General features: G+C 36.5%; 1 pseudogene; it reads left to right on the top strand.

Moving 5' to 3' along the window:
- The first annotated feature begins 34,394 nt into the window (after window positions 1–34,394).
- Window positions 34,395–68,834, top strand: LOC124974649 (PRELI domain containing protein 3B-like; annotated as a pseudogene).
- Window positions 68,835–72,089: the final 3,255 nt, after the last annotated feature.

The raw sequence follows: 72,089 nt of genomic DNA, 5'->3' as shown, positions 1-72,089 counted from the left end.
CTGAGTGTAATAAAGCCTCGCATATACAGTAAATTAAGAAATTTGAACACAAAGTTTATTACAACATTAATCAACAGAGCTACTATGAGGAAGCAAACCAAATAACCCTTGAAATGAGTGGATGGAGCAATTTGGAATATAGGAACTACAAAATATTTTTCAAGTTAAAAAGTAATAAACTTTTGCAAAATCTATAATCAGGATAAATCTTCAGTACATTATATTAACTGAAATATATCACTACCACAAAGAAAAATATGGGAGAACTCTACTTATAAGACAACTAGAAACAAAAATATATGCAAAAAACCTTGTGAACAGAAATGAGAATGACATTAGTGATAGGAGCAGGCAGAAATAAGCACTTGTTTACATAGAAATATATTTATTGATTTTTGAGATGTAAGTATTCTACAATTTAAATTAATAGTGCTGAACAGTATGCATGATATGGTGGGAGAGAAAGTATTATTTTGTGGTTTTGATCACAATTAAAATTACAAACAACACATAAAAATAAAAAGAAATGTAAAATGTTTGAAAGATACCTTTAAAATCCTATGGTATTTAACCTATAAATAATATATATATATATATATATATATATATATATATATATATATATAACATGCATATAATCCAGAATTATTATTTTAATTCTGAGACAGGGAGGTAATAATTTTAATACCATCCTCAATAACTTTGTGAGAACCTCTTTGCAAATACAAATAGAAAGGGGCTGGGGATGCATCCCATTATTAGAATACACCTGGATTCTATCCCTATCATGTTCACATATAAAAAATTTACATTACTATATACATATACAGGATAAATAAATCAATATGGGTAAAATATAAAATTCATTTAAAAGATATATTACTTATACAAACAAGTAAAAGCATAGAAAATTTTATTGGCAATAGAAACAAGAATAAGCATATCTTAATTCCAACAATGTCCTAATTTGTGAAGTAATGGAAATTGTCATATACTCATAAAATATAGACAAAAATAAAAGTGTTACATGAAGTGAGGAAACCTCTCCTACAACATAAATTGTAGTCTATAAAATAAAGGATAAAGGAAAGGGAAATTTAACCAATCATGGATATATTATTTACAAATGCTTCCATATAACTACAATCTTCAACTATCACTACATATCACAAAGGAGCATTTATTGTGAAACTTGGCTTTCATTTCACAGAAAATTCATAACTAGTATTTATTTATGAAGAGCACATGTAAGTGAATTTTAATGAATAAATATATGAATAATATTAAACTGCTTTAGGATATTAATTTATTAAAATGGCTTGACCTAGAATTTTCCAAAAATGTACATATTATCACCTGGAAATCCACAAAAAACAAAATACTTTAGATCACGCTGTCACTCACTAGCAAAGGGGAGTTGAGTGGTTAATTTCAATGAACTGGGACATCACTGTAAACACACAGAAAATTTTAAGATTTTTAAAACATGATAAACATAGGGCAGTACATATTCAATCATAACAGGAGAAATAAACCTAAACTTCTGAGAAATCTTTTCTGCTAGATAACTTCTCCATAAACATTTTAAAGTTTGGCTTCTTCCTTAAACTTTGGGCCTGTCAACTCTGTCTTCTTAAAAGTGTAGGCCACAATATTTTATATCACTCTATTACTCTCAGTATCACTTTTCTAAAGTGAAGGATTCATAACATACCAAGAAAGGGAGAGATTAAAGACTAAAAGGAATGTCATTAACATTTTATTTATACCAAAATGCCCTGTTTTTCTTGAAAGCACAAATCTGAAATTCATTCTTATATAGAAGTTCCCAGAAGATATTCATCAAGGGAAGAAAATTAAATAATCAAAATTAATTAAATTGTGAAGGGAAGTTATGCATACCCAGGAAGTCCAAGTTTCTGTAATTCTCTAACATAACATCTCTATATAAGTTTTGTTGAGATGGCTGAAGGCATTTCCACTCCTCTTCAGTGAAATCAATGGCCACATCCCTGAATGTCAACAGTTCCTGAAATAAGAATAGGTAAATAAATAGTACAAATGAGAAGGTAGCAGCCCAAATTTCATCTGACAGTGGCTGCAGATGGTGGATCAACTGAAGGAGGCTCTCAATGCATCAGGCCATGGACTGCCCAGAGAACCTCTGTTGAAGTGGTGCTTGTCTACTGTTAACTTGAAGACAAACTGCAGACCACCAAGTGATTGCCAATTGCCTGCTCTTGCCTGGAAGTTCACTGCCACAGTACCCACAGGTTTTGTTACATATGGCTGCCACAATTTTGAGGCAAGAGTCAGGAACTGTAAGACCTGTGGATGGACTGACAAAGCCTCATCTCCAGGACCTCTCAGCCCAATTGACTGCACCCTGACACAGGAAATCCCAGACCAACTGACCACATGCCACCTCTGGAACCCCTAAACCAGACATACCACAATCTATCTGCTCCAGGATCACTTCCAACCAACCACACCATCTCTAGGACACCTGGCCAACCATACACGAGCCCTGAGCTGCAACTCTCCATTTGTCAACCTACTTGTAAGCCAATGTGGCCATCTTGGATTATCCCAGAAGTGGAAGCTTCCATCTTTAGGTGGGGAAAATCCCATCCTGAGTTATCTGCTGGAAACTGGAATCTCATTGTCATGTACCTCTCATGCAGCAGGCTACTGAAGAATGAGAGCTTTGAATAATACATAACTGTTATAGTGCAGGGTTTTTTCTTTTTCTCCTTTTTGAACAATTGTAAGTTTTTGTTTCTTTACTTTTCTGGTTCTATTTTCCTTTTTTTTACCTGTTTTCTCAGACTCTTTTTCTCCCTCTTGTTATGCTAAAAACCAACTTCTTTTGATTGCACTTTCACACTTTCTATGATCTAGAACTTCTATATACTCTTTTCTTATCCCATTAACAGTTACATTCTACACCCCTCCCCATCCTCTTTGTCCTCCATTAGAAACTTGCAGACCTTATTGCAAATATATATTATATTATAGATAATAATTGAACTCATCCTCTCTGTTTATTATGACAATACTGTTAATGTCTTCAAAGGGGCTATTTGGTTTAGATGTGCATATCGTCTGCACTGGGTGCTGCTAATATTGAGCTGCCCCTTAAAGAATAGGTTTTGGAAACCTATAGGGTCACTATAAGCCTATGGGGGAAAACTGCAACACCAAAGATGTGTACTGCTAGAGGGGAAGATACATGAACAACATGAAAAAACAAGGGAAGAATATGTTCCAAACATACCTAGATTCTATATTCAGAGAGTGCAGGGACAGCATGGTAGAAGAAATGTCAGAAAAGGATTTCAGAATATACATAAATAAAATGATTTTTGAAGCAAGAGATGAAATAAAAGAGCAAATGCAGGCAACGAATGATCACTCCGATAAGCAGTTGAAAGAGCAAATGCAGGAAGGAAAAGATTACTTCAACAAAGAATAGAGATTTCCCCCCCCAAAAAAAACAGAAATCCTTGAAATAAAGGAAACAATAAACTAGATAAAAAATCTCAATATATATTATCACCAGCAGAGTAGGTCACTTAGAATAAAAAACCTGATAATGAAGACAAAATATTTAATCTTGAAAATAAAGTTAACTAAACAGAGAAGATGGTAAGAAATCATGAACAGTGTCTCCCAGAACTCTGAGATATCATGAAAAGACCAAATTTAAGAATTATTGGGATTGAGGAAGGCACAGAGAGACAAACCAAAGGAATGAACAACCTATTCAATGACCCAATATTAAAAAATTCCGCAGCCTGACACCTGCACCGAGGTCGGGCACCATCACTGGTTGGTTGCAGTTGTGGAGCAAGTGGACAGGTGAGTAAGGCCACCTGCATTGCAGATCTAGCCAGTGGGCACCCAACCCGCCTGCGTTGTGGAGATAGGCGGCGGGCAGCAAACCCGCCCAACCACCAGGCCGAAGTCAGATGTCATCACTGAGTGACCCCACCTGATCCCTGTATCAAGGTTGGGAACATCACTGAGTGACCTCACCTGACCACCACACTGAAGCCTATCACCATTGCAGAGCAAGCCAGCAGACCAACCAGCCTGCCTGCATCATGGAGATAGCCAGAGGCTTCTTTATAGGCTGGAGCAGGTATTTTGAATTATTCCTGAGTGCATGGTCATGATCATTGGAAAGGCCACTCCCCTTCTGAGACACCTACAGACTAGAGGACCTTTGACAGGACCCAGGAGTCAAGAAGAGGAGGTATTGCGAGACTCATGACCAACTCAGAGCCACCAGGTGAATCTTTCTCACTGGGTGGGCTCCCCAGATGGGGTAGTAGTTCCAAAATGCAGTGAACTTCATGGAGTAGAGTGGCCCAGTGAGACACCCCTGCTGGAGTCATGAACCCAGTCAATCGGGAGCATTGCAGAGGAGGGCTGCACAGCAAGAGGCATCGATGAAGACTGAGGGTCCGAGACACAGGCAGTAGATCCAGTCCCCAAGGAACTTAGCAGAGGAAGGCTGCTCAGTGAGGGAGTCCCTCACAGGACCAGGCTCCCCAGCCCAGGTGGTAGGTCAGAAACCCTGGGAATGTCACAGAGGAGGGCTTCCCAGTCCAGGTGGTACTTCTGGACTGAAGGGAACTTCTCAGAGGAGAGCTTTCCAGAAAATCTTTCTCAGTGGGTGAGTCTTCCCTGCTGGGCAAGGCTTTCCAATCAGGGCAGTAGAACCAGAGACACAGGTGCAGATCAGATGTGGCCCAGTCTGTAGTCTAGTCCCCCTTTGGCTGATCATCAGTAAACAAGTGGTGGTGCCTCTGCACACTGAGAGTGAATATACCCCACCTGAAGGCCACCACCCCTAGAGGGGCAGCTTCCTTGTGGAACACCACATTATCAATTTCCTACAAGAATTCAGACTACTGAAGGCTAAGAATTGAGTTATTGGAAATCTACACAGACAATATGAGTCAATAGAGGAAATATACAATATCTCAGAGTTGCACTACTACGAAGGGAGATACCTGAGCAATATGAGAAAATGAGGGAAGAAAAGGTCCCAAACAAACCTAGATGGTACAGCAATAAAATCCAATGACAGCACGGCAGAAGAAATGTCAGAAAGGGAGTTTAAAATGTACATAATTAAAATGATCAGGGAAGCAAAAGATGAGATGAAAGAACAATACAGGCATTGAATGATCACACCAATCAACAGTTAAAAGAGCAAACACAGGTGCAAAAGATCATTTCAATAAAGAGTTAGAGATACTAAAAAAAAAAAAACAGAAATCCTTGAAATGAAGAAAACAATAAACAAAATTAAAAACTCCTTAGAAAGCATAACCAAGAGGATAGAACACCTGGAAAACAGAACCTCAGACATTGAAGAAAAAATATTTAATCTTGAGAGCAAAGTTGACCAAACAGAGAAGATGGCAAAAAATCATGAACAGAATTGACAAAAAGTATGGAATATCATGAAAAGACAAAATTTGAGAATTATTGGGATTGAGGAAGGCTTAGAGAAACAAACCAAAGGAATGAACAATCTATTCAATGAAAATTTTCCAAATCTGAAGAATAACATAGAAAATCAAAAGCAAGAGGCTTATAGGACTCCAAATACACAAAATTACAATAGATCCCCACCAAGGCACATTATAATGAAAATCCCTAAAATACAAAATAAAGACAGAATTTTAAACACTGCAAGAGAAAAGAATCAAATTACATTCAGGGAGAAACCAATAAGGATATCAGAACATTTTTCAATCCAGATCCTAAAAGTTAGAAGGGCCTGGAACAATATTATTCAGGCCCTGAAAGAAAACAGATGCCAACCAAGAATATTATACCCAGCCAATCTTACCTTCAGATTTGACAATGTAATAAAATCCTTTCATGATAAACAAAAGTTAAAAAAATTTACAAAAAGAAAGCCAGCATTGCAGAACATACTCAGCAAAATATTTCATGAGGAAGAAATGAAAAACAATTATGCAAATCAGCAAAGGGAGAAACTATTCTAAAGAAATAGCCAAATAATGGAGAAACCAAGTCATGTTAAAAACAAAAATGAGCCAAAAGACCAGGAATACAAATCATATCTCAATGATAATCCTGAATGTTAATGACCCAAGCACATCAATCAAAAGACATGAACTGCCAGATTGGATTAAAAAGAAACATCCAACAGTATGCTGCCTGCAAGAGATTCACTTCATAGAAAGAGATACCCACAGACTAAAGGTGAAAGTATGGGAAGAAACATACCATGGACATGGACTCAGCAAAAATGCTGTCATATCAGATAATGTGGATGTCAAGCCAAAGTTAGAATGGATAAAGAAGGGTATTTCATACTGCTTAAGGGAAGCATAAATCAGCAAGACATAGCAATCATAAATATCTATGCCCCAAACAGTGGTTCATCCATATACATCAAAAAAATTCTTCTCAGTTCCAGAAATCAAATAGACCACAACACAATAATACTAGGTGATTTTAACACACTTCTCTCACCACTGGACAGATCCTCCAAACAAAAATTGAATAAAGAAACCATAGATCTCAATAACAAAATCAATAATTTAGACTTAATGGACATATATAGAATATACAATCCAACAAAGAGCGAATACACCTTCTTCTCAGCAGAACATAAATTCTTCTCTAAAATAGACCATGTGTTATGCCACAAAGGTACTGTTAGCAAATACAAGAAGATAGAGATACAATCTTGTATTCTCTCAGATCATAATGGATTGAAATTAGAAATAAATGACAGGGTAAAAAACAGAAATTACTCCAACATCATGAGATTAAATAATACACTATTGTATGATGAATGGATAACAGAAGACATCAGGAGGAAAATTTAAAAACTTCTTAGAGATAAATGAGAACAAAGAAACATCATATGAAAATATCTGGGATGCTATGAAAGCAGTACTTAGAAGAAAATTGCTTTCATGGAGTGATTTCAATAAAAGAAGAAAAAAATCAGCAAAGAAATGACCTAACTCTACAGCTCAAAACACTAGAAAAAGAACAGAGCAACACCAAAAGCAGTAGAAAACAGGAAATAGTTAAAATCAGAACTGAAATGAATGAAATTGAAACAAAAGAAAAAATAAAAAAATTGAGAAAATAAGTAGTTGGTTCTTGGAAAAAGAATCAAAATTGATAACTCCTTAGCCACACTAACAAAGAGGAGAGAGAAAACTCAAATTACTAAACTTTGGAATGAACAAGGAAATAGCACAAGAAACATGAGTGAAATACAAAATATAATTAGAAGCAATTTTGAAAATCTATTCTCCAACAAAATAGAAAATCTCGAAGACAACAACAGGTTTCTAGAGACATATGAATTTCCTAAACTGAACCAGGAGGACATACACAATTTAAATAGATCAATTACAAGTAATGAAATAGAAGTCATCAAAAGTCTACCACAAAGAAAAGCCCAGGACCAGATGAGTTCTCAGCTGAGTTCTAAAAACCTTTCAAGAAGAGTTCATTCCAATACTTCTCAAAGTATTACATGAAGTAGGAGAGGAGAGAACCCTCCCAAACTAATTCTGTGTAGCCAATATCACCCGGATAACTAAACCAGAGAGAGACACATTGAGGAAAGAATATTTCAGACCAATGTACTGAATGAATATTGATGCAAAAATTCAAACAAAATCTTAGCAAATTGCATACAAGTATATTAAAAAGATTTTGCACAGCAATCAAGTGGGTTTTATCCCAGGGATGCAAGGTTGGTTCAACACTTGGAAATCAATAAATGTAATTCATCATATCAACAGACATAAAGTCAAGAATCACATGATTATTTCGATAGATGCAGAAAAAGCATTTGATAAAATATAACATCCCTTCATGCTCAAAACACTAGAAAAAATAGGGATAGTGGGAACATTCCTTAACATTGTAAAGGCCATCTATGCTAAGCCCATGGTCAATATCATTCTAAATGGTGAAAAACTGAAAGCATTCCCCCTAAAAACTGGAACAAGGATGCCCTCTTTCACCACTTCTATTCAACATAGTCCACGAAACTCTAGCCAGAGTAATTAGGTAGACCAAGGAAATTAAAGTGACATGAATAGGAAAAGAAGAACTCCAACTAGCCCTATTTGCTGAAGACAAGATTATATATTTACAGGAACCACAAAATTCCACCAGAAAACTTTTAGAACTCATAAGTGAATTCAGTAAAGCAGCAGGTTACAAGATCAATGCTCATAAATCTAATGCACTTTTACACATAAGTGATGAATCTTCAGAAACAGAAGTTAGGAAAACTACCCCATTCACAATAGCTTCAAAAAAAAAATACTTGGGAATCAATCTAACAAAAGAGGTGAAAGACCTCTACAATGAGAACTACAGAACGCTAAAGAAAGAAATTAAAGAAAACCTTGAAGATGGAAAGATCTCCCATGTTCTTGGATAGGCATAATTAATATTGTCAAAATGGCCATACTACCAAAAGTGCTATACTGATTCAATGCAATTCCAAATAAAATCCCAATGATGTACTTCTCAGAAATAAAGTAAGCAATCATAAAATTTATCTGGAAGAAAAAGAAGCCAGAATAGTTAATGAAATACTTAGCAGGAAGAGTGAAGCAGGGGGTATCACAATACCAGAAATTCAACTATACTACAATGCAATAGTAACAAAAATGGCATGGTATTGGTACCAAAATAGACAGGTAGATCAATGGTACAGAATAGAGGACACAAACATGAACCCAAATAAATACAATTATCTCATACTAGACAAGGTGCCAAAAATATGCAATGGAGAAAAGATAGCCTCTTCAACAAATGATGCTGGGAAAACTGGAAATCCATATGCAACAGAATGAAAGTAAAAACCATATCTCTCACCCTGCACAAAAATCTACTCAAAATGTATCAAGGACCTTGTAATCAGACCAGAGACCTTCATGTTATAGAAGAAAAATTAGGTCCACATCTTTGACATGTCAGCTTAGGATCAGACTTCCTTAACAGGAGTCCCATAGCACAAGAAATAAAAGCAAGAATCAATAACTGGGATAGATTCAAACTAAAAAGTTTTCTCTGAGTAAAGGAAACTATCAGCAATGTGAAAAGAGAGCCTACAGAGTGGAAGAAAATCTTTGCCACTCATACTTTAGATAGAGCACTAATCTCCAGAATCTATAAAGAACTCAAAAACTCTACACCAAGAATACAAATAACCTAATCAACAAAAGGCTAAGGAAATGAACAGACACTTCACAGAAGATCTGAAAGCAATCATCAGATATATGAAAAAGTGTTCAGCATCTTCAGTAATAAGAGTAATGCAAATAAAAACTACCCTAAGATTCCATCTCACCCCAATTAGAGTGGTGACTATCAAGAATACAAGCAACAATAGGTGTTGGTGAGGATGTGGGGAGAAAGGTACACTCACACATTGCTGGTGGGGCTGCAAATTAGTGCAGTCACTCTGGAAAGCATTGTGGAGATACATTAGAAAACTTAGACTGGAATTACCATTTGACCCAGCTATCCCACTCCTTGGCCTATACCTGAAGGACTTAAAATCAGCATACTACAGAGATACAGCCACATCAATGTTCATAGCTGCTCAATTCACAACAGCCAGATTGTGGAACCAACCTAGATGCCCTTCAATTGATGAATGGATAAAGAAACTGTGATATATATATATATATGTATATACATATACTATATATATATATAATGGAATATTGCTCATTCATAAAAAAATAAAATTATGTCATTTGCAGGCCGATGGATGGTATTGGAGAATATCATGCTAAGTTAGGTAAGCCAATCTCAAAAAAAAAGGACAAATGATCTCACTGATAAGCGGATGGTGACACATAATGGTGGATGGGAGGGGGGCAAGAATGTAGAAGGAGGTACTGTATAGAGGAAAAAGAGGGGTGGGAAGGTTGGGAGAAGGAAAAAAGAACAGAATGAAACAAACTTTATTATACTAGGTAAATGTATGATTACACAAATGGTATGCTTCTACTTCATGTACAAAAAGGAAAACAAGATGTATCCCATTTGTTTACAATAAAAATAAATTTTAAAAAAGAAAAAGAAAATGCAATAGTGAAAATAAAATATTTTAATCTATTAATAAATATTCAGTGTATGGTGAAGAAATTTAAAACTCAGTTATAAAGCAAGATCTAACATTTATATGTCTAAGAATATATGTAGTTATCATTAATTTGAAAAAGGATATTCAATGAACTCAAATCAACATAAATTATCAAAATTAAAAAGTTCCCCAAACCTGAAGAATGAAATGGAAAATCAAATGGAAGAGAGTTGTAGAACACCAAATGCACAAAATTACAACAGATCCACACAAAGTCACATTATAGTGAATATGCCTGGTATAAAAAATAAAGAAAGAATTTTGAAGGGTACAATAGAAAAGCATCAGACTACATATAGGGGGAAACTAATATGGATATTATCAGATTTCCCAGCCTGTACTCTAAGAGTTAGAAGGGCCTGGAACATATTTCAAGGTTTGAAAGAACATAGTTGCCAACAAAGAATCCTATACCCAGCAAAAGTAACCTTCAGATTTGAAGATGAAAAAAAATCCTTCCATGATAAACAAAAGTTAAAAGAATTTACCAATAGAAAGCCTGTGCTACAGAATATTCTTAGCAAAATATTCCATGTGGAGGCAACGGAAAACAGCAATGTAGGTCAGCAAAGGGAGGAATTACCTTACAGGAAAAACCAATCAAAGGAGATACCAACTCAAGTTAAAAACCAAAAATTACCCAAATGACTGGAACTACAAATCATATATCAGTAATAATCCTGAATGTTAATGATCGAAAGTCATCAATCATAAGAGATCAATTGACAGATTGGATTAAAAAAAAAAAAAAGACCCAACAATTTGCTGCCTTCATGAGACTCATCTCAAAGAAAATGACATCTGCAGACTGAAGGTAAAAGGATGGGAAAAAACCTCCCACACACAGGGACTCAGTAAAAAATTGGGTATCTCATTGTTATATCAAATAAATGGACTTCAAGTATTAGTTAGTAAGAAGGGATAAAAAAGGAAATTTCATACTGTTTAAGGGAACCATAAATCAGGAAGACAAAATTATAATAAATATTTATGCCCCAAACAACAGTGCACTCAAGTAGGTCAAACAAATCCTTCTCAATTTCAGGAATGAAAGAGACCAACACAATAATTCTGGGTGACTTTAACTCACCAATATCACCACTGAATAGATTTCCCAAACTAAATCTAAACAAAAAAAAAAAACATAGAATTCAATAAAACTATCAATAACTTAGACTTAACAGACATGTATAGAATATTCAATCCATCTACAAGTGAATATACTTTCTCGCAGCAGCATATGGATTCTTCTCTAAAACATAATATATGTTATACCACAAAGTAGCCCTTAGCAAATACAAAAAAAAAAGAGATACTACCTTGCATTCTCTCAGATCATAATGGAATGAAATTAGAAATCAATGACAAAATAAAAAACAGAAAATACTCCAACACCTACAGACTAAATAACATGCTACTGAATGAAGCATGGGTAAAAGAAAACATCAAGGAGAAAAAAAAATATTCATAGAGATAAATGAAATTGATCATACAACTTATCAAAATTTCTGGGACACAATGAAAACAGTACTAAGAAGAAAATTGACTGCATGGAGCTCATGCAAGAAAATAATAAAAAGTCAACAACTAAATGACCTAGCTTTACATCTCAAAGCACTAGAAAAAGAAAAGCATAACAACATCAAAAGTAGAAAAAGACAGGTAATAATTAAAATCAGAGCTGAAGTCAATGCAATAGAAAAAAAAGAAACAATTCAAAAATTGACAAACAAAAGTTGTTTTTTTAAAAACATAAACCAAATAGATAAATCCCTAACCACACTAACAAAGGAGAGAGAAAACTCAAATTATAAAAATTGGTGTTGAAAAAGAAAATATCATGACAGACACAACTGAAATACATAACATAATGAGAAGCTACTTTGGAAATCTATACTCCAACAAAATAGAAAATATTGAAGATACTGACAAATTTCTAGAGACATATGATCCTCCCAAACTAAACCTGGAGGACATACATAATTTAAACAGATCAATTTCAAGCAATGAAATAGAAGTCATGAAAACCTTATGAACCAGGAAAAGCCCAGTACCAGATTTATTCTCAGTCAAGTTCTATAAGACCTTCAAACAAGAACTCATGCCAATATTCCTGGTAGTATTCCAGGAAATATAAAAGGAGGGAACCCATCCAAACTCATTCTATGAAGCAGTATCACTCTGATATCATAACAAGACAAAAGACACATTGAGCAAAGAAAATTTTAATCTGATACCTCTGATGAATATAGATGCAAAAATCCTTAACAAAATTTTAGCAAATCACATACAAAAACATATGAAGAAGATTGTGTACCTTGATCAAGTGGGGTTCATCCCAGGAATGCAAGGATGGTTGAACATCTGGAAATCAATAAATGTAATTCAACACTTCAATAGACTAAATGTAAAGAGACATATAATTATCTCAATAGATGCACAGTAAGTGTTTGACAAAATGCAACCCCCCTCAAAGCAATAAGAAACATAGGGACAGTAGTAACATACCTCAACATTGTAAAGTCTACTTATGCTAAGTCCACAGTTAACATCATTTTCAATGGAGAAAAGCTGAAACATTCCCTTTAAAAACTGCAACAGGACAGGGATACCCTCTTTCACCACTTCTGTTCAATATCATCCTTGAAATACTAGCCAGAGCAATTAGACAGACCAAAGAAATTTTCCTCAAAGAGGAAAAGAAAAACTAAAAGTATCACTAATTTTCAATGATATGATTCTATCTTTAGAGGGTCCAAAAATCAGCACCAGAAAACATCTAGACCTAATAAATGAATTCACCAAAATAGCAGAATAGAAAATCAACATGCATAAATCTAAAGCATTTTAATTCATAAGCAATGTAATATCTAGAAGGGAAATAACTCTGTTCACAAGAGTCTCAAAAAATAAAATATGTGGGAATCAATCTAATCAAAGAGATGGAAGACCTCTACAATGAAATGGACCTTAAAGAAAGAAATGGAAGAAGATCTTAGAAGATGGAAATATCTCCCATGTCCTTGGATAGTAAAAATTAATATTATCAAAATGGCCATACTTCCAAAAGTGTTATACATATTAAACACAATTCCAATTAAAATTCCAATGTCATTTACCATAGAAATAGAGAACACAATCATGTAATTCATGATTACAAAACTGGAAATCCATATGCAGTAAAATGAAATTAAAACCCTATCTCTCACCCTCAAAACTCAACTCAAAATGGACCAAGGATCTAGGAATCAGTCCTGATACCCTTCACCAAATAGAAGAAAATTTGGCCCAAATCTCCATCACAGTGACTTAAGACAGGATTTTCTTAACCAGATCCACATAGTGCAAGAAATAAAAGCAAGAATCAATAAATGGGATATATTCAAATGAAAAAGTTTTTTCTCAGCAAAGGAAACAATAAGTAATGATAAAAGAAAGGCTATAGAGTGGGAGGAAATCTTTTCCACACATACTTCAGACAGAACACTAATCTCCAAAGTGTAAAAAGAACTTAGAAAACTTTACACCAAAAAATACAAAGAAACCAATCAATACATGGGCTAAGGAACTGGGCAGACACTTCACAGAAGAAGATATACAGGTGATCAACAAATATATGAAAAAGTGCTCATCATTCCTCGTAATTAGAGAAACACAAATTAAAATGATCCTGAGTTCATCAAACTCCAATTAGAATGGCTAATATTAACAACACAAGCAATAATAAGTGTTGGCATGGATGTGGCAAAAAAGACACACTCATACATTGCTGGTACAGTTGCAAACTGGTGCAGCCACTCTGACAAGCAATATGGAGATTCCTCAGAAAACTTGGAATGGTCCTTCCATTTGACCCAGCTATTCCACTCCTTGGTTTATACACAACATACTTAAAATCAGCACACTACAGTGATGCAGCCACATCAATGTTCATAGAAGTTCAAGTCACAATAGCTAGGTTGTGAAACCAACTGAGATGACCTTCAATAGATGATTGGAAAAAGAAACTGTGCTATATATACACAATGTAATATTTTTCTGACATAAAGAAGAGTAAAATTATGGCATTTTCTGGTAAATGGATGAAGTTGGAAATTATCATGCTAGGTGAAATAGGCCAAGCCCAGAAAACCACAGGTTGAATGTTTTCTCTGATAAGTGAATGAGAATATATAATAAGGGGGGATAGTGGGGGAAAGAAGAATGAAGGAACTTTGTATGGTGTAGAGGAAAATGGGGCAGAAGGGGGTGGGGTAAGGAAATATAGTAGAATGAGACTGTATTATCCTATATATATGTATTAATACATGAATTGTGTGAATCTACATTGTGTACAACCATAGAAATGAGACGTTGTACCTCATTAGTTTACAATGAATCAAAGTGCAGGGAAATGTCAGAAATGTCAGTACAACCATGAATCAAGAAATTATTGAAATGAAGAAACTGATTCAATAGTTCTGGGATGCAGCTTGGTTTTATGAAAATGTAACAATTTCTCTAACTATTCCAAGACAATAGTGGGATTAGAGAAAATTTTGAAAGGCAATGAGGTTTACCACATAAAGGAAATATTTACTAGTGAATTTGAGTTCAAATATTTTATGTTATTTATGAATGTTATTAAAATATCAAATAGCAACAAAAATCACATTTAAATATTTTGTTGTTTTTCAAATTAAACTTATTTTAATATATAAAATAAAAACTATACATATTTATGCAATAGTTTTGGTACATGTATATATTGTATAATGTTTATAACAGGATAAACATCTAGCTTTTCAAACAATTGTCATTTTTATTTAATTTTATTTGTTCTTTTTAGTTCTACATGACACTAGAATCCATTTTCATGCAGTTATACAAGCATAAGATATATTCTATTCTAATTAGAATGACAATTGTCTTGTGGGTGGGCATAATGGTGGAACTCATGTATTTTTACATGTATACACAGGAAAATTATGTTAGATTTTTTCTACTGTCTTTTCTATTTCTATCCTCCTCCCTTCTTTTTTTCACCATTGTCTAATCTTACAAACTTTTCTTACCCTCCCCAGTTTATGTGATTTAGATTTTATGTATCAGCAAAAAATTCAACCTTTGGATTTGAGAATTGGTTTATTTCACTTAGCATAATATTCTTCAGATCCATCCATTTACTAGTAAAAGTCATGGCATCATTCTTCTTTATGGATGATTAACAATGCATTGTGTATATATTGCCCAATTTCTTTATCCATTCTTTTGTTGAAGAGCACCTATATTGCTTTCATAACTTATCTATTTTAAATTGTACTGCTATAAATATTAATGTGGTTGTGTCACTGTAGCATGCTGAATTTATTGTCCTTTGGGTATATATTAAGGAGTGAGTTTGCTCATTTTAATGGTGGATACTTTTCTTCAAGGACATCCATACTCCTTTTCAGAGGGGTTACAACAATCTGCAGTCCCACCAGCAATGTGTGAGCCTTTTGGTTTCTGCACATCCTCATGTACACGTGTTACTTATATTCTTGATACTAACCATACTGAACAGATTGAGATATAATCTCAGGGCACTTTTAATTTGTATTTCTCTAATATCTAAAGATGTTGAACAATTTTTTAAAATATTTGTTGATTATTTCTCTATTCTTTGTGAAAGGTCTGCTCAGTTTCTTCGTCCCTTTATTTATTTTGTGTGCGTGTGTATGTGTGTGTGTGTGTGTGTGTGTGTGTGTGTGAAGAGAGAGAGAGAGAGAGAGAGAGAGAGAGAGAGAGAGAGAGAGAGAGAGAGAGAGATTTCTGAATTCTTTGTACATCCTAGAAATTGACTATACAGGTAGCAAAATTCTTCTCCCATTCTGTAGGTTCTGTCTTCATGTTTCTTTTGCTGTAATAGTATTAAGTTTGGTCCCATCTAATTTATTACTATTTTTTTTTAGAGTCTTGTTCAGGAAATCAGTTCCTGTACAATGTGTTGGAGATCTGGGCCTAACTGCTTCTCTAGTAGGTTCTGTGTTTCTAGTAAAATTTCTAGGTCTTTGATTTACTTAGTGTTAAGTTTTGTGCAGGGTGAAAAAAAAACTTTTATTGTATTACATTTGGATTTTTAGTTTTCCCAGCACCATTTGTTGAAAAGGCTATCTTTATTCCTGTGTGCACTCTTGGCCATCTTTTCTCCAGTGTGCACTTTTAACACCTTTGTCTAAAGGGAGGGAACTATATTTAAGTGTAATTAATCTATTCATCTTCACTTCTGTTCCATTTGTTTTCATGTCTATTTAGTTTTTTTAAATATAGCTTTGTTCACTGATTTTCATTGTAGAGGTACTTCACCTCTTTATTAGATTGATTCCTAAGTAGTTTATTTTTTGGAGGCTATTGTGAATGGAATAGTTCTCCTAATTTCTATTTCAGCTGTTTCATTATTGATGTATAGAAATTCAGTTGATTTATGGGTATTAATTTTTTATGTCACTACTTTGCTGAATTTCTTCATGAGTTCTAGAAAGTTACCAGTTGATATTCTGGGACTAATTTGAACACATTTTTCCTATTCATATCACTTTAATTTCTGTCTTTAGCTTAATTGCTCTAACCAGGGTTTCAAGGAGTGTGTTGAATAAAATTGGTAAATGAGGACACCCTTATCTCTTCCTGTTTTTAGTGGGAATGACTTCAGTTTCTCCATTTAGAATGATGTCGGCCTTGGGATTGACCATGGTGAACTATCATTTTAATGTATTTTTGTATGCAATTTGCCAGTATTTTATTAAGAATTTTTTGCATCTATGTTCATCAAGGATATCGAAATAAAGTTTTTATTCTTTGATGTAACTTTGTCTGAATTTGGTGTCAGGGGGCTATTATTTTCATAGAATTAGTTTGAAAGCATTCCTTACTTTTCTATATTGTGTAAAAAATTGAGGAGGACCGATGTTAATTCTTCTTTAAAAGCCTGGTAGAACTTGACTGAGAATGCATCCAGACCTAGATTTTTCTTTTTGATAGTTTTTTTATGACTTCTTCAATTTTATTACTAGAATTTGATTTCTTCAAATTTTCTAGATTCTTCTGATTCAGTTTGGTTAGGTCATACATATCTAGGAATATTCTAACACACTGGAGTATAAGAACAATGTACTTTCTGATACACCTCTCTATGTCTGTATGGCTTGTGGTGATATTTTCATCATGGATTTTAAAATTTTACATTGTTCTCTCTTTCCTGTATTTAGCTGAACTAAAAATTTATTAAATTTGTTTAGTTTTTCAAAGTACTAACTTTTTTCATTGATTCTTGAATTGTTTTTATAAGGTTAAATTTATTGAGTTGGACTCATTTTATTTCCTGGGTTCTAGTGATCTTGTTATCGATTTGTTCTTCTTTGTCTAGGGCCTTGAGATGTAATGTTAGTTTATTTATTTGGTGTCTTCCTGTTCATTTATGAAAGGAGCTCAATAGTATAAACTTTCCTAGTACAGCCTCCTTCATAGTGGCCCAGAGATTTTGATATGCTGTACCACTATTCTCATTTACTTCTAAGTAATTTTTATTTCACCACTGATTCATACTGCAATTAATTCATCATTCAATAAAATGATTTGCAAAAATTTATCCTCCAGGTGTTTGAGTATTTTCTACTTTTTATCTTATCATTGAATTCTAATTATATTTTGCAAAATGTTGCACATGCTGTGGGGATGAAGACATATTCAGTCATTGATCAATTAAATATTCTATATATGTCTGTTAAGTCTAGATTTTTTGGTTGTGTAGCATCTTTATTTATTTTTTGTTTGGATTACTTATCTAATATTGAGAGGGGATGTTAAGGTTACCCAGTGTTTTGTGTTTTCACCTATTTGATTCTTGATGTTAGGGAAAGTTTGCTTGATATATGTACCTGCTCCTTTTAGAACATAAATATTAATGACTGCTCTTTCTTCTTGTATGATTCCCTTAAGCACAATAAAATGGCCATCTTTGTCTCTTCTATTTAACTTTGCTTTGAAGTTCAATTTATCTGATATGAGAATAGAAACCCCTGCTTATTTATGAAGACAACATGAATAATATATTTTTCCCAAACTTTCATCTTCAGTCTGTGGATGTCTTTTTTTATGCATAAGTCTTTTGAAGACAGCATATAATTTGGTCTTAATTTTTAATTCAATCTGCAAGACTATGATTTTTGATGAATTTAGACAATTTGTGTTTACTGTTATTATTAAAAGATGCTTTTTTATTTTTTGTCATTTTGGTTTATTTCTAGTTTTTAACTTGAACTGATTCTCCTTTGAGTATTCTTCTAGTGTTGTTTCTGATTTTGCTGGTTTATGTTTTTTCTCTATGTATTTTTGAAATATTTTATTGTGTATCTTTTGTAGTATCATCTTTAACTTTGAATTCTTTTAAATTTTATCATGTAAATTTTTTGGCTTATCTTCAAATCAAAATCTTTATTTTCTTTATATAGTATTTTTGGTTGGCATCCATTTTCTTTAGAGTTTGGTATATAGTATTCTAAAGCTTCTTACCTTTTAGAGTCTGGGTTAAAAAATCAGCTGAGATTTGCATTGGTTTTTCTCAAAATGTGACCAGTCTTTTTCTCTTGCTGCTTGTAAGATTATATTTTCTGTATGTTAGATATTTTCAAAATTATGTGCCTTGAAATGGGCCTCTTGCAATTTTGTGTATCTGGAGTTCTGTGTACTTTCTGCATTTGATTTATCATTTTGTTTTTAAGATTTTTAAATTTTCTTATGTTATTTTATTGTTAATATTTGCAGTATTTTGTCTGTATTTCATAACCTTTATCTTAAAATTTCTGTTCATAGTCCCTTAACATCTTTTATCTGTAGTCATCTTTTTTTTAAGATTATATACTTTGTCTTCAAGTCCTGATAATCTATCTTCCATGTGGTCTAGTCTGTTGGTGATGCTTTCCAGGGAATTTTTAGTTTGGTTTATTACTACCTTCATTTTGAAAATTTCCAATTGATTGTTCTTCAGGATCTAGATCTCCTTATTGAACTTACCTTTCAATTCTTGTATTTTCTCTCTTAATTCATTTATTTTGTCATCTTTTACCCCAGATCAGTTGAACCATGAATTTTCTGAATTCCAACTCTGGTCTTTCCTCTATTGTGTCAATGGAATCTGTTGTTGAGGTATTCTATGTTGTATGGAATGGTTTTTCCTTCATTTTCCATATTGACGTTGTATACACCCATTTATCTGGATGGATCTCAAGCAGTAGAGTTTCCACTTTGTAAGTCTATAGTGCCCCTGTATGTTATAAGCACCTCACAGTTTAGGGGCACAGACCAATGATAGTAAAAATCTATGCCAAGAATATACAGCAGTCGAAGAGGTACTTATTTCCTATTTTGACACCTACAGTGATATGTGATATAATATGCAGAAATAGAAGGATCAGCAATTTCCGTTAGTAAAAAAGTAAGTAATCATAAGTTATGTCTGGCACAAAATCAAACAATAGGTGTTGTCTTTGACTTCTGCCTTGTTAATTACTGCTCTGGCATTGGTGGTAGCGGAAGACATTATACACATCAAGTAGCATTAAGAGATGTTAAAGATCCATTTGGTATGTGGAAAAAGGAGATAGGAAGTAGAAAATGTGTGCAATTTTAAAGGGTAAATAGGGCAGATGAAGTGGTAACATAGGATGTCATATTAATGAGGAAGAGGGAGACAAAAATAGAAGAAAGAATGTAAAGGAAGAGTGGGAAAGAATTTGGTTGTTCACAATAGAAAATGGAAAGGGGAAAAGAGACATAGAGTACATTGGTGAAAAAAAAAGTATACAAAACAAAATCAAACTATGCTAATAAAAAATTTTGACCCTCAAAAAACTGGCCATGAAAAATAACAACCTTCAACAAAAAGACTAGAAATTAGGAAGAGTAAGAAGTCTTTCTATGTATAGGTTTTCTTGAACCAATCAGTATATATTCAAGTAAATCAAAATGCCAAAAACAAAATAAAAACATAACCAGAAATTTTAAAAAAGTGAAAAATCTGGATAAAAAGTTAAGAAATTTTGGAGTCGTTTTGACTGTCTTGGACAAATAGTGAGCATATGTGTTTGCTCTCTATCCCCAACTGATTTTGTCTCCTCTTGAGGTGTGAACTGAGTGTGGGTGTATGGGGTGTGGGCTGTCGAGCCCTTCCTTTTTATTGTGTTGCTCACCATGTTGTCAGCTGGGTTCTAAGACTTCTAAATTTGTCTTCTTGTGAGATAGATAAGGGGTGAAATGGGAGGAACTGTCCACCCATTACAGTGTGTGCTCTGCATTGGGTTCTATGAGAGAAGGTCCCATGGGTGGAGTTCCTGATTGCAGGGACTTAGTTTTAGTGAGGTTCTAGTTGCTTTATTTTGTGGTGAGTTGCCTGCCTTGTTGAATTGATATTCCTCTAAAGCCTGGCAGATGTCAATCTGTAATGGACTGGGCACTTCAGGTGGTGAAATATTGGACTGGTTGGGCCAGCCTGTGGGCCAGAGAGCAATGCAGAGGCCTGAGTCAGATTGAACTGGCAGGGACATTGCAGCCTGGCACACTGGGTTATGGACAAAGCAGTGAAATTGCAGGCATAGTTGGTCATGCCGTGGGCAGGGTATGAAGTTTGGGGGTTTGGAATACTGAGTCTCTGGGTAGAGAGCCCAGGCATATTGTGGTCCCAGCAAACAGACAGATAGGGCAATTCAGGAGCAGTTGGATGTCACAAAACTAGCAGGTGCCAGCAACAGATAGGGCACTATAATGGGTGGAAGCCAGGGACTCAGCATGTGCCAAACTAGGTGGCTTCAATGGTAAGGTGGGTGCTGTGGTCTTGGAAGTGCCCAGAACCAGTCAGGTAGTTAATCAGAGAGCTATGTGCCCTGAAACTCATATCAAATATCTGGTTCATTGTAGCTGGCCTTATGAGCTCCTTTAAGCAACAGGACTCAAAGAATTGGAGAGAGTTGGGTTCTCCCTACCTCTCAAACTGGAGTTTATCTGGGCAGAAATGTTCTTGGCTTCTTCTTTTCCCTGGGTTTGTTAATCTCAGTTGTCTTTGCTAGGCTCAGATAGGTTTATGCAGTCCTAGTCATAATCTCCCAAATCTGGGTTTCCACTATCCATTTGAATGGCTGTTGTTTACTCTCAAGATGACTCCTGGTTCAGCTCTCCAATGATGATTGGTAAACTCGGGGTAACTTTTTTAGATGAACTTAATGAGTTGACAGTCTCTGGTTCAGCAAGAGCACATTGACCCTCCAGTCTCAAGATTGTTCACTCAGAGCCTAAGAGAGAAGTACTATTTTCACCAATTGGTTCTGGGTTAAGTGAGCTAGGAGAAATTCTGCCTCACTCTAACACAACATATTGCCTGCCTCAATAATAATCTTTTTAAAATATTTTTAAGTGTGCACATAATACTCTATGATTTTTTCATATCTTAAGTCATAAAACCAAAAATAATGTGGTTAGTAGTAATAATATTTATTTTTATAATACTTTATGAAGTATCCATGTTAGAGCTCAATATTTACCAAAATTCATTTGATCTGAAATTCATATTTAAGGAAATATTAAGGTCATAAGAGAGTTTGAATGTTAAAACAATTATCAGAGCAGGGTGCTTACTAAAAATGAGAAGAGCAATGGAAATGAGAAGACAACAAAATCAATTGGATCAAATATATTTATATTTTATGTGCACAAATATAAAAAAATCAACTTTTTATACATTAAAATAATTTTTCATGTAAAGAAAAATAAAAAGTATTCAATTTCTAAAAACAAAAATCAATTTGTGATAGTTAGTTTAAAGAAACGATTGAGTCACGCTCAGTGGCACATACCACTAATCCCAGCTGTTTGGGAGGAGAAGGCAAGATGATTTTGATTTCAATGCCACCCTATGCAAATAGCAAGATTCTAAGCAAATTAGTGACACCCTGGCTCATTATAGAAACAAGAATATAAAGTACTGAGGATATGGATACATGGGTACAATCCATGGTCTAAATAAATAAATAAATAAATAAATAAGGCTATATTGTTCAAAGGGACCCTGAGAAGGATGACAAATATTTTGTCAAACAATATTTTGTTTAAGGAGATGGCAATACCCCATGAAGAAACAATATATCCTTAAAAGTGAAATATTAATAGGGTTGAAATATCTTGTGGACAAGTTCCTAAAAGATGGATTTTGTTGGATTTGCCAAACACCCTGCAATAACCCAATCTTCTGTTTAAAAAAAAGAAAAAAATTAAAAACCCACTGATGCATACTAATGTGGGCAAGATCTGAAACCTAAAATAACATAGTTTCAGATATTCATCAATAGTACCAAATTCATATACTTTACTAATAGTAATGCCAGGTAACAATGATTGGTTAAGTACAATTTTAAGAGATGAGTTCCTTTTCAGTCCTCTGATAAGGTATTCCTAATTAATGCTCTTGAGTGACAGGACTTCAATACAAAAGTAAAAAGCCAGTATTACTGGGGTTTCTTCAATAGAGATTTAATTATTTGTAATTTTTTGAATAGACTTCTATCAAAATTTTTATCTGAGGGTTATGAGTGGATTAAAAAATCCTTTCTCAATATGAGGATTATCTGCCTATAGCCAACCCCAACTATGAACTCAGATTTTCAAATACTATATTGCTACAGTAAAACACCTTACCTCATGTGGATATGAGGTGTCCACTAAAATGGCTGAGTTTTGTAAACATGTCACCTATCTGGGATTCCAGATTATCCAATGGACCTAAATTTTGATGTCAGATTTAAAGAAGGCTATCTTAAGCCTTATTGAGGTCAGGAACTAGAGACAGGTACGTGGGTTCCTGTAAATGTCAATGCTATGATTGGATATTAATTGTCCCCCAAAAGCTCATGCATGAGATAATGCAAGAAGGTTTAGATATTAAATGATTAGGTTATGAGAGTATTGCCTATTCAGTGCAATAAGCCTTAGTTAGGGATGGAATTGAAACTCCAGGCAAGTAGGATATGGCAGGAGGAGAAGGGTCCCTAGGGGCAGGCCTTTAAGAATTATCTTTCATCCTTGTTGAGCAGAGAGCACTCTCTGCTTCCCCACACCATCTTTTCAAATACTTTTATACATCACATTCTCCTGCCATGATGTTCTGCCTCATTCCAGTCCCAGAGGAATGGAGCCAACCATCTCTGAACTGAGAATTCTGAAACTGTTAGCCCCATAATAAACTCTTCCTTCCCAACAATTGTTCTTGTACAGAATTTTGGTCACAGTCATAAAAATATCTGACTAAAACAGTCAGATGCTGGTCTTTAATTTTGGACTAATATGTAAACTGTTGTATTAGGCCTTTAAAAGGAAAAAAAATAAAACATTTGATTTGCACACCAGAATTCCAAACTGCCTGTGAGAAGTTAAAAGATATTCATGACCCTTCCTGCCCTACACCTACCTGACACAAAAGGTTATAAGACTATATAATAAAGATGAGAAACAAGGTACAATCCTTGAGGTTCTCAGTTTGACCATACGATGAAAGGAAGTTTCTCCTTCCCTTGGGGTGTGATTGCCAATTGTGATCTACCACAAGAGGTTGAGAAACACACTCTCAATCATTGCTTTGGGGAAAATACATCTCAACAGAGTACAGCACAGATGAGAAATTTCAAAAGATTTCACAAAGCAGGAAACATTAAAATTGCAAAAAAAAGAATATGAGTATAAAGCAATACTATTTAAGAAAATTAAAATTCAAGCTAAAAGACTATTGTGTACTCACCAGGAAGAACAAAAAAGAAAAACAATTACACACATGCAAAAAACTAATGGTCACACAGGAGTTAAGTGATTGGAATGGTCAGGCCTGCTGTGGTAAGGTAAAAATTAAAGTTGCTTTGGAAAATGGCATGGTACTTTCTACTCAGGAACATACTATGAACAATGAATTATTCCCCTATGTAGAAAAGAAGTGGATAAATGATTATAACATAATGCTCTAACTGGAACACACCACTACTGACTTTACCACTGGGATAGTTTCCTCCAACTGCCACCACACTGTGCAGGCTAGCACCCTTCAACCTGGATGATGGGACCCGGTTTTCACTAAGTACAAACAGAGCCCCAGCACCATCTTGCAGAAAAGCATAGGGCAGTGGTCTAATTAGCACCAAGGACCTGAAGGATAAAGCAAAATGGAAAGAGAAAAGTAAAGAAGTCATAGAAGAGGCTAAGAAGGGGGCTGAGGAGGAAAAAGTACCTGCTGAATATGAAGAGGGGAAAAAACAATATGCAGTAGATGAAGAAGAACAGGAGAGAGAAGATAAAGTAAATTCCAATTGGCAGAAATCAGAAAATGAGGTGACAGCAGGAGAATGCTTCCAATTGTTTTGGGATAGAATGCCCCTTGGAAAGCGAGACTGGGAAAAAACTAGGGAGCAAACATTTTACCTGATTGTAGCTTGAAGAACTGCACAAGAAATTCCATTCTTTTTACTCCAGCCTTCTCATTTCCACCTGTCTAGATGCCAACACTTCCCACTAATTCTCTCCTTGTTACACCATTTGGCCTGCTCCATTTGAGCTTTCCTCTGGTCACCAGTTGTACTTCTCCCATTACTTGCTCTTTTGCTCCCTCATACCACTTATATTCTCATAGCCACTCATAGCAGCCCCCACCCTTGCATCCTGCTCCAGCCCTCTCTAGATTTACCCCACAACTTCTTCTATCAGCTAGCAGAAGGCTGGAGTGAGGTGAGGGTCAGAAACAAACCCACAGCTTCAACTTTCTCCTCTATTTTTTGCATTATTAAGTTCAGAGGGAGTAAAGCTTCTCTTTTATATTTTGCTTGCTTTGTTTTTAAAAAAGGATAAATATTACTATATAGAAAAGTAAGAGAGCATTTACCATCAGACATTATGGAGGGGTACTAAGAGGAAGAGGGCATGAAGGTGTTCTCAGGGTATAATTAATGTTCTGTTTCTTGATGTAAGCAATAGTACATGTTATTTTACCTTTGTGGTAATTAAAGAAACTCTATAATTTCAATGTGTGCCTGTTCTTGCTGTGCTTAATAAAATCAAATTTATTACATGAATGGCTGTGGGGAAGAGCAAAAGAAGGGTCTTAAAATGACATTTGGAAACATTTTATTTTTAATTTATTTTCTTTTTTCTAATTACTTCTACATGATAGTAGAATGCATTTATACATTTTGGAGATCACAAAAATGGAATGTGATCTCTGGGAAAATATTTTAATAATGGACACAACAATTTGGTTGATTGTGGTGCTGCTTTCATGAATATGGACATATGCCATAAGGTAAAAGTATACACTTAAGATATGTGCAGGTGAATATGTGCCAATTAAACCTCCATAAGACTGTTAAAAATGTGGGATGTATCCAAAGCTGATATTAAAAATGAAATATAGTGACATAAATTAATAAACCAAAAACTGACTGGGAATTTATTAGCAAATCATTCATCTCGATAGTTTGAAACAAATAAAATTTATAAAAGTAAGAGTAGAGAAATAAAATCCTAAGTAAAAAAGTAAAAATAGAAGATATTGAAAATAAACATAACACAGAATCATCAAAGTCAATGATGGGGCTTTTAAAAAGCAAATGAGCCAGATGTAGTGGAGCAAGCATGTATTCCAAACAACTCAGGAGGATTAGGAAGGAGTATTAAGAATTCAAAGACAGTCTCAATCACTTAATGAATCCCTTAGTAACTCAGAGAGACCCTGGTAAATTCAATAATTCAATAAGTAAAAATTATATCAATTATATGGTAGGTAATTGCATACATATTCATATATATAATGATTGAAGTGAATATATTCTGTGAAATTCATTCTAAGATCATTCTGCTATTTTCCAAATAAATGAGTGTAATGACAATTATCCAGTTGGGACAGACTACTACTTGGTGAGGCCTTTTGATATATCCATTCCACTGTTGTACATGAAATCTAACACTGACCAAAACACCATAATGCCACAATAGACTGATGTTCTAAAGTTAAAGCAATCAGGGTAGACCTCATAATAAAATTAATACATGGTGGAAATCAAGACAAAACTCTTAATAAGTCTTTTGCTATTTATACAGTTTTAAATCATAGAGATTGTAGTGTAGGAAAGAGGAAAAATGGCATTCTTTCCAAAGAAAAATGCTAGAATATGGGGATATTTGTACGATAGTAAAAGTGCTATTGTACTCTTTACACCACGACCAGAAACAGAGATTGAAATTACAAAACCTGGACATATGGGGACATAACCATATTTCTCCTTAGTTGAAAGTCATGATTAAAGGAGGTGTATATTTATGAAGAAATTAATAATAAATTGTAAAAAATAATGGTTCTTGAAGGGAGACACTTTTTTATATTCAGTTTGACATGTACTTAAAAACACCATGTATATTTAAAAAATTTGTCACAAGAATACTGTATTTCATATGTAAGAATATTTTAAAATGTTCTGAATTTGAGAAAAATAAAAATACAAAGAAGTACATCAAAGAACCAATTGCACATCTTATATATAGATGCTAAAGCTATGATAAGGATGACTATTTCCTCCAAGTCAACTATAATAATACCTCGATGAAATTAAAGAAGGGAACAAGGTAAAAACATTCAAAATTCTCCAGGAAGTTTATATATATATATATATATATATATATATATATATATATAAAAACTTATATAAACTTATATATAGTTTATATATAAAACTATATATAAACTTTATAGTTTATATATATATATAAAGTTAATATAAAGTTTATATAAAGTTATATAAAGTTTATATAAAGTTCATATATAAATATATTTATATATTTACATATCTATGTATATATTCATATAAATAATATATAAATATTATATATTTCATATTATATATTATTATAATATAAAATATATAATATATCACATATATATTATATATCATATATTACATATTATATATTTATATATAATATATGCATTTTATATATAATTAATATATAATATTATAATATATTATATATGATATTATATATAATTATATAAATATATAATATTTATATGTATTATTGTTTATATGAATATATAAGTATATATAAATATATAAATATATTAGTTATATATAATATATATAAATATATTTAATATATAATATATAATTACATAATATATATAATATATAATTACATGTATATTATATATAATATATTATATAAATAATATATATGAATATTTATAAAGTTTACAAATATTTATGAACTTTATATATATATATATATATAAAATTAGCCAAGAACTCTCTGAAATATAAATGCAAAGTACTAGTTATCATTACCTGATACTAATGTATGTTATAAAATTATAATATTGTGGTAATATAAAGACAAGAAGTCACAATAGAGAAAATTAGGTAAATCCATATGTATCTAAATATTGTTTTTATTGTTAAGTGCAATAAAAAGGCCTATATAAATAGAGTCATATCAAGAAAAGTATTTAATGTGAATGATACAATCCAACCAAAAGGTAGACATTAGAAAGAGAGGTCCAGACCACTGGTTGGAATTGTGTGCAGAATGTGCATGACACTGAAATTATACCCCATCACCACCCACCAGAAAGCAGATATTAAGAGGGGTGATTATAAAAATATAGCAGAATATGAAACTCCTGACTCTTGGTCCACCCATTGATATACCAAATCAATCTTTACTCCTGTTTGGAATCTGTCTTAAATTTATAAATTAATTAGAGGCATATAAAACAAAATTATCTACCATCAGATGAGTATGAAAGGTTGGGTTATATAAGGACATTAGCATTCCTTGAGCAATGATCCTTATAACTGGGACAGGATACTTAAATCCACTGTCACCCTGAGTAGAGGAAGACAGTTTTGGTCATAAATATAGCACATTTAATTCTAAATTTCCTGTAGTTTGAACTTTAACCCGTACACACAGAGAAAGAGACTAGATATATATGAGTATAAAGATCAGAGAAAAGGAGTGGTTTTCTATGAAAATGCAATATCCCTGTGTTTTATTTCATGGGACCAGGGAAGAAGAGGAGTTAAAACTCAAGGGTCCCAATTTTCTCTAAAAGACATTTGCCAGCATAATCTGCAAAAGACTGTTGCTAACAGTTGAGTTTTTATCTATACAACACCAAAGAGTTAACAAGGGAAATATATCCCATGACTGGCAACCCAAGTGGAAGTGAAGTACTTCATGAGCCCTCTTTCTTGGCTCACTTCACTAATAACTCCAGGACTAAGCAATTCTTTCTGTAAGGAATTCATCTGAAATTCAAATTTTCCATTCAATGGACTACATCCTAAACCTCCAGGCTTTGGGAGCAATGACAAATGCACATGAGCTTATCTCAGTACATCACAAAGAAGAGGCTCCATATTTGTATGCAAGAATTTCTATGGACTACATTCCCTGCCAGGAGTGAAGATAAAGAGATAAAAGTATAGATCCCTATTTATTTCTAAAAATAGGATCTTATCACCTTCATTCAAGGAGTATAAGACAATCTCGATTCTAAAAAAATTGCATCATGAATTAGTGCACCATTCTACTATAAGAGTTTCTGTGACCTGAGTGCAGCTGTTAGAATGGCTGCTATCAAAAAGTGGAATAACAAGTACCCCAATTATAAAGACATGGAAGAAAGAAACACTTTAAACTGCTAGAAATAAATTTAGTAAAACCAATTTTTAAAAAGCATTGAAAGTTGAAAGTTCTTTAATAACTAACAGAATAATAATAATTCTGGTGCATTGCCAAAGTATTTGAAAACAGTGTGCTAAATAAATGGTTGCATTCTCATCTTCATTATAGCAGTATTTGCAGTAACCAAGGTCAGGAAACAAGTGCATTTTGGATGAGGGGTACCCCACATTTCTTCTAGTTTTAGGGCACTCAGCTACTTCTCTGAAAAACTATACTCCCTAAACTAAGTCTACTGTCTAACAAGTACTGATATTCACTAGACTCTCAGGAGACATTAGATATTTCAGGTGTGGGATTCTCATATCAGATAGCTCTAAAACAGTACCAGGAAAATAGCAGAGAGGGAAATGGCACTTTCTTACATAATTTCCATCAGGGGGACTCTCAACATAACACAGTTTGACAAGGCAACTGACCTTGGAGAGACAAAAGGAGAATACAATCACATATTTTTACAAAGGTGAAGTGATTTTTCTCTACTTTTCTATCATGTGAAAATCTCATAAATAATAACAGCAAAAGCCTTTGCTTTTGCCTTTTTCTATGGTACTGGGGATTTAACACAGGGGCATGTTAAATATGAGCTACATACGCAGTCTGTGTTTTAAAAATTTGAGACAGGGCTTTCTAAGTTGCTTATGCTCAACCTAAATTTCTGAAGTTGACCCCAGAATTACACTCTTCATGGTTTAGCCACCTGAGTCTCTGGGATTTTACACATTTGTCATTGCACCCAGCCAGAAAATAAATCCTGTAGAAAGTTCTATCCAGTTCTTGGTTTAAAAAAAAAGAAAAGAAAAGAAAAACAAGAAAGAATTTTAAAAAATAATGCACTCATTTGAAATATAATAGGGGGAAATAATTGATAATATTGAGGATAGGGGAAGCTGTCATTGAAAATATGAACAGGGAGCTGGAATATTAGATTTTATTGACATATATATATATATATATATATATATATATATATATATATATAAAGGTTTAAGCTGTGAGATGGTATATATAAAGGTTTAAGCTGTGATACAGGGTTCTGGATTTCACATTTTGCTTTCCATACATTCAGAACATTCAGGAGGATTCAATCAGGTTGGCACACACCTGTAATCCTAGCAACTACTGAGTCTGGGCACAAGTTTAAGGCCAGACTCAGCATCTGTTTCAAATTAAAAATAAAATGTACCAGGGACATAGCTCAGTGGTAAAGGACCTCTGGGTTCAAAGCACAGTATCACCATCCCATCAAAACAGAAAAATGAGCTTAGGTAAAAGAAAGAACTGAGAAACATACAGACTATAGATCACAACTATCCTCATGTAGGAAAACAATACAAAGAGTTGCAGTTCTGATGATCTTCCCTCTCCACAATCCACCACACAATCTGGGAATGTGTTGAAATGATGTCATATATGTGCCCAGATAGGACTTCAGATAGTGGCTGAAAATATTCTGCAGAAACAAGACAGTCTGTGGCTGACATATGCCCCAATTGAGTGGCAAGTGAGGATTCAGGATTAAAGATCAACTCCTTATTTTGCAATCTGACCTTAGACCTAACTGCCAGTCTATGATATTTTTCTTCCTATGGTGAAAGTCCCTAAATGAGCAAGTGAACATGTAATCAAGATAATTTTGTTGCCAGGCATGGTGGAACACACCTATAATTCCCACAGCTTTTAAGGCTCAGGTAGGTGGATTGCAAGTTCAAAGTCAGCCTCAGCATCTTAGCAAGATCCTGTCACTAAATAAAATTTTAAAAAGTGCTGGGAATGTGACTCAGTGGTTAAGTACCCTGGGTTCAATCCCAAATACAAAAAAAAAAAGGGTCTAATTTAAAAGTCCAAACACCTCCCCTACACATGACTCATACAAATTTTCTTATTATTTTAGAACTTGGTTATTGGCACTTATTAAATAAAAGCAGGATTCCTCTGTGTGTGTGTGATTTTAATATTTTTTGCTTGCTTTCTGGTATCTGGAATGGAATGGAACATGACCAGCATTTGGAGGGAGAAAACCTACCTCTGGAAGCTTTCTTCTTAAAGCTCCCTGCTTTCATTCAGGGCAGTGTCTCTCCAGTTTTTTGAACCTAAGAAATACAGATAAGGAATTGTATTACTCATCTGAAAAAAAAAAAAAAGGTAAGAGAATTGCCTGAACCTTTGTGCATATATAGAATAAGCACATAAATTCCATATAAACAAAACCTTTTTATATACCTGATTATTTATGGGACTCCTTTTCTAGGACCTGGGGAAATTCTGATTCAGTTTATAACAAGGACTGACACCATCCAGAAGTAATCTGAACCCTCATGTACAAATCAGCAAAAAAAAAAAAAAAAAAAAAAAAACTACATTTCTATGTCATTTTTTAAACATAGCTGATAGAGGTATGGAGCAGACAACCCTTTTATTGGGGACATGAAGTAAAAGCAGTGCGAGAAAACACAATTATTTGTATGACCTTGAGCCACCAGTGAATTGAAATTTGGAATTCAGACAAGGAAGATTCAACCTTTTATGTTGGGAATATGAATGACATTGGTGCCTATAGTAAAAAGTTCATTACAAACTTTGAAAAGAAAATTCATGAGTGACAGATAATGGTTAAACAATTAGTATCTATTTTCCAGGTGGTTTGTCAGCCATGGCCAAAGCACATACATGTATTACTGGCCTCCATGGAAAGCATTTTCCATTTGTGTTCTCTAAAATTATTTCCATTATAGAGATGAGTAAACACATTTTTCTGAATATTAAATGTCAACTTAGCTGCACAAAGAGAACTACCCAGAGACAGAAGTATATGGAAATTCTTCAAGCGCCTCAGAGACTGATTTGCTCCTGATGTAGAGGATGTGTCTGAAGAAATATTTTCACTCCATTTTGAAGAGAGTATCTAGAACAGACATCCCAGGACCAACACAAATGTTTTTTCCTACTTTCATGTTAAGTAACTCTTCAAAAACTGAGCTATCAACATTGATTCCTTATAAGGTAAGTGTGTGGAGATTTCAGGGTGCAAAAAAGTACATCACAGGTCCAGAAACTGAGTATGACTCAGAAGAGAAATAAATCTAAAAGACTCATAAATTTTAAAGAAAATATATGGAACTATATCTAAAAAAAAAATGCCACTTATTGCTATCTTTATAACATATCATTCAGAAAACAATAGATTATAATGCATATTTCTTGGAATGTCAAATCTTATCCTACATGATTTTGTACTAAAGTCCAAAATCCAGATAAGATAATGCATGATTCCACTGTCAAAAACATTACAAAATATCTTCAAGGAAGTAGTGGATGTTTCTGTGAATGTGTCATTCAACAATTTACTTAACGAATGATGTTTAGGAAATAGGGAAGTGATATTTTCCTTATTTACATTTCCTGCTAGAATTTGAAGAGAAGCCCTAGAATTTTATTTGAAATAATCTCCAAATACAAAACATACAAGATATCTACAATACAAACTCAGGGAAATAAAAATGTAATTTTTTTATTAATTAAATGCAAAACCTTTTTTTTTCTTGAAATCTAATTCTATCTGTCTCTTTGGATACATTTTCTTAACTTTGAAGCCAGAAACCACAAAGGAAATGCAGGTAAATGTCTTGAACTGCCAGTTAATACAGGGAATATTCATATCTAATCTTCAATAATTATAAAAAACTCAAAATCTAAAGGAATATTAAAAATATTTAGAGAAATATAAAATTCCATCACAGACAAAATAATATTGATGATGATATAAAACACATGAATATTCATAAATTCAAGGAGTTTATTATTATTTGTGGAAAGTTTTGTTATTGAAGATGTATGATGCTCACTGTCACAGAGAATTCCTAAAATTACATCATATATGTGACTATGATAACAGGTAAGAACACAATAGTACTCATCCAAACACCAACCATACAATCCCAGGGGCATGGTTCAAGTGATTGCCAATTTTGGAAGAGATAAAAAAATTATCTGTGTGTAAAATGGTTACTAGGAGCCAGTCAAATTTTTAGTTATAGTATATTCAGTTTAAGAAATAGTATAAAACATCATGCTTAAGTTTTATGTGTGCAATATGCATGTGATATTTCACATGTATACATGTTTAGAAAGAACATATGTAGAATTTATAAGAAGATAAATATCATCAGAAGCACATGAGACATTCATTACATGTAGAAGAGAAAACTCATCATTACAAGGAAGAAAGTTTTCCCCTAAATTTACCTACAATACACCCAGTAAAATTGCTATGTGCCTATATGAATATATCACAGTTAAGTTCTAATTTTGTATGTATTTATAAAGCAGTAATGTATAAAATTATAAATAAAAGGAAGAGAGGAGAAGGTAGGAGGAGAAGGAAAGAGAAACTACTGGGTAATGAAGTGGAGCAAATTATATTCCATGCTTATATGATTATGTCAAAATGAACCTAAATATTATATATAACTATAGTGCAGTAATAAAAAAATTAACATGCTTTACTTTTAATGAAATAAGAAACTATAAACTTCTAAAATTCATCCACAAAATTATATATAATTTTAGCCAGAACACTTTTCAATTATAAGAGCAAAAGGAGCACTTCTCATTACCTGATATTCATGTATATTGTGAAACTACTACAAGAATCTACAAGGAATCATAATATAAACTAAATCCATATATTAATCCATATGTATGTAAAAATCATACACTTAATTGCAATAGAAAAATCTAGATAAATCAAACCATATCAAGACAATCTCAGCAAATAAGCTAGACCCTGACTTAAAATAAAAAATAGAAATTGGTAGAGATATATCTCAGTAGTAAAGGATCCCAAGGATCAACTTCCAGCAACACACACACACACACAAAGAAAGAAAGTAAAGAAAAGAAAAGAAAAAAGAAAGAAAAATGAAAATTAGCTAGCTCAGGAGAAAATGTGGTACTACAGACCACAGCTGCTCTCCTGCAGGAAAATGACATGTGGAGATTTGATTACAATAATGGGCCCCCGTGTCAATCACCAATATCTCAGAAGATGCTGGGCCACAGGCACACACACCTCTGAGATAGTATTTGAGGATATCCTACAAGGATGAGGAAGGCAGTGAGAGGGTCTCTGCCACTGACATGTTCTCATCTGTGTGACCAGTAAGATGGAGAGTGCACTGCCCCACAGGAGGGCTCAGGCCTGCAGACTCCAGAGACTGCAGGCAGTTCCAATTGGCCAGGTCTGGTTTCTGCCACAGCCACTCCACTTCCAACAGCTTCCCTCCCCAGGATCGTGATGCCACTGCCCACTCACCATCTCTTGGTGTTCAGGATCCAGTCCTTCTCCCTAGGGTTTTTCAGCTCCTTCAAAGCAGAGCAACCTGGGGCTCCTAAGGAGTGGATTGAAGCCTAGAGCCAAATGGTCGATATGGCGGACTCAGGAGAAACAGAAAAGACAGCGGAAGCCCGCCCCCAATTCCCTGTCAGCACACAGGATTGGACAGTTCTAACTGCTGCTGATTGGACAGGGCTTCAGACCGTGCCTCTGGGGTATGAGATCAGGGAGCCTTTCCTGTGAGTGACAGTGAATAATAGCCAATGCACATGAATAAGAACATAATGGTAGGTCCTAGTTGCAGTTTTTTTTTTTTTTTTTTTTTTTTTTGAGATCTGGGAATTGCACCCCAGAGCCTCAGGCTGTTGCTATTTTAAGAAAATATTTTCTTCCAGAAGTGGAATCTAGTCCAACCAGCAGAACATTTGCATTTAACCTGGTGCAGGTTTTCATTTCCATTTATGGGTTATATACACCAGTATATTATTCATGAATGAAAATAATATAATGGCAATTAATATAAAATGTTATTTAAATATTCTGCTCTCTGTTCTTGTAAGGAGACAGACTAAACTTTAAATGGAACAACCCCTTAAGGCAACAATATCCAATGAAAACAACACCTAAGGTGCAAGGGTAATTTAAATATTTCTAATACTCATATTGATAGCATAAAAAGAAAGAGTTGGAATTGATATTAATAACATAACACAGCCTTTTGAGAATATTACCATCATATGATTTATAAAATACTACCAATGAAGAACATGTGCTTTTGGAACTACACCCTCAAGTTTGGTTCTCTCTCCAGCATACTTCATTTTACCATAGTCACATGCCAGATTTGAGGGATTTGGGTCCCCTGATGTGAGAAACATAAAAGGGCCTGGTCTATCACTTTACATGCTAGTGTTGAGGGATAGAGTCCGCTAATAATATTTCTCCTCAGGCCCAAAATTAGAAGAAAAAATACTCTGAGTGGAGAGGGAAGTTCCAACCAGGAAGTGTCCAAAAGTAGATCATTCTTTCTCACTTCATACTGGCCACAGGTTTTTTACATTGCAGACATCATACAGCAGAAAAATGAAGATGTCTAGGGGTTAGAAACACTTACCCTGCAATCTTCCACAGTACTGATTCTGTTGTTTAAACACATAAAATGCAAACTTATCTGGCAATTTGAGGTTAAACTTCTTGGCCAAGATGTAATATATGTTTCCTCCTGTGGATGAATTCCCAAAATTAATAAGTAGGAGCACTGGGACTCAGGATAAGCTGTATCTGATTCCACAGTCAAAATAGCTACACCATATCACAAAACTCTTGCAATATTTCTTATTCTCATCAGAATTGAAAAGTGACAATAATTCAAAAAAGCAGCATATGTGATTTATGTACATAAAATGCACTCCTGTGTATTATATAGCACAACACAATGAGAACATTCTCATATAACTGTATCATCTTGGTGCTCCCATTCCAGAATCCAGGGAATCCTGATTCAATTTACCTCAAGGGCAAACACCAGCTATAATTTATCTCAACACACCTTTACATCTCAGAATATAGGTTGATGTTAAATATGTGGGAATTTAAATCAAGGTTTATTCATTATAAAACAGGCTGGTCTAGAGAAATATAAAGGACCACCAAGTCTTATATTTTCAAAACAAAGTGGGAAATGCACTACAGAGTCATGCAGCAGAATTCTTTTTATTGAGGACATAGAGAAAATGGAGGCCAAGGAGGAACATACAATTATTGGAAGTACCATAAAATATCAAAGAAATGGAATCTGGATCAGACAAGCAAGAGTTGGCATATTGTGTCTGGGCATGTGGATGATATGATTGACCCTGATGAAAAGGTTGTAAGATTTTGAAAAAATAAAAAAGTGGTGGTATGTCAGAAAATGGTTAAGCACTATCTACACAGTAACTTCAAGGTGTTTGACAGTTGTGGGAGCAACTTATATTAATTTTTCCATGAAGCCTTGATCCAAATGAGTCCTCTAAAAACATCCAATTGTAGAGATAAGAAAACACATGCATCTAGATATCAAATGGTTTCTCAGCATCATATGTCAGACTAACAACTGCCCAGGACAGAACTGTGTGAAATTCCTTCTAAGAGTCTCCAAGTCTGGGTTACTCCCGATAGAGGAAACATTTATCTAGAAAAATAATATTTCTTCTCTATTTTAAAGAGAGAGCCTAGCAAAAACATCCCAGGAGGTTCATTTGAATTGAGACACTTCTTCATGTTAAGGAGAGTCTTTAGTAACAGGTCAACCCAGGTTCTACATTAAGGCAAATGATCCCCCCAGAAAAGAAAGAAAAGCAAGCTCAGGAGGAAGGAAGAACTGAAAGCCCTATAGACCACAGTCACTCTCATGCATGAAAACAATACATGGCATTGTGAATCTGATGATCATCTCACTTCACAATCCACCACACAATCTGGGAAGGTGCTGGAATGCTGCCACATATGTGCTCAGATATGACTTCAAGTAGGGGCTGCAGATATTCTGCATGGATAGGACCGGACTTCCAGAGTCTACTGCTGACATATGCCCCATTTGACTGTCCAGTGGGGATTCAGGGATGACCTTCCCCAGAGGAGGAACCAGGCCTGCAGACACTAGAGGCTACCACAGGGATTCCATTCTGAAATTGCCAATTCCCACCCTAATCAATGCATCCAGTTTTAAACAGTCCTACCCTTCAGTTTCAAGATGCCACAGCACACTCACCTATTACTGGCTTTTGAGGGGACCGGTTTTCTTTCTATAAGATCTTCCAGCACCTGCATGGCAGAGAAAATTAGGTCCCCTGAACATAAAAGAGGGAGCCTAGAGATGGATACCAACACTAGCAGACTCCAGAGACAAAAGCCACACCACATTGTCAAAGCCTGCTCCTCTTTACTGCCTGTATGCTGGATTAGACAATACTTACCTAAGGGCTCCTGAGTGGACAGGGCTTATGTTCTAACATAATCAGACTGAGTCTAGTGAGTTTTCTAAGAGGAGGTAACAACAAATGCATAAATGAATGAGGTCACAATGGCAGTTTCTTGCTGTAGCTTTTTTCTTTTGAGGTGCTGGGAATTGAAATCCAGAACCTCAGGCTGCAGCTAATTTAAGGCAAGATTTTCTTGGAGAAGTGGGTTCCATTCCAGCCAGAAAGATATTTGCATTTAACCTTACATATAAGGCATTTTCAATTTGTAGATTATATGTGTCTATATATTATTCATGGTTGGAAATAATAAAGTGACAATCCTATAAAATATCATTTAATTTCCCTGCTCTCTTTTGTGAGAAAACAGATTGAACATTAAACTGGGAAGGAATCCCCTAAGAGTAATATTTAATGAAAATAATATATGAGTTTCAAGGGTAATTAAAAATTTTCTAGTATTCACATAAAAATATGTAGTAGAAATTGAGTTTAATAACATAACACAACATATCAATTATGTGAATATTACCATTATGTGACCAACAAAATATTACTAGTGAAGTATATGTATTTTTGGAACAGCACACTCTGAAAACTATGTCAAGCCTCCAGAATCTCAGTTCACAGAAACATTTTCAAAATTTGATAACTATGATTCCCCTAATCTCAGGAAGATGAAAGTCCTGACCTGACCACTCTTTTGTAAGTTATAAGTGAAGGATTCAGTTCTTTGCAGTAGTTGTGGCTCATGTGTTCAGATACAAAGCTTGGAGTCTATTATTTAAATGCATTAAAGGCAAACTTTTTGCAATTTGGCCTTAGACCTAATGTCCAATCTCTGACATTTTTTTTTCTTCCTATGATGAAAGCCCCTCAATAAGAAACTGGGTTTGGAATCAAGATGAATAGTGTTGCCAGGCATTGTTGCACACCCGTGTAATCTCAGTAGCTTGGGAAACTGAGGTAGGAGGAAAAGAGTTCAAATGCAGCCTCAGAAATTCAGCAAGACCCTGTTACTAAATAAAACATAAAAAGGGCTGGGGATGTGTCTCACTGGTTAAGGGCCCCTGGGTGTTCAATCCCCAGTTCACACACACACACACACACACACACACACACACACACACACAAAGTGTCTAATTTGAAAGCCCAATTACAAATACCTCCAATATATCACATAACTCAAACAACTTTTCTTATTAATTTAGGACTTGGTTAGTGACATTTGTTCAAAAAAGAATTGTGTGTACGTGTGTGTGTGTGTGTGTACATACTATATTATATATATACACATATATATCATTTATGATATATTTACATATATATATATTTTTTTCTTGCTGTCTGCTATCTGGAATGGAAAGGACCATGACCAGCATTGGGTGGGAAAAAGTTTACTTCTGGAAATTTTCTTGGTAAAACTCTCTGCTCTCAGGGCAGTATCTCTCCTGTTTTTTTTGAAACTAAAATAAAAGAAATATTGGTAAGGAATTGTATTCCTCACCTAAAAGAAATGCAGACAAGAGATTTGTCTGCACCTATGTCCATATTTTATTTACCTGATTGGTTATGGGACTCCCTTTCCAGAACCTAGGGAAGTCCTGGTTCAGATTATAACAAGTACAGGCACTAGCCAGAGATAATCTGAACACTTCTTTACCAGTTAGCAAATAATACAGGTTTCTAAGTCTTTTCTATACATAGCTGAACATGGGCAATAGGGGCATGGAGCAGAGAACTCTTACTGCGGACACAGAAAAAAAAAGACAAGGAGAAACAAAATTAGTTGAGCCACCAGAGAATTGGAACCTGAAATTCAGACAAGGAAGACTCAAACGTTAATATTTAGTAATGTGGATGACTTGGGTGGCTATATACATGTATTGGTGGCTTACATAAGAGCATTATCCATCTGGGTCCTCTAAAATTATTCTCATTGTAGAGATGAGACAACTCAGGTTTCTGGACATTAAATGGCAATTCAGCAGCACCCAAAAACTACCCAGAGACAGAACTGTATGAAATCCCTTCAAAGTTCCTCAAAGGCTTGTTTGCTTCTGACATAGGGGATGTCAATCTGGAAAAATATTATTTTTTCTTCATTTTGAAGAGAGTGCCTAGAGAAGACATTCCAGGAGTAAAACAAATATTTTTCCTTCTTTCATGTTAAGAAATTCTTCAGAAACAGCTATCAAGGCAGATAACTTATGAGGGTAAATGCTTGGAGATTACATGATGCAAAAAAGCACAACATAGGCCCAGGGTCTGATTATGACTCAGGAAATAAATAAAACTATAAAGCTTATAAGAAATTGAAAAGAAAAATTAGTAACTATTTCTAAAAAATAAAAGTCATTTTCTTGGTATTGTCATAATATATTATTCAGTAAACAACTATTTATGCATATTTCTAGGATTTTCCAGTTCTTATCCCATATGATTTTGTATTAAACTCCAAAATCCAGATAATAGAATGCATGATTCACTGTCAAAAACATTTAAAAAAAAAAAAAAAAACTTCAAGGAAGAAGAGTGAATGTTTCACTAAATGTGTCATCCAACAATTTACTTACAAATAATTTTAAGAAAATATATTCATTTTCCTTTAGCCATAGGGAAGAGAGATTTTTTTGTATTTTTTTTCTTTTAGAATTTCCAAAGTTACACCTAAAATTCAATTTTAAATAGCCTTCAATATAAAAAGAAAAGAAACCTACATTATATGCTTATGGGAAGAAAAAATGCAATGTTGGGAACATGAGGTGGAAAGAGGCTTATGTTGCCTATGTGAGAGGTTCTCAGGGTCTAAACTGTGATACTGTGGTTAGAACACTAACTGCAAATAACTCTATCACTATGGTAACCTAGCCCCCTTCCATCCTCAGCCACATTTCTTTCCTCTTATTTTTTCTGCCAGTGACCTTTCAGCCCATTGTTTATACTCTCTGCACATGTTGTAAGCCCATTAGGTCCAACAACTCTCAGAGATATTCTGCCCAGTGACTGCTTGATGATATAAGCCTGCCCATGTTACAATAAAGTTGATCAAGTTCTCTGAAACTGATCTCTGGAGGTCTTTCTTAAACTCCATTTCCACACCCTCCTCAACTATTTGGTGGGTTTCAGCTGGACCAAGAGACCCCACAAGGCAAATAATTTTTTAAACAATTAATACCCTTTTTTTCTTGAAATCAAACTCTATCTGCCTTTTTGTATTCATTTTCATATCTTTGATGCCAGAAACTACAAAGAAATGCAAACAAGAGCCTTGAACTGGCAATTAATACAGGGGATATCTAAGTGTTCAATAATCATAAAAAGTTCAACACCTTTAGAAATTAGAGAAATATAAAATAAAATTCCATCAGAGACAAAATCAAATAGTATTGATGAAGATATAAAACAAGTGAATACTAATAAACTCGAGAAGAGTTTAAGTTATCTAATTGTGGAAACTGTTTTGCTATTGAAGATATATCATACTCCCCATCACAGAGACACACTGAAATGACAGCATATGTGACTATGAAAATGTAAGGACACAACAGTATTCATCCAAACACTTGTAACCAAGGGAGATGGTACAAGAGAATGTACATCTTGGAAGAGATAAATAATAACTTCAGAGAAAACTGGTCACTAAGGGCCAGTCATATTTTGGTCACAGTATATCCAGTTTTTAAAATAGTATAAAACACCTTGTTTAATTTTATGTAGGTGTAATATGCACTGGTATTTCACATGTATCCATGTTCAGAAAGAATGTACATAGATTTTATAAAACAATGAAAATCATCAGATGCTCATTAAAGATTCAATTAAACATCCCATGTGTAGATGCTGAAACTCATCATTACAAAAATGAAGAATTTCCCCAAAATTAAAATACAATATATTCCCACCAAATTTGCTATGTACATATATGAATATATCACAGTGCATTCTACCTTTATGTGTATCTATGAAACAGAAATTTTAAAAAAACTATAAATAAATGGAAGAGGGGAAAGGTATGAGGAGAAGGAAAGGGGAATTACTGGGTACTGAAGTGAAGCAAATTATATTCCATGCTTGTATGATTATGTCAAAATGAACCCAAATTTTATGTATAACTATAATGCAATAATAAAAAATTAACATGCTTTTCTTTCACTGAAATAAGAAACCAAAGTATAAAGTTCTAAAATTCATCTACAAAGTTATACATAACATTAGCCAAGAAATTTTTCAATTGTAAGAGCAAAAGAAATACTTATCATACCTGACATTCATGTATATTATGAAACTATACTATTACAATAAAGAATCACAATATAAACAAAATCCATATATAAAGTCATATGTATGTAAAAATTATATACGTCATTGCAATATAAAAGTCCAGATAAATCAAACCATCACAAGGCCAATCTCAGCAAATTAACTAGATTCTGTATCAAAATAAAAATAAAAAGTACTAGGGATATAGCTCAGTGTTAAATCTTTCCTTGGTTCAACTTCCAGTAAGAAAAAGAAAGAAAAAAGGAAGTGAAGAAAAAGAAAGAAAAAATGAACAATAAGTTAGCTCCGGAGGTAGCAAGGTTGCTGTAGACCACAGCTCTTCTCCTGCAGGAAAATGATATGGGGATTTGATTATGATAATCATCCCACCAGTCAATCACCAGCATCTGGGAACACCCAGCTGCAGGCACACACCTGCCAGATAGTATTTGAGGCAGGGCCTGAGGATGCCCTGCGAAAGTAAGAATGGTGGCAAAGGATCTCTTCCCCTGACCTGCTCCCCACTTGAATGGCCAGTAGGACTGAGGGGTACTGCCCCAGAGGAGGGTTTAGGTCTGCAGCCTTGGGACACTGCCCAGAGTCCCCGTCTGCTAGCTCCTGTTCCCGCCACAGCCAGTCCCGCTGTTCCAACAGTCTCCCTCCCCCGGTCTCCCTCCCCAGGTTCCTGATGCCACTGCACACTCACCATTTCCCAGTGCCTAGGACACAGGCCTGTCCCTAGGGATCTTCAGTACCTGCACAGTAGAGTAAACCAAGACTCCAAGGGATGAGGGTGAAGCTTGTAGCCAAATGGCAAAAATGGCGGACTCAGGAGAAAAGGACCCCCAGCAAGATTGTGGAAGCCAGCCCCTCCTCCCTGGTTGCACACAGAATTGAATAGCTCTCACTAACTTCTCCTGATAGGACAGGGCTTCAGACCATACTACCTGAGACTGAGACCAGTGAGTCTTTTTTTTTTTTTTTTCTTTTGAGTGACAGGGAGTATTATCCAATCCAGGCATTAATAAAGCCAGAATAACAGGTTTGTTGGTTGCAGTTTTCTACTTTTTTTTTTTTTTTGAGGTCAGGGAATTGCACCTCAGAACCTCAGGCTGCTTCTGTTTTAAGGCAAGATTTTCTTCCCGAAGTGGGATCTAGCCATCAGCAGAACATTCGCTTTTAACATTGCATGTAAGATCATTTCATTTTATGGGTTATATCTTGTTTATCAATCATGAATGAAATTAATTTAATGACAATTACTATAAAATTTCATTTGACTTTTCTGCTTTCGGTTCTTGTTTAGGAGACAGACTGAACTTTGAACTGGGAAGTAACCCCCTAAAGAAACAATGTCCAATGCAAACAACATGGAAGGCACAAGGATAATTAAAATATTTCTAGTATTCACATTAATAACATAAAAAGAAACAGTTAAAATTAATATAAATAATATAACCTGGCATATCCAAAATATTATCGGTGACTAATAAAATACTGCTAATAAAGTATTTGTGTTTTGAGAACTACACCCTCAACTTTGACTGTATCATAACTCAGTTCACAGAAGCTATATTCCAGATTTGAGAGCTATGAGTCCCCTGATGTTAGGCACTTAAAGGGCCTGTTCTATCTCTTTATATGCTAGAGTTGATGGATACACTTTTCTACTAATATTTCTCCTCAGACTCCATAAGTAGGAGAAAGAGTGTCCTGAGTGGGAGCAGGAAACTCCAACCAGAAAATGTCCAAAAGTAGATCATTATTTCCCACTTCATACTGGTATTAGGTTCTTTGCCACTGCAGACAGAAGGTGGGGGAGCCCAGGAGGTTAAAGTCACATAGCCTGCAATCTTCCACAGTCTTGACTCTATTGTTTAAATACATTAAATGCAAACTTATTTGCAATTTGGACTTAGACCTGAAGGCTCAACTGTAATATCTGTTTCTTCTGGTAGACAAACTTCCACAACTAATAAGCAGGTCTGTGGGGGTGTCTGGAATTCCATCCAGTGCTTGACAAAGATCCTCTGGAGGATGATTGCAAAGGCTCATCCTAAAAGGAATTGCCGGATATTTTGCTCTGAAGCATGGTGTTTTCTCTGCTGTGTTTTTCTTATAATATATTACTCATTTCAGTCTGAATGGATTGCTTAAGGGGATGAGGGGAATACAACAAAAATTCCAGAAAATATTACCTACAATCTGAAAAGCAGTGGGACTTTACCCCTAACAAAATTAAAAATAATTTTACAACCATGCAATGAGTCCCGGAAAGCCTCTGGAGAAAATAATTATAGATCTGCCTTTGTCTCCAACAGTCTGGTTAAATTCTAACGATGGTGGTGGGATAAAAGAAAAAGGTTTCACAACATTCCTTCCTTCCTACAAAGAATAGGTCACCCCTATAATAAATGTTGGTGCACAATGCCCTGTTCTGGAAAAAAAGAGCTACGTAAGACAAGGTAATCTATTCAGTAAAAAAACTTGGCAACGAGAACCACTGCGACCGCTGCCCTCCTGTAGCCCTTAACTCAGCAATTTAGATATTAACCAGATGGACCTAGTAGAGATGGTCACATGAGATTACTTGTCTATTGCTTTAACTGTGAGAATAATAAGAATAGTCTTAGGTCACATAGAGTTTAGATATTAAGGAAATAAACATTGTATTAGCTCATCAACGTAGTTAGATATTCTTAAAATAATTGTGATTAGGTAAGGATAATCTGTAAGGTTACTGTTTTCTCATAATTTTTCTGTTCCTTTTTAAGAACAATTTCTCCCTATGCTTTGGAAACTTCTTTAATATTAACCACAAGACTGCCATTATAGCCTGAAGAAAAATGTATATAAACCCAGCCTTCCCCAGAATAAAGTGGGATTGATTGCACCAGAACTAGAGTCTGTGTCTTTCATTCTCCATCCATTGCTGATGCTGTCTCCCCACACCCTGTTTACCTGTGTGGAACCCATGGACTCCTGCTAGGGCTGGACCCCAGCACAGGTGGGCTGGGACTTATGATGAACTGTGTCTGACTCCAAAACCGAAATACCTCCATCATATACAAGGCTTTTTCAATGTCTTATTATCATCAAAAAAGCAGGATTTTCCTGGTTATGCTCTGGGCATCTCCTTTTAGCATCTCATGCTCTTAGAAATATCTCTTTTATAATACCTTTTAGCATATTGCTTTTGGTCTGTGATATCTGCTGATGGCATGAGAGATGCAATATATTTATTAATTTGACATTGGTTTAAGGTATTTTGGTAGATTTTAAATGTATGAAGTAGAAGAGGATAAAATGACTATATCCAATTGTGTTATATGTACAGTGAACCCAGTTTTGATTTTTAATATTGAAGTGTTTTAATTTAATTGCAAAATGTATACTTTTTTTCTTATGACATATGTAAAATATATGGATAAACTTGTGACAAATAAGATATCTGTTAGGGTGATAAGTTGTATACTTGTTATTGTAAAGATATTTTAGTGTAAAATTGCCTTGGTATTAACTACCTTTGGGTTAATATATGTACAGTGCTTATAGCAGAGTCTCAAATGTAATGAGTCAATAAATGTTTAAAAATTAAGTGAAAAAAAAGCAGGATTTTAGGGGACTGGGGATAGAGTTCAGTTGGTAGAGCACAAGTCCCTGGGTTCAATCCCCAGCACTGAAAAAAAAAAAAAAGGGGCAGAATTTGTAATATTTGTATATAAAATTCAGTCCTATGTAGTATATAACTCAGCAGAACATTCTCATATATCTGTGACATCTTGGCCTTCCATTCCAGGATCCAGGGAATCTTTCTTCAGTTTATATTTAGGGCAAACACCAGCTAGAATTTAACTCAACACCCCTTTACATATCAAAATATAGGTTGATATTATTAATCAGGGTTTACTAATTACCAAACTGGTTGATCTACAGAGATGTAAAAGAACACAAAGCCCTATGAGTTCAAAACAAAGAGGGACATGGGCTATAGAGGCAAGCAGCAGAATGTTTTTTTTTTTTTTATTGACTGTATACAGCAAAAGGGAGGCCAAGGTGGGGGAGATATATAACTATTAGCAGTACCATAAAACATTAGAGAATTGGAATCAGGATTTCAGGCCACGAGGAGTTGACATTGTATTTGGGCATGTGGATGACAAGAGTGTCCATGATGAAAAGGTTTTATTTCTGAAAGAAAATTAATATGGTGTCACGTAATGGTTAAGCAGTATCTACACAGTAACTTCAAAGTGTTTTGTCAGTTGTGGAAGCACAGCACCTACTTAAATCAAAAACCACCAGGAAGACATTATTTAACTGAGTCCTTTGAAAACATACAATAGTAGAAATGAGAAAACACAGGTTTCTAAGTATGAAATGGTTTCTCAGCAGCATGTGTCTATACTGAGAACTGCACAGGACAGACCTGTATCAAATTCATTCTAAGCATCTCAAAGTCTGGTTTCCTCCTGATATAGAGGATTTCCATCTACATAAATATTATTTTTCTCCATTTTAAAGAGAGAGCCTAGAGAAGACATCCCAGGAGGTCCCTTTGACTTGAGAGATGAATGTTTATCCTATTTTCACTTTAAGGGAACTCTTTAGAAACAGAGCTTTGTCAGCCCAGTTTCCTCATTGGGGCAAATGCTTGAAGACTAGAGGGTGCAAGAAAGTGTAACACAGAACCCAAAATCTGAGTATGACTTAGGGAAGAAAAATATCTAAAAGACTGATAAATCAATTAAAAGATAACTCAAGCTTATCAGCTGGGAAACTCTAAGAAATGGAACAGAGTGATTTTGTTTGCCACATGGACAAGAGATTAACCAAGAAAAATAATTTTTAAATGCCAACACACAGATAATTCTGGATGCAGAGAAGTAGCTAAAACCAGACATTCTGTGGCAATGTAACTTAAGCAACCCTTCTGTGATGTAATCTGACTGTAGCTATTAAAATGCTACATGTGCATATCCCTTCACTCAGTATTCCCTTTCCCAGGAGTCTGTCTTCACCAGAAGACTAGTTTGTTATTAGCTGAATTGTCTCCCTCCCCAAATCTTATATATTGATGTTCCAAATCCTTAGTGCCTCAGACTGTGATTCTATTTAAATATATGTTTCCTAAAGGCATGATTAATTTAATCCAGCTAATTGGTTTAAAGTCTAATCCAATTCACATTTTCTTCTTTAAAAAGCAGCAATAAGGACACAAATAGCATAGAAAATGTCAGGCAAACATAGATACAGAAAATGGCAATATAGATGTCAAAGAGTGGACCTCAAAGGAAATCATTCCAGCAAGCATTTTGATATACAGACTCTGAAATTACAACAAACAAATTTCTGTTTAACCCCATTTGTGGCATTCTTGTAACAGTCCAATGATACTGATACAGCTTATTAGGACACCTACACAATGTTCCTGTATCATGGCAGAATGAGGAACAATTGAATCACATCACATTCCACAATCATTGGAAGACTGAACTGCTGCAAAAAATGACACTACTTACTAGATATTATAAAGGCATGTGAGAACACTCTCCTTACCTGATGGGATTATAGAGCTTTTTTTGTGGTATGGTAGTCATGTAAAACATGTAGACTGCTTTTACCTCATTTTTTTTTGTGTAACTCTCACTCATGTTTAGGCCAAAACTTTCCTGATAAAGGTGTTAGTGTTAAGTCTTGTAAAAGAACTAGAAATACAGTGGAGATGACTGGTATATGGGTTACCTGGGGCAGGTAGCATCAGAAAAGAAATATTCAATACCCAGTAATCATTAAAAACAATGTGGAAATATTTTCTCTGTTATTCCTACAAGTATGTAATCTGGAGATTTACACATACTAGGTTGCCAGGGGGAGTAATACAGTCTAGATTTCTTTAGGGATGGGAATATAGGTCATTCAAGTGGTAAATTCCTGGATAGTGTTTATGAGAGTCCCCATACATGAATATTTTTTCTGGACCTATCTTGGACATCTCCAATTTTTATTCCTGTGGAGACCCTTCTCCAGAAGTCTCATCTAATCTTAGACCAGAGATATCATTGTTGGTTGTGTGTTGCACTTGTTCTTTCCCCAAGGAGACAAAATTAAGAAGTAGCTCCACAATGATTTGCATGGGACTCTGAAGAGATTGTCTTTTATGTTGGACAATAATTAACTCTGGCCATCCTGGCTGACTCCACAGGGGACACTACCATTGAAAATATTTATACCCAGATGAGGTATAGATGAATATAAGCATAGGCTTCCATATATTGGTGACACTTGGTTACAGAAAAAATTCTTTGGATAAATATTTGAGTAGAAAAATCTAGTATCCAATACTTAAATATCCACCCTACCCTTCATTTTCAGTGTTACAAACATGAAAGTTTTGCCACAGTTTCAACATGGAATAATCTATGCCTATTATTATAGGTCCCCTAATTTCCCCCCCACACACACACACAGACAGGGAAGATCAAAGGACATCTCAGATATAGTCCCAGATGAGAACTTGCCTTGATTGGTTATCTCTAGGTTCTTCTCTTTTACCTTTGTGTGCCTCCTGATAAGCGGTCATAATGGTCTGTTGTGAGTGCTAAGTCAACATCTAAAAATACTCCCACTGTGGACATTTTTGTGCCTAGAACCTTGGCAGGTTTGGATACATTAGGAAAACATCTTGCTCTGTTGCACATCTTCCATCACATGAGCTAAACAAGGCACTGTTCCTAGACTGTGGGTGCCTGGTTACCAGAGTTCTAAGTTCTGTTGGGTTGTAATGCTGAGAAATTGTCACTTCTTCAACATTTAAATACCTGGGTCTCTTTCCATAATAAAACCTCACCAAAGTGTCCTTTGGGGTGCTGACTTGTCATCTTCTTATCAACCCAAAATTATACATACAGGAATGGCCTTTCAGCCCCTTGAGGATTTATCAATATATGGCTCCACTTTGGTGGAGGCTCACAGTAGACCTGGAGAAGACTTGGACTTGAATGTCTACTTTAGAACCTTATTTTCCTCAAACTGAGATCAAGCTATATCTTTAGCCTGTATTCTGGCTGGAGGTAGAAAACCATGGTCATTACAGAAGGAGTCTGTTAAGAGAGCTCAGAACAGTGTACAAACTGTGTGCCTGGGCTTGCTAAGCTTGCTGGTGAGAAATATCTGCAGTGGCCATATGATGGCAGCCTTGCACAAACCAAGGTTGAACTGGGTGCTTTCTCTGGATGCCAGGCTGTGGGCACTCACCTGTCTTCCTGAAAAACTGCCAAAGGCCCTGCTCAAGTGTGTATCCTTAATTGCAGCAGAACACTCTGTGCTTCACAAGGGAAAAACAATACCATCACAAACTGCTCACCCCAGTCTGCTTGTCTTCATGCAAACAGAGCTGATCTGTTTCAAAAGGAAGCTATGTGTGCTATCTTGCTCCCTAAGCTTCAATGATGCAAAAAGTCACATAATACAGAGACTTGTTGTTAAGAGGGTCTCAAGGGTCTCTTTAAGAAAAAAAAAAATTGGCTTTCATTGTGAATCCAGGAAAGTTGATTGCAGATTTTACAAATTTTGTAAATAACTGGATAGACATGCCAATAAAAAAAAAAAAAAAAACTCTCCCTAATCCATGAAAATGTGTACCACTTCTCTTTGCCCTAGATAAATGTGGGAAGACTTAAGATTCCCTGCTCCCTGGGATCCCTCCCTTGGATGAATGGAGATGGGAATAGAGTTCTCTCTTCTTCTCTGTATAGCACCATGAACATCTACCTTCCTCTCAGTCCCTGACACCTTTGGCATATCTCTATTGGGGTAGAGATTCAGATATATTGGAATGTACCTAAACACATTTCATAATCAGGCTGTGATAATACCAATTTTGTTCCACATTTCTTTTCAGTAATTTTGAATTTTGCTTTTCAATAACAGCATCCAAGGAATATTGGTGATCAGTTTTGCCCATTTACAAAATGGGAAAAATATTTCTATTGAAGGATTGACTGAGAAACTTCAGGTACATTCTCAGAACTCCATGGATGCAAGTAACAGTTGTTTAAAATGGATGTGGGATGAAAAGGGGGAAGGTAGTCAAGGGCAGGAGAGAAAATGCAACATATTGGGAATGAAAGCCCCACCTTCCCCCATGGAGTGTAGCCTAACAGGATCTAGGCATGGTCCTCAGGTTTTGGTGAGAGGGATAAGCCATTTCCCTAGCTAAGGCCATTTTCCTAAAGGCAATTTTCCTAGTGAAGTCAAGCTTAGACTGGTAACAAATATTCCCAAGATCCTCACAGCCATGGCATACCACAGGCCTCTGGTAGTCACTACTTGAGGTCAATACACACTTGTCTTATGCAGTCATCCCTTTCAGACACATTGGGCCAGTTGCTGTGATGAAGACTGGCACAGACTCTTAGGCAAGGAAGACATGGCTCAATCTCTCCTAGGATTTTCTGGCCAGTGCAAGTAGCAGCACCAGCAAGAAGCAATGATAGTAAGGAGACCAGGGCTCTAATTTTATTCTACTGTTAACAAACAGTACATCAACATGTGGGTTCTGCTGAGTGGGATGGGGCAAGCAGGAAGGAGAAGGACAGAAAGAGACACAGGGAACTATAGCAGTGGTTGGCAGCATGGTCTGGTGACCCTGAGTTCCATTACAATGCTAGAGGAGCCAGAAGCAAAGGGTTCACTTGTGAATACTCACCCTGGATTGTAAACTTAATGAGGTCAGGGCCAGGGCTCAATGCCTAAGCAGCATTGACACATTCAGTTCCATTTGAAGGTCAATTTCAAGTCTAAATATTTTCTAAAATAAACCCTCACAATGACTTTAATTCTGCAAAATTCAGTGTCATTCTTCTTGGGTGGCACCTCCCATGAGTCTCTGAGTGGAGACAGAGAATATAATTGGATCATATCTTTCTGTATTTCTACACACTGTCCTACAATCTCACTAGTACCACCACACTTGTATGTACTTCAGACATTTTGCTCAAGAAATACAGCATCAGATAGCACAATAATAATTTTATCATACATGCAATTACTTTTTTACATTTGAACATTACCTGAATCCCTTAAACCATCCATATTTTTAGGCACTATTCATAAGGCTGCATGAAAGCTTGCAGAATACCATATCCAGACATATTGTTCTTTTCAATGTTTGGGTTCCTCCTAGTTTTCAGCTATCATTAAAACAATCTGTAAAATATGAAGACCTTAATCAAAGGATTAAACCAAAGAGTGATGGTAGAGGAAGTATTTTTTATTGGGGAAGGATTTCTGTTCCCTTCCATTGTTATCCCATAAGACCAGCCTTCCTTGTAATCCTGTTTCCTTAGTGCAAACTCTGCCCTTGAATTGTTTGGACCTCTGTCCCCTTAGCCTCCCTGTGTCTCTCATGCCTACTCAGCTCTCCTTGTTTTGTAGTTGTGCTGAATCTGGGCTGCTGAGAAGCAGTACCCCCTCCTGGCCACCCCCACTAGCATTTGAAGAGGTACCAGAGGTGGCCAGACTGAAGCTCATTTGAGGAACAAGACTGAGCAGCAGGGAGCAGAGCAGCCACCTGTGAGAGAAAAGGGATCAGGCCACTGCACTGCCTTCTCTAAGACACAGTGACTCCATATTGCTTTCTGAAAATGATGAAATTTAATCTATATGCAGCATCTGGTTTGAGGTTCCCTATTGACAGGATGGAAAGTCTTGAAGTCTTCTGGATGAGAGCTGGGTGGAGTAGAGCTGTTTAGATGATTTATGTTTCTATAGAATCATTAGTCTATCAGGCCATGTGGTTTATCTCCCAGGTGAGAGAATGTCATTGTGACTACATGGTTGTATGACAGAAACTAGATTATTCTAGATGAGAAGTTTGTCCTTGGAACTATGAACTTAATGTAATTTGAGTTGGATACTTGTACTAGGAGTAAGGGGACATTGATCCAGAAATTGTGAAAGATAAGGAGACAAGGGCCCTCAGAACTGATTTCCTTCTCTGTGCAGTGAGCATCTTCTCCCTCATGCTCTCAAAGGCCCTTCTTCCTTTTGGAGTTGGTGGCTCCTCTGTCTTCCATGGAGATTGATCTCTGGCAGATATGTCAGCAGCACCTGGACAGAAGGAGAGTGGGTCAAGATGTGACTGTGCTTAGTCTAGAACTGCCTGGCTCCCTGGGGACACTGTGAAAACCTGGTTTCTTCTTCAGAGAGCACTTAGACAGTAATAATCACAGAAGAGTTAAATTAGAAGTTATGATATGACTGAATTGTTAGACAAAATGGTGCTAGAAGGCACCACAGCCTCTGAATATCATATGTCTGCAAGGGTATGTGGTCAGAAACTAAGGATGCAGTGGTCAGAACTAGGAACCTGGCAATGAGGCCATGTTTGGGGTAGAAAATCCTGACCACCTCATTGTGAGGAGCTGTGACTTTCCTCACTTTGATCGTAGAGTGCAAGGGACACTGCAGGCATGCCTGGAATGTTATTTGTGACAGAGGAGCATAGAGTCATGTGTTTTCTGGTGTGACTTGCTAGATGTAATTCTCCAAACTGAGCCTGAAGTTCCTGCCTCAGATATGGGGTGATTTTAAATGGTGAACAGTTGGTGAGCATTTTATTTAGTATTTCTATGGAATTTTGAAATAAATTTTTATTTGAGGCAAGTAGTACTCATTTTGATTGACAATTGCCATTGACAGTTGTGATTTTAAATATATTTTTATAAGTATAATAGGTAAGGTGAATTAAAAAAATAAGTAGACAAAAATAATACAAGTGCCAAAATTGCAAAGTTGACATGGAAATAAATATGTATGGAAACCTGTAGAAGACATGAGTAGGCAGGAATCTTCCCAAACTCAGCAACAAACTGATTGGTTCAGGGTCTCTGTGAGGTGCTGTCAGGGACTTTCATCCTTCCTACTTTCCCTCTTCCTCCTCTAGATCTACAATAATCTTCTTGTACCTGAGGGAGACTAGCCAATATTGATTCAAAACACACTTTGGAGACTGGATTTGACTTCATACTCTGGCTCTACCACTTTGAAGGTCAGTGGCCTTGGGAAGGAAGATTTACTTTCTCTGAGCCCTGGTATCCTCATCAATGAAGTGGGGATGTTCTGGTCTCTGGGTTCTTGAACAGTACCATGAGCTGACAAAGACAGAGACTTCACAGCTTTATGAAGTAGACAGTTGTTCCCCTGCAAATCAGAGGGGAGTCTGGCCAGAGGGTGTTATCTTTATACAATATTTGTTTTCTCTTCTTCCAGAAGTAGCTCCTGGTTTTATCTGAACTCTCCCCCTGCATTTCACCCCATGTGGGGTGAGTGGGGCAGGTGACAAGGCCTAAGAAGTCACAGCATGGAAGGCCCCTGAACAAGGAGACACTTATCCTGCCAAATTGGCTTGAGTTGGTCCAGACAGATTAACAGGCCTAGAAATGATTGGTAGGAAGTAAGCATGGAAAGCTTAAAATGGAATGGGAACTGATAGGAATAGACATTGGATCACTGGAACCTGCTGTGCCTGCATTCAGAACTACCCACAGGGTTTTTACTTGTAAAAGAACACAACCCCCCCTACACATACACACTACCTTTGCCTATGTTAGAGTTGGTTTTCTGTCACTTGAAACCAAGAGTATTGACAGACCTATTATTTTTCTCAATTCCCTTTTGTAGTAATTGAGGGAAAATAGAAGGATAGCAGGGAACAATGGAATATATCTCCAAAACAATCAAATAACCCAATTAATAAATGTGCAAATATACTAAATGGACACTTCTCAAAAGAAGAAATACAAATGACCAAGAAATATATAAAAAATTATCAAACATCTTTACCAATTATGGAAAGGAAAATCAAAACTATATTGAGATTTTACCTCACACAAGTCAGAATGACAGAAATCAAGAATAAAAACAATAAATACTTCAGAGAATGTGGATAAAAAGAAAAACTTTCATACAGTTTGGAGGAAAGTAAGTAATGCAACCACTATGGAAATAATATGGATGCTCCTCAAAACACTGGGTGTGAAGCCACCATATGCCCCAGCAGTACTGCTCTTCACTATTTAACCTGAAGAATTGAAGTCATCATGCTACAGTGGAACAAACACACATACCCATGTTTATAGCAACACAGTTCACAATAGTCAAAATATAAAACCAGTCTATTGTCCATCAATAGATAAATGGATACAGAAAATTATATATATGTATATATGTATATATATATACATACACCCACACACACAATGTATATATGTATATATACATACATATATATATATATATACACACACCCACACACACAATGTAGTTTTACACATCCATAAAGAAAACTGAACTTAAGTCTTTGCAAAAAAATAGATGGAACTAGAGGCCATAATGTTAATGGAAATAAGTCAAACCCAGAAGGTTAAGGGTTATATATTATATATGTAAGCTAGAGAGAAACAAAGAAAACAAAGCAGATCGTAAATCTTCTAAAAATCAAAGGAAGATCAGTAGAGAAAAGCGACAAAGGAGTGGGATGTAGGGAGGGAGGAGGGAAGTGCTGGGGATTGATATTAGCCAAATAATATTGTTATATTTTGGGCATGTACAAATATGTAACAACAAATTCAAGCATTATGTACAACTGAAACCAGTCTTAAAAATCAGGATTGGGTTCTTTTTCCTCCTCCATTGAAGATTAAACACCCAAGAAGTGCCAAGGCAAGAAAAAAGTTTCATTTAATGAATAGAATGAAGAGAGCGAGAGCAAGAGTGAGAGAGAGTGAGAGAGTGAGAGAGTGAGAGAGAGAGAGAGAGAGAGAGAGAGAGAGAGAGAGAGAGAGAGAGAGAGAGAGAGAGAGAGAGAGAGAGAGAGAGAGAGAGAGAGAGAGAGTTCTCTGGAAAGGAGTCCAGTGCTCATGCCCAAAGGAGTGGGGGTGAACTTTCCCTTTATAAATTCTAGATTTCCTTTTCTTTCATGTCCCCTCCTCCTCTTATCTTGCCTCTGTGGCCAAAGATGACCAAAAGGGCAGGAAGAGAGCAAACAAGGTGGTGATTGCTTTTATTGGAAGATGTGATCCTTCCTCTTCCCCAGGAGCTATCAGCAATCAACTGATGATGAGTGATATCTACCCATCTCCCTTTCTTTGGAAATCAGCTATTTGCTCTTTGTCCTGGTCTCACAACTGTAATGCACCAATAAAAAAATGTGACAAAAAATGTTTAAATCCATACAAGCTTTGAGAATGACCTAATACTGGCCACATGTTGAAGCATGACTTTAGACAGTCCCAGAGACATGTGTCTGCCTTCAGGGATCGCTCCCTATTCAAAGAAGGTTAAAAGTTACATTTTACTACTGGGCTGGTTTGTAGATGAATATAATCCAGGACAGAATGTATTTATATATTTTTCTTAGGATTTCAAAATAAAACATTTCCATGCAATGTAGGCACTCTGCCTACTGTCAAACCTGAAAGTGCTTGCTTTTTTCTGTACTATGAATAACATTTTTGTCAGTGAGCATACTTTTGAAACCAAAAATTGCTTTCTATTTTAAGGAAATAATTTTAACTAGATCTACAGTGGATATTAAGAACCACATCAACTGAGGCATATTTCTTGAGTAAATAGGAGAGGTATAGCCCTGTGGATTCCAGTTTGTGGGGTATCAGAGCAACAATCCCTTCTGATTAGTCAATTGTAGTTGCAGTTTGATTGGGCCAAACAGGAAGAAAGGGCAGAGCTCAGAGCACTGCTCACCTTTAATTGGCTAAATGCATTTTCTTATTGGACACAGCATTGGTCAGAACCCATGTGCTGGAGATTGCAGGCAGGAAATGATCATATGAAATCATGCTTGTTGTACAGTGCAGAGGCTTCCCCTTTGTACTTGTAAATCTCTAGCATGAAAAGCATCACATGTAAATCTTTGCAAAAAAAGTAATGAAAAATCATGTATATCTTGTAGAGTCACCTAAAACCTGGCTTTGGGGAATATGAATGATGAGAATCCTGGCATCATTGACCATTTGCATGTTGCAGTGGGAAACAAGGGCACTTGATACTCAGAAATGGGTCCAAATTTATCTCCTGGTAAACATATCTGCTAGAGTGTGAGAAGGGCAAAGACACTCCTAATGTTTACCTCTATTCTTACACTTTCTACCTTTGACTCTTCCTGAAAGAGCTAGAGACTGAGGTCTCTGAAATCTTGACAGTGTATCTGGAGTAAGATCAATGCAGATCATGAGAGTTTTCAAATGTTTAATGTTACAGAACTGGTGACTTCTGGGAAATTGAGACAGTGAAACAGCTCCTCTTCAAACCCTAACTCTTGTGATCAAGTCAGAAAGACTTCAGAAATGTCACTCAGAGTAATAGAAATGTGTTTATTGAAGGGATAGGACAAGGGAATAGGACACTCTGGAGGAAGAGAGTGAGTCCTCTCAGAAATGAGAGAGACTGTGTGCCTCTTCTGCACTGTAGTTTCATTAGAGAGTCCTAGAGAAGTTTCCCGATAGTCAGAACAATGTCCACATCTTGATTTTTGACTGACAGCTTAATGATTTCAGACTGTCAAGTCCCCACTGCTGAAAGAATCCTAGGTGACTTTCACCCATGCTGATGGTTTCTCATTGAATTCTCAACCAAAATTCTTACAGATTATATGATTAGAAGGAATTGTCCTTATCACATTGAGTTTTGGCATCTGGCCTGTGGAAAGGGTCACTAAAATCTCCCTTCCTTATCAACATTATATCAGGACTGTATTTCTCCTGCAGAAAACTGGTAGTTTCCTGAGGAATATGACATATCCTGTCCACTTAGGCCTGGCAGGGTTGCAGGTAAATTGCTTCTTGAAAAAGAAAGCAAGTGGGAATCAGCACAGTGGGCCCACTTTATAAAATTATTCTCTAAAATTCATGTGCTCACATCTGTCTGACCCTATCTTTTAAGAAGAAATAGTTCTGTCTAAGTTATACTATGGTTGAATGGTTTTCTAGGAGTGGGTCCCAGACCAACTGAGTTTCACCAGAGAACTTGATAGCAATGCAGATTCTCAAGCCATACCCCAGACCTACAGTATCAGATGCAGGGATCCTAAGTTTCAAGATCTCTCCAGGTACACAGTTGCAGTTGACCACCTGTTTTGGTCTTTCCTCCAAGAACATGATCTTTTTCACCACTTTGAAAAAACCCTTTTTATGATGATCTCACTGACTGACACTGCAGGCAGACAGGCTTCCAGTTTTAGTCAGTTTCAGCCCAGGTAGACAGACCCTGAGATACAAAAGGCTGCACAAGCTGTTCCCTAGCACCCAGGAGTCCAGAGAATTCTGTTGCAGTGTCCCCTTTAAAATTCACAACCACACCAAAGATTTATAGCCAAAGCCCTGTAAATGCTTTGACCTTTACTTCTCTTCCACAGGTGGAAGAATTAGCTAATCTGTTGTTTAAAAAGCTCTAAAAACCATATCACTGCACCATGATCATGATTGGGAGGACTACAATTAAGAGGACCACGTTTTTCCTGTATGGAAGATCCTGGGTCATGGTGTGCAGACCCCTGCAGTTTCCCCTTGAGATCACTAGATGGTGAGAGTGCACTTTCCTGCAAAAACCAAAGGGCCCTCTGCAGTCAGACTTCTGGCTTCTCTGAGCCCCATCAGAGTCCCTAAATTGTCAGTATGCTGAGGACGATTTTACTGTGGTGTCCAGGAAGTGATGTGTAGCCAGGGGCATTGACTGAAGGGAGCAATGACCTTGGTACTGCAGCAGGAAAATCCTGGGGGTGGCAGAGCTCTGGTCACAGGCCCTGATAATACCAATGAGTAGGAGGAGAGGTTATAAAGTCATGACAGGCCATTTTCTTCTCATTGGGAAGTCTAATCTGATTGTAAGAACACCGAGGAAAGAAAATGACCTGCCCTTTATGGTGCTTTAAAGTGTTCATTGGGAAGGTAACTGAGGAAATGGAAAGAAAACTAGTATTTGAAACACCAGTCCAAGTCTAGCTCTACTACAGACTATTTTGGGCTTTTGTCTGTTCCTGTCCCTCTTATTTGACCCAAGTTTGCAGCCATGATCAAAGAAATTATGTGCAATAGAAATAGTGCTTGCACAATTACCACTTTCCAGATGTAGAGACTTTTCTCCCCTCCCATCTCTTGCAGCCATTCCTATACAGCAGCACAAAGATGGGGAAGGCCTAACAGATACAGAGAACTGGGTGGGCTCCCATGACCCAGGCCCAGGTACTTGGGCTATGGATGCAATTGTCCTGGCTCTTTTGAGAAGCTTTGCAAGTTTGGCATTCTTGTAAGGGTATTTTAGGTTTATTTTAATCTGGTATGGAAAGACTCACAGAAACAGATTTGAATTTCAAAGGCTTCTACAGTTTTTATAAACAGTTGTGCCAGGCAATATGGGAAGCACCAGAGTTGGTCAGGATGCAGAGAGTGTGGAAGATGAGGGAGAACTTGGGAAAAAGACTTTATATTATTTGTTCAGGAAGAAAAGAGGAGGCAGCATAAGCAGGTTTAGGATTAGTATGCTTCAATAATTTCAGTTGGCTCTAGTAGACAAGGACCATCCCTTGTTCTCTGGGACCTGGGCTTGGTATGATTAAGGCAATCAAAAGTGTCACAAGAGGTTTGAAGACCAATAGGGAAAGAATTGGTGGTGTGGGAACTGGATCGGTTTGTGTAAGGTAAACATGCTGGAGAGATGGCTGACTCTCTAGGTATTAGCTATCTCCAGGAAGGCATGTCCTGGGTTATCGCGTTCCCTGCCCGCAGAGAAACACGACACCTGGTTGAAGTTTCAATGCTTTATTGCGCGCTGTCCTTCTGCTTCTATCGTTTCTTTTTCTTATCCTCCTTCCTTCCCCAGCAGGGAAGTTACAGACCTTATATAGGTAAAACCACCAATCAAAGGAGAGCACACGAGGGAAAAGCGTGGACAGATACAGAGAGCCAAGCAGGGCATACCGAGATCATGCGTTGTGCATGAGACCAGAGAACCAGTCATAAAGACTTCCTTAAAATGATGTCAGATGTTTGTGCAAAAGTTAACTGCTCTGGCTCACTGCCAGGTGCCATCTTAGCCACACCTAGGGCCAGGGGTCCCGGGTACCCCGACAGTTCCCCCTTTTTTATTATAAAATTAAAGCTCGGGACTGTGCCTGTCTTAGGTTGAGTGGTCAGCATATGTCCTTACCCGTCATCAGAGTCTGCAGAGCATGCTGCAGCTCCTGTCTTAGGTTGGTACATAGCCACCTCCTTCATTACCCATCTTTGACTACCGGTCCAGCATCGAGAGCCACACTTGTGGGGAGCTGCCGGCCTCTAGGGCGGTCATGGCCTGATGAAAGATAATCCGATCCCTGTTTTGGCTGGCTCGTAGACGCACAAACAGACGAGTGAGGAAAAGGATACCAATGAGGAGAAGCAGTCCCAAAGTGCCCAGACCTGCCCACTGTTTTACAAAATTGAAAGCAGAAGAAAACCATTTAGCCATCTCAGATACAGAAGCAATATGTACCCCAGTAGAATTAACTTTGACAATTTCGGCTCTAAGTTGTGAGGTAAGATTATCAAATTGAGATGACCAAGTAGAAGTAAGGTAAAGTGACAAATTACTAGATAACTTAGCTGCAGTGCTGAAATTATCATATACAATAGGGGTAACACAAACAGCTCTTAAAGAGTAAACACATCCCAGTCCCAAAAGTTCTTGTAATATGTCCATTTGTTCTTGTAATAGGTCCACTCTTTGATTCACCAGGAGTAAGCCTGCCCTTAAATGTTGGTTTAAAGTCTCTTGAGTTTGTAAGGCAGTAGCTGTGTTTTCAGCTAAACGGTTGACTGCAGTCGCTGTCTGTATAGTAGTTGTCAATGCAGCAGCTGCAGTCACGGCAGCCGCCGCCGATGCAACAACGGCTGCAACCACAGCTGCCGCGATGCCAAATTGTCTTTTATTTCTTGATAGTAGCACTGGTAATTCTGCATCTGTAACAGAGACTGGGATAGGTAGGAAGGTAGGGATGCGCATTAAGACCGCGCGGGAGAAATTGGTAGCATTCCAACATTGAGAAAGGTAGCAACTAGATTGAGAGCAATCAAGGGTTGTGTTATTGGAAATATTGGTTAGTAGAAACATAAAAGAAGGGAACACACAGGCTGGAGTGGATGAGAATGTAATGTTTTTAGTACAGTTAGTAGTAGTCTCAGCTCCAGCATTTTTTTCCGCTCCACGTCGAAGAGTTCCATTCGCATTGTCTAAAAGATCCTCCTTTAAGAGCAAAAAAAAAGGTTGTAAGTTAGTATATCCTGAAGTCGAGGTGAATAGCAACCAGCTATTAAAAGGATTAACGCGCTCCATGCCCAAGTTGGCGTCATGATCAGCAAAATTATCAGTGGTACGCTGGGAAGTAAAATTTGGTGTGAAGAAAAATCCATGCTGAACCGGGGTTGCTCGCTTGGCATTTTGACAACCTGTCCAAATGGGAGGTGTGGAAAATTTTGGATTACATGGAGGAAAAATTCTGGGAGTTTTAAATCCATTAGTGGGAAGAGGTAATTTGTGAGGTAGCATTATCCTCAGGTATATCAAAGCATAAGGCTCCAGGGAGGGAGATAGCGGAAGAATTATATGGTTGAGTCTCTGGATCATAAAGTGTAGTGGGTAATATTAGTTAACGGTAAAGGATATGGCCAAGCTTTAACTATTGCCCACAGGTCAGTCTTTCAGGAACCCAGATCGGAGTTTGTTGATCCTGTGGAAAAATACAAACAGACCCTCAGACCCAACATAATACTGGATCTGGTCCAGCAACCTGTCAATATGTCTTTCCACTTGGCCCATGTTTGAGGGATAGGGGAAGGGTTGCTATGGCGATCAGCTGCAGAGTGTCCATAATTGTCTATAGTCAAAAAATTTAAAATAAAAAGAACCAGATTAATTTTGTCCTTGGGAGATTAAAAGGAGGCTCCTATTCCCCCTTTTTGTTTATTAAGACAATTTTTTAAGGTGAGATGCGTCCTCTCGACTATACCTTGTCCTTGTGGATTATAGGGAATACCAGTAATCAATTGAATATTAAATGTTTGTAGAAATAGCCGGAAGCTTTTGGAGGTATAAGCAGGACCATTATCTGTTTTTATAACTTTAGGTATGCCCCAGCAAGCAAACGCTTGTAGGCAGTGTTGAATGACATCTTTTACCTTTTCTCCAGAGTGAGCGGAAGCCATGATGACCCCTGAAGCAGTGTCTACTGACACATGTACATACTTTACAGTACCGAATTTAGGAATATGAGTTACATCCATTTGTTAAACATGATTAGGTAACAATCCCCTGGGATTGACTCCAAAAGATTGTACTGGGATCAAAGGAGCACAGTGTTGATCATTTTTACTATTTGTCGAGCCACACATTTAGAGATAGGAAATTTTTTACTCAAGGTAGTGGAATTTACATGGAATTTTTTATGAAAGAGTTTTGTTTGTTTTTCTATGGAAAAAACAAAAACGGATTTGGTAGTCATATCCACCAAATCATTTGCTCTAGCCAAAGGTCCCGGTAAATTAGAATGAGCCCTAATATGTCCTATATAGAATGGATGTTTACGCTGCAGAATAAGGTTTTGTAGTGTAGTGAAATAGGAAGCCACAGTGGATAAAGAAGAAATACATGGCACAGTTTCAAGAACACTTAAAGCATTAACAACATATGAACTATCAGATAGGAGATTAAACGGCTGATTATCTGTTACTTTAAAAGCCAACACCACAGCTGCGAGCTCAGTAACTAGTGCCGAGTTGGATTGAACTATTATAGTATGAAGTTGATCATGAACAAGTGCAGCGCCTACTCCATTATTACATCTATCAGTAAATATAGTTATATAATTTTTAATAGGTTGGGCACTAGTCACTTTTGGAAAAATTATGGGAGTAACTTTACAAAACTGAATCCAAGGATGTTGGGGATAATGGTTATCAAACTGAACTGAGGTGGTGGAACAATATAATACTGACCAATCATCATCATTATTGCTTAGCCATTTAATTTGCTGAGTGGAATAAGGGGTTATAATGATAGAAGGATGGATTCCAAAGACAGTAATGCAAGATTCTATTCCCTTAAATATTACTTGAGCAACAGCTTTGGGATATGATTGTAATATTTTAGCTGGTAGGAATAGGCATTAAGACTGCTCATGAGAACCTAGAAGCATTCCAACATTGAGAGAGAAGTTTGGAGAATAGCAGCTTGATAAATACCCTGTTTTAAAACTTGTATACTTGGAAAATATGAATACATTTAATATACAAGGAGTGACCATTTTACAATTACTTTGACACTTTAATCTTATTAAATTTAGTTTTTAAAGAAAAATTTAGACTCTGTAACATAGTACAATACTCTTAACAGTTGTTTAACCATAATTGTATAAACCCCAATTTTTAAGACTAATTGTTTTAAAGAATAAAACTTAATAGACACAAAGTTAAGAGTAAATTAGTGTTTCTAAGAAATCCTTGTTATTTTACCATGTTATTTTACCATATAGATTAAACTTTGGCTTATATCAGAACATTAGTATTTCACCTTAGGAAAAACCTTAAATAGCTTTAGCTGTTTTACATACATACAACCAACTTAGTTACACACAGACTTGTTGAAACTTGCCCTTCACTTACACACAGACTTTTTTAGCACTCACTTAGACCCTCATGTATTTCATTATATAACACTTTTTTATCCAGAAAGATTTTCTTCTTCACTAAATATAGTTGTATTTTTAGAACCTTTTATTTTTTCTTTTTTATGTGTTGACCCCCTTTTGTTCACATTCTGAAACAATTCTTATGAAATTTCTGAAGTTAGATAAATTACACCATTTTAACAAGATAAAATACTTTGTTGTTTATAGTACTCTAACTGAAACACAGTTGAAACCTTTAGAACCCTTTTTATATAGAATTGTACTTGTTAAGACATAACTCTTAGTAACCTTGTTTTTAGTCAAGATATTAGACAAGTGTCCTGAACAGTATTTGCTGTCTCTTTTCTGTTGAAGAAAGGTCCTAGAAACAATTGATATTAGACATTGTTTAACATCAACATTCCATTAGTTTGACCACCTAGAGACTTGTAAGTTATTTTTAAAGACATTTTACTTTTATTAATTTACTCAATTTAAATTGAACCTTTTTAAATCACGTGAATAAAAGTATTTGGATCCATTTTTAAATTTTAATTTTAGGAGCACTCAGTTTTGATACAGACAAAACATGACATTAGACAGCACAACATCCACATAACACAAAATCAAAGGCCTTGTAACTTTATAGGTGAATCTCCATTGCAATGTAACAGATGTTTAAAAACTTTAGTTGAATAAAAAATAGAACTGATCAAAAAGAAAAAAAAATCATTAACCTAGGTATGTAGGATCAAAATTATGAGCTCAAAAATACAGCATTAAAGAAAAACAAAACAAAACAAGAATCCTGGAAAATGAGTTAGTTTTGTGTAGCAGCCCAGAAGTTTAAAACGGACACCTTTTTTTTTTTTTTTTTTATCTTTAGGTTACTCCCCTTTCCCGCTGAGACTGCTGCAGTTCACATTCCAATGTAGGCTTCAGCAAGGCCAGGCAGGGGGGAGGGAGGATCACCCAGGACTTTTTAACTCTTTTTTTTCCTGGTTGAGAAATCAGGTTAGGTTTGAATGCAGAAAATCACAAAACATTATTTCTTACTACTTTTGAGGAATGGAGCTGCTGAGATCTCTGCCTAGGGGGATTGGACTCGGGGGAGGACTGCTTCAAGAACACGGGTGTTCCCTCCCTAGGTGGCCATGGAGCTGCGTGGAAGGGATCAGGAGGGGGGCCTTTTTCTGTCTCTTGTGATAGTTTCTCTTGATCAAACAATCCTGCATTTAAAAACCGAGGGGCTTTATCTTCTACAGTTTTTAAAAACTTCCTAGCTGAGGAAACCTTTAAAGGTGTTCCATTAGCCTTTAATAAAGCCTTTAATAGACCTTCCATGTGCACTCTAGACACCTCAGAACCCATGATTAATTTTCTGCGATCACTTTTCGCATACCAGTTTCAGTTCACTGGACCGCGTTCCGCTTGGTCCGGGTTGATTGATGGTGGCCTTTCACGCACCACTTTCACTTTAATATCTCTAATGTGGACCGCTTTTCGCTTAGTCCAGGGTGTAGACACCTTTCGCGTGTTACTTTCACTTTAATACTTTTAAGGTGGACTGCCTTTCGCTAGTCCACTCCGAGCCACATTTCGCTTGGCTCTGTCCCCGGACTGCCTTTCGCTAGTCCTTACTTTCACTTTAATCAGACCGCATTCCGCGTGTCCCTGGACCACCTTCCGTGTGTCCTGACTTTAATTGGACCGCATTCCGTGTGTCCCTGGACCACCTTCCGTGTGTCCTGACTTTAATTGGACCGCATTCCGCGTGTCCCCGGACCACCTTCCGTGTGTCCTGATAGTCGCTTTACCGCGAACGTCAAGGCTGCCTTTATCACTCCTTTTTTATTATTTATAACATTAATCTCTAAAACTTACCTAGGTAGTTGCTGTTGGTTTGTTGTTTCCCGGGTCGGGTTTCGGCACCACTTATCGCGTTCCCTGCCCTCAGAGAAACACGACACCTGGTTGAAGTTTCAATGCTTTATTGCGCACTGTCCTTCTGCTTCTATTGTTTCTTTTTCTTATCCTCCTTCCTTCCCCAGCAGGGAAGTTACAGACCTTATATAGGTAAAACCACCAATCAAAGGAGAGCACACGAGGGAAAAGCGTGGACAGATACAGAGAGCCAAGCAGGGCATACCGAGATCATGCATTGTGCATGAGACCAGAGAACCAGTCATAAAGACTTCCTTAAAATGATGTCAGATGTTTGTGCAAAAGTTAACTGCTCTGGCTCACTGCCAGGCACCATCTTAGCCACACCTAGGGCCAGGGGTCCCGGGTACCCCAACACTGGGTGCAGTGTCATATGTCTGTAATACAAGTGACTCAAGGAACTGAGGCAGGAGGCCAGTCTGGGCCATTTTGTGAGACTCTACCTTAAAATAAAATTTAAAAAGGGTCTAGGGATCTAGTTCAGTTGTGGGTGAGTTGTAGAATGCTCCTGAGTTAAATCTTAATAACCACTCCCAATCCCCCAATGCTCATGCGCACACACACACACACACACACACACACACACACATACAAAACAGCATAGGAGGGCATGCCCTTCAGGGTCAGAAAAGCCCCAATGTCAAAGATATAGTGTACCAACAATAAATGGCATGGTTAATGGAAGTAGTTTCCATTTCCAGAAAGGAAGAAAGTGTAACTCTGCAGGTGCTTCTAGCATGCCTGCTCTCTGGTGTCTCTAGTTCAGGACGTGTTTATGGTCTTTCAGATCACATGCTTCAGACTCCAGACTCCTGAGTGACTGCAGAACACGAGGAGTCGATCATTTTAATGGAAAACCTTCCAGTTTTAAATAAAGCTTGGCCAGCAGAGCAGAGAATGCAGATACTCATCAATAATCTGTCCTTTTATCCCCAATCTGGAAAGAGCTCAGGATGCTTGGGACAAGAATAGACTTCTCAGAGAGAAGAGGGCAGTGAGTTGGATTTGCAAGATATTGTTTCTCACTGGATTTTATATTTTCTCTAATTGCAACTTTGAAGAGGAAGTGAAGCACCATGCAGACCACCCTGAATGTACGGGATCAGAAGAAGTCAATGGGTTTTCTTTGCAGTTGGCATGAGAACTTCCCAGGACACCAGCTGCAGTGTGGGGTCGTGGATTCCAGTGGTTCTGCATGTTAATTTGTGTGTGTGTGTGTGTGTGTGTGTGTGTGTGTGTGTGTGTGCATGCAGGTGAAGTTCTCCATGGCTCATTGTGCATGCTTGGGATAGAGAGGTAAGACTACTTTCTCAATAGGGGGTTACTAGTTACAAGGAATCTTGCCTGATATTCAAGGAAAGGCATCAGGCTTTACATCAACAACTCAACTTGGACTGGAAAACTTTTGGTAGACTGGCCAAACTCATTGACAGAGAGACTGTAGCACAAGAATCAGGCCCAAATTATTAATTTCCTTGTCCCCAGATTTTAACATGCCATGTCTTCCTCTCCCCCTTCTTTTTTTCTTTTTTTTTCTCCCTCACCTACTATAAAACAATCACTGTTCTTGAAACACTGGGGACAAAATAATGAACTAGAAAAAATCCAGTGCCTTTCTGATTAGCATTGATGATCGATACCAGGGTTCCTGATCTTCAGCATGATTAGTGTGAGAGACCAGATGCTTCTTTGTGTTGAGGGACTTCCCTGTTTATGATGATGTGTTTACTAACATCATGGTCCCTGCCTAATAGATAACCTAGCACAGACACCTGCAATTTTTGAGAGTTAAAAATGTCCATAGAAAGGCCCAATATCCCCTTGATGTGACCATTGCCCTGACTGACAACTGAGGCAGACAGCTAAGTTCCCACCTGCAGTGGAATTTGCACAGATGTCTCTGTGACCACATGAGATCTGCTCAGGAGTATGCTACTGCTCACAGAGTCTGGATTAGCAGGACTTGCAGTGAGTTTTAGTATATGTCTGTTTTGAGACAGTTATTGACCAAAGACTACCAAATAAAACCCTGGTCAAGAGAGACTCCATCTTAATATAATGGTGGATTATTCTGGAGACATTTCAGTGACAGCAAAAACCAGAAGTCAGCAGAGTTATCTGAGAATAATTTAAAGACTAAAATGGTCTTCCCTGTTATTCCCTTTCAGCCTGTCCTTCACCTTGAAATAACCCACAGTGAGAGGATGAGCCTATTGGTGACAGGCCTCCATCATAATGTTTCTTTTTACATAAAATTCCAAGTCTTCCTGTGTCTCTGTAGCCCCTAAGTAGTAGGCAGAGTGTGAATGACTTTATTTGTGACTGAAGCAGGAGTGAGCCTCAGCTTTTGCCAAATTTACCCCAATATTTGTTAAAGGCATATTTGTCTGCTTCCCATAACATCTCACAGAATGGTACCATCTGATTCTGGAATCCAGTACAGAAGTTACCCTCTACACCCCTGCTTGTCCATCCCCCTATTAAGATGAGGTTCTTTCTCTGTTCCTCTGTACAGTATTGATAGGTAAATTAATAAAAGTGTTATGATTCAGATATGAGGTGATTCCCAAAAGCTCATGTGGGAAACAATGCAAGAGGTGAAATGATTGGGATATGAGAATTTTACCCTAATGAGTTAATCTTCTTGAATAAAATAACTGGGTTTTGTTTATTAACTCTTCTTTCCTATTCTCTCATAATGTAGGGAGCATTCAAAAATGTGGGATAGGGAGTTCTACCAGCAATCTCCTTGTGCATGTGTATAGACATTTTCACTCTTTGCTATCAGACTGTGGTTTTGTGACTCCCTTTTCTCTAGGGCAATTCTCAAGGAGCTAACTGCTTCTCTGGTGTTCTCTCACTGCTCCCTGCAGATAAGATTTATAGCACTAATTATACTGTTCTGTAGTATGACACTAATTATACTGTTATGTCATTCTTAGTTTGCTTATATACTCTGCAAAGCTGTGGCTTCCTAGGGAGGATAGAATAAGTCATTCTTCTGTATGAGTTCATTGCTGAGTGAAATGTATAAGTGCTGTATGTTTAGCTAAATATTTCCCAAGGATAAGATCAAAAATGTTAAATTGGTACCATAGCAGTTGGGACAGTAGAATAATGAGTTTGAGATATTATCAGATTCAGTTGTACCAAAAGTATAAAATGTTCAAGTATTCCACATAAATAAGAAAAGGGAGAAAAATAATGACAGAAACAGAAAAACTTGCTTTTTAGCTAATCTTCAAGGAAGTAACTTTGATAGTTGCCATTATATTATTTTTTACATAAAATACTTTTATTTTAGACATGCAATAAAGCTATTTCAGGATCTGCTAATTTACAGCAAGCAATTGTATACAGATAACAAAAGTAACAACTTGCTACCGATCAGCATACAGCATTCAAAGCAAACAAGCATGAGAAAATGCATATTTGTGTAGCATTGAAACCATATGAACAACATATTGCAGGGTAGGGGGAGGGATGGAGGGAAAAACTGTATATGAAACATCAGAGTTCCCCAATGCTTTAAATGTAGTGCATTACAGCAAGAATGGTATGAATAGAAATAAGAGATCTATATACCTACCTAATACAAAGTTTGCTGGTAGATCTTTCAGTGGTAAACCAGTTGAGTATCTTCTGTAATTATTGTGTAATGACAACTTACTGAACTCAGCCTTAAAACTCCCTAGATATACATAATGAACAATTTGGTTCTTTTCCTTTTATAATAAATTATGCTTATAAGTTTTATTACAAGCATATACAGTACTGATCAATGTTAAAAATTTTTGTATTTAGAAGCATAAAACTATAGTTAATAAAGTATTAAATATTTATATAAACACAACATATTAGGAAACCTTTAACTAGGAAAATACAAACATTTAAGGGATCTCACTTTGGGATATTCTCTCTTGGGGCCTGATGACTTCTGCACACTATATGGACCACTGGGTGCAGGTTGGGTGGGACAGTGCCTGGGTGACTCACTGTCCCCCAGTATAGCTGATACAGGGCTTGGGCTGTCTGCAGCAGGAAGCTCTGAACCTTGCAGCATGTCTTCGACCACCCATAGGAAAAAAATTATAACAGCTGCACTGTAGAAATATCCAAACCCTATGAACTTCAATGTAGTTGGAGTTGATATGCTGGACAGACATATAGATCCCTCTGGAAAGCTGTGCAGCCACAGACTTCTCAGCATACAGTGGGGAATTCCTTCCTTCCCTGAAGTCTCTTATTGGTGCAGCAAGAATCAAAACAACTGTAAGAATATTCTGTAGTTGATCCTGTAGAGAAAACAATGGAACTTAAAACTACTAATATTCCTTTACAAATATTTCAGGGAATGAGAGACTTACATAAAAATTACATCCTTAATACAAAGAAAAGACTGTTCTGATTCAGGAAGGCATCATCTCTGTGCAGGGAGTCAGCCTTAGCAGTTACCTGGAAGGGTTGATGGCAAGCATGATATCTTCCAATGCTGGTAAAGTCTAAGAAGCAATGGAATGGGTAATATATAAATTAAATGCTGAGATCAAAGAGTTGACAGCTTTGGCAATAAGAAGCACAAGAATACTGATGATGATGGCAGCATTTGTAGAGAAATATAAAAGTCAGTATGTATCAGGTCCCTAGGTCTCTCCAAGCAGACAATGTATTTATTTGTCATTAAAAACTACAACTATATTTTAGGTAGAATTTTTTTTAATATTTTTTGAGTTGTCAGTGGATCTTTATTTTTGTTTATATGTGGTGCTGAGAACCAAACCCAGTGCCTCACACATGCCAGACAAATGCTGTACCACTGAGCCACAACCCCAGGCCCTATTTTAGGTAGAATTTTAAAAATAATCTGAAGTAAGGCTATATGACTTTATATCCAAACAAAGATACAAGGCTTCTAAAATCCAAGGAATCATCTGAGGTTAGTGAGCTTGAAATGACTAATTTCTAAAATTCTAGTATTTATGTAAAAATTTAACAATTTTTTAAAGAGTACTTGGGAAAATTGGTATTGACATTGAGTCTCCTTAAAATATAATTTTAACACTTTTCAGATTTTGGAACTGTACCTGACTCTGGACCAACCTCAGAAGCAAGCAAAATCACTTTGGTAATACAGAATAGAACAGCGGTGCATGAGGGAACTCACTCTAAAAGGAGAAATCATATAGTTTTAAATACATTAAACTGTATAAAATAACCTGCTATCCTAGAAACCACTGTTTTGATATGGTACTTAATGATAATTTTGGAGTGAAAATTATTATTAAATCTAAAATATGACTCCAACATAAGTAATATGCTATTGTATTAAAGAGTAGTGAATTGCTTTGCCAAAGTTTTGTAACTTAATAAAGGTATTACCTTCCTTGAATTTGATTTAGCATGCAGTACTCTGGGCTGGTTATGTTAACTAAAAAAAAAAAAAATTCACTACCTGAGTTCTGCAGCACTCTTAGAACACTGAAACAGAACAGCTTTTCAACTCTTTTAGCATTTCACATTTGCCTAACTTATAAACGGCCATTGTCAAAATAATGGTTTTGAAATTGCTAAGGCATGATATGTCAGGTTATTTGAATATAAATACTTATTGAGGTAATTGTGACTACAGAACATCTTTTTTGACATGGAGAGCCTTACATCATTTAAAATTGCTCAGATAATGTCTTCATGTGAACCATAAATCCCAAGTACTTAAAGTTTTACATTATATGGTTCCACTGTGAAGTTGTGGGGACATTTTGGGAGAAAAAAATGAATACTGGAGGGTGTGGAGTGGCCCAAATTAACCACTGAGTGAAACTCACTGCAGGTTTTTCTTTGTTTGATTCATTATAAACAAATGGGGTAAAACTTATTTCTCTGGTTGTACATGAAGTAGACTCATACCGTTTGTGTAATCTGTTTGTCTCAATCTGTCCACTGCAGGCTTTTTTTTGTTGTTGTTTTTTTATTCATTTTGACTTTTCTTTTTTTTTCTTTTCTTTTTTATTGTAAACAAATGGGATACATGTTGTTTCTCTGTTTGTACTGTTTCTCTGTATGGTGTAAAGGCATACCACTTGTGTAATCATAAATTTATGTAGGGCAATGTTGTTTGATTAATTATGAGATATCCTTATTTATTTTTCCAGAGTGGTTGTGATGTGAATAACAAACCAAAAAATGTATTTTATTTAAAAATAAATGGTTGGGGATATGGCTCAGTTTGTAGAGTACTTACCTGTGAAGCACAAGACCCTGGGTTCATTCCCTAGCATTGCAAAAAAAAAAAAAAAAAATATATATATATATATATATATATATATATATATATACACACAGCTACACACACACACACACACACACACACATACATACATACAGATAAACATTTAGGTATTGAAATAGTCTTAGAATTTTTGAATTATACAAATAAGATCAGTATTGATATATGGAAAGGGGTATCACTGAGCAATATATAGTGCAGAAGGGACATTTCTGACATGGCTTTCTGATAGTTCTTAAAGATATTGATCAATATCATTATTCGGCACAAATGTGATTCAATAATTGTGGCTCTACAAAATTTCTTAAATTAATGTTTCAACCTTAAATATGGTATACTGGTACATATTAATTTTACTTTCTTGTATTATCTCCACATACCCTTTTATGTAATACATTAGAACATTCTAACTCAGTCTGCAAGACAATCCCACTATAGTTTTGCTTTTCTTTTTTATTCCCCTTCAGCAATTGAAGACTGAACCACATGAAATATTATAACATTGCTTATTTTAACAGAGTACTTTAGTCAAAGTCTCTTTGGTACACAATAATGAACACTATATTTTTTCTTATACAATAATTATAGATGCTTCATTAATTGTAACATGTTTGTGTTAAAGATGAACTATTATTCAAAACATTCACATGTCATACACTGTCAAAGGAATTTAAATTATTTGTGAACAAGTTACATTAAGATCATATATAGCGATCCAAGATGGCGGCCTACAGGGAGACTGCACCCCCTGTCGCTCCAGAACCCAGGAGTTAAGAAGGGGAGGCATTGAGAGACTGGGACTGAAGTAGAGCCACGGGTGAGTCTGCCCACTGGGTAAAGCTCGGCCCGGGGGGCAGGCCCAGATAGAGGTGGCTTATCGGAGCCGGGCAGGGCAGCTAGAGTCATCCACAGGCAGCCCTGCGCACTCCGGCGGTGGGCCCCGCCCACACAGCCAGCTTCTCCAGGTTCTTGGAACGGAACTGGCCCGCTGGTGAGAGCCTTTCTGACCAGAACAAGCTCCGAGTCCCGGAGCCAGTGCAGCTCAGCGTACTCTGGCACGCAAGCAGATTCAGGGTCCAGACAGGGCAGCCAGAGACTTCCCCAAGTAGTCTGGACCCCTGCGGTGGGAGGTGCCGTTCAAGGCTAGCCTCTCGGAGCTGACCGCCCAGTGAGAGACTTTCTACATAGAACCAGCCACAAGCCCCCGAACCAACGGAGAGCCTCGATCCACAAACAGCCTCTGGGATCAGGGCAGGGCAGCCAGACACCTCTTCAGGCGGCTCTGCCCACTCCGGCTGCAGGCTCTCTTCTCGGGGCGATCCAAGATGGCGGCCTAGAGGGAGACTGCACCCCCTGTCGCTCCAGAACCCAGGAGTTAAGAAGGGGAGGCATTGAGAGACTGGGACTGAAATAGAGCCACGGGTGAGTCTGCCCACTGGGTAAAGCTCGGCCCGGGGGGCAGGCCCAGATAGAGGTGGCTTATTGGAGCCAGGCAGGGCAGCTAGAGTCTTCCCAAGGTAGCCTTCCACACTCCGGCAGTGAGCTCCTCCCACACGGCCAGCTGCATGGTGCAGGCCCACAGAGAGAGCATTTCAGCACAGAGCCAGTTCCAAATC

The sequence above is a fragment of the Sciurus carolinensis genome, unplaced genomic scaffold, assembly GCF_902686445.1.
Source record: "Sciurus carolinensis unplaced genomic scaffold, mSciCar1.2, whole genome shotgun sequence".
Lineage (NCBI taxonomy): Eukaryota > Metazoa > Chordata > Mammalia > Rodentia > Sciuridae > Sciurus > Sciurus carolinensis.
Note: the sequence above shows the minus strand (reverse complement) of the source record. Positions and strands in the feature narration are given on the sequence as shown.